This window comes from Helianthus annuus, chromosome 8 (genome assembly GCF_002127325.2).
Source record: "Helianthus annuus cultivar XRQ/B chromosome 8, HanXRQr2.0-SUNRISE, whole genome shotgun sequence".
In the NCBI taxonomy this organism is placed as follows: Eukaryota; Viridiplantae; Streptophyta; class Magnoliopsida; order Asterales; family Asteraceae; genus Helianthus; species Helianthus annuus.
In genome coordinates, this window is record NC_035440.2 from 54671552 (window position 1) to 54743640 (window position 72089).

Consider the following 72089-nt stretch of genomic DNA (forward strand, 5'->3'; position numbering starts at 1 on the left):
TCTGAACTAGGGAAAACAATAGGTAAATAAAGTGAGTAATTAAGTTGTAACGTAATATATATATATATATTGTAAGATGTGTATTGAGGAGACTAATATATATTGTTAGCTGTTAAAAAAAATACAAAAACAAAAACACATGCACCATCATTGTCACCATCTCCACATCCGCTAACAGCCCAATTCTTCACCTCAAGTGGTCGGTCATCTACCCTTTCATTCTCAAACTTTTCCGATATCCCACTGATTTCAAATTGTTATATATATAAATTTTGTATGATATTAAAATTACCGATATTCCCCTAATACCCCATCATGATAACCGATATTTTAAATATTAGATTTGATATTTTATCGCATTAACTACTTAGACTCCACACGATCACCACTCCTCCTCCGTACAATCACCAGATCAATTGTCAACAACCCTAATTATCACAAAATTTGTCCCAATAGTAATCGGAAGATGTGATTGCCTAAGGGTCCTCCTACAATGAGATTTGAAACATATCTAGTCAAGCTCATTTAAACACATCTAGTTGAACAAAATGTGATTGGGGTCGGTGAGGTTGGGGTTTATTTTTGATTTTTTATTATTCTTTATTTATATGTTACTTTGAGTAAATTACATGAGTAGTCTCATAGATGTTAAATGACACTCATCCATTTACTTTTAACAAATGGAAGTTCGGACTGGACTGACAATGGACAAAATTGATTAGTTTGGAGTGATAAACTTTATTTCCTCCTTTTCTTTTACCATGCTATTGTTTTTCTTTTCCTTCATAAGGGTGTAAGGAGTGGTTAAACACTTTGGAGTGGTAAACCAAAAAACCGACCAATCAGAGTACGCCATGTCAATCAGTCAAAAATGTTTAAACTTTACTGAAAAGTGTTGGCAATGGTTTAAACATTTGGTGAAGTGATAAACTTTTTAAATAAAAAAAAGGAAAAAAGATGTGATTGGTTGAGATTGGAATGGACCCCACCCCACACCCCCTCTCTCTCTCTCCTTCCTCCCTTTGCCGCATCGGTGTTGGCTCACCGATTTCAAAACAATTTCATCAAACACTTAATGTGGCAAAAGGTTGGCAATGGTTTGCCACCCTTTACCGAATCGGTAAAGGTGGTTTACCGAAACCACACCGTATGCCCTAAGGCAGCTTAGTCTTAAACTTAAATGAGAATAATGAATTTTAAATAAAAGTATAAAAGTAATGGTAACAATTTAAATGCAATATTTTATCTTTTTTTTTCTTTTTCCAGGAATTAAAGGTACAGATTGAATCAAATTCAATTTCAACAAAAGTAATGGTAATATAATAATAATAATAATAATACTAATAATAATAATTTCTAAACCCTTATAAACTATAAAAGAGAATTGAGTATTAATATATGTAAAAGGTAACGATGATGTGGAAATGTACAATGAGTGTTTTTGATGCATTTATAAAAATCTTATGTGACAGCTTACTGGACACGTTTATAAGTGCATTTGGCTTTGCACTGGTGAATGGTGATAGTCTTAGTAACATAAGAAATCGATTTGAACCTATGAAAAGGACTGAGATTGAAGATTCATAGAGAAATTGTCCCTTTCAAAATTGCAATCAAGAATTCATAGGTGTCATCTTTATTTCCTATTTAAGCATTTGATGAAAATTTCTCTAGTGTTTGTTTGAGTATGAATTACCATATATATGTTATTCCAAACTTTGTTAAAACTCACCTTTTAGTGCTAGACACCCTGGTCACTAAACCTTTTCATTTGTCTTTACCCAATTAACCATCTTTCCTTTACCTTTTTGTGATTATCTTTCTGATTAACAAGAAATTGATCTTTCTAAATCCTTTTGTGAATACATGAATAACTAGAAATTGATTATATTAACAATTAATCATTTTTGTTTCAACTTTAAATATATACGGTCTATATTAATTTAGAATTCACATGATAGTACTGATATTTACATAACATCACATATCGTGTGACCCAAAGGGCAAGGGTTCAATTATTATTATATCATTCTTTGCTTGTGTATGTAGTGTTGGCTAAACTCTAAGGTCACGTTAGGACTAACTTGTGAAATTGGCATAACCAAAATAGACACAAATTTTTAATAATTTAATAAAACTTAGTATATGAAGAAACACTGACCTGAACGGTAGGCTCCGACTAGGACTTCAACTCTTAGCGATTCGAACAACTAACTGCAAAACTGAACACCGTTAGGACTCGTTACAGGAATGAGGTTATTCCTGTAACCACCCCCCGGCGTGAGAATAAATCTCGGTATATGGGAGTAAGAATGTATGTAGAGAGAGAGAGAGTAAACGAGAGTAGAATGAGAATACCTTTAATGTTTACCTCTATTTATAGTTTACCATTAAATAGGGTTTCCTCCAACTTATGATGGACTCCGATAAGTTAGGGATTTGCATGATCTTCCCAAAATATTGGAGATTTGGTTACGTGGTTTATTCATGCAGAATAAAAGATTCTAGAATAAACATGTGTAATTGAATATCTATAATAAAATAATAGGTAATGACCGGGTCGGGTTAGCCGTTCCGGATCATACCTCGTCATGTCCCCCAGTCCGAAGTTATGAGATGAAATTCATGAGATCGGACTTAAAAAGGAAAAGTCAAAATACCCCCTTGAGTGCATGTTCTTCATGTCACACCCCAACCGATGGCGGAATCATCGGGGCGCGGCACTAGGCGAATCAGATTGCTCAAGAGAATCCATAACAACAATATTGCAACAGTATTTAATGCGTTCATTATCCCATACTAATAAACCATACAATCACATAAGGTATCACAGATTTCTTGTCCTCTCGAACAATACAAATCCGACAACATAGATTTTAGGTGAGTTTCTAGACTTCCTAGCTTGATTTGATGTAGACTGCGACTAAACCTGCAACATACGTTAAAACAACGTCAATACAAAAGTATTGGCGAGTATAAAAGTTTTGATAGTAGCGAGAAATAGATAAAAAGTGTTGCGAATTTCCAAATACACAAACGAGATACCTCAATATACATGCATACAAGACTGATAATACCAGCTAAGTCACTCGAGTTGCGATTGCAATTGCTATTCATCCTTACTAGACCCCGTCGGATGCTATAGTGTTATACTAGTTAGGGCGGGACCTTGCGAGTATAAATCCTAACACATATGTAACTAGCATCACATATAAATATGCATAACAGTTATTCGCAAGTGATAAACAATTTGATCGAATAATTCATTTGATAAGTTTGATTTGATAGAAACGTATGTTACACCCAAAATGCGATAAAAAGGGTTCGAGTATACTCACAGTCGGTGTTCAGCAAGCAAACACAACTTGGTTGGTTTGAAGGGAGCGCGTCTGAGAATAGCCTAATTACAGATTGATAGCGTAAGTGTTGGATAGTGCGTGAAACGGAGCAGCGTGTCAATGGATCGGACGGTACTCTGATCGGATGGCAATCCAATCGGGTGGCTGGTCGATCGGGTGACAATCCGTTCGGATGGTCATCCGACAGGGTGACCATTCGATTGGATTGTTACCTCGTTTAGGGAGGATGTGTTTGTATGTGATGGCTTGACCTTTGAGGTTTTCGTTGTAGCATTTTGAGAACAGAGAAGTATCTCTACCTTTCAGGTCTCGAATGGTCGGTCGGTCGATCGAACGGTTGGTCGATCGGGTGGCAACCCGATCGGGTGACTGTTCGATCGGACGGTGATCCGATCAGCGAGACACTTTGGTTGATAAGTTCATAGCTGACTGGTCACTTGATCGGGCTGCAATCCGATCGGGTGACAATCCGTTGGAACTGTTTGTGCGATGAAGATTTGTAAAATTTTTTAAGTCTTGATACCAAGTGCAATCCAATCGGATTGCGGGTCGATCGGGTGGCAGGTCTGGACTGTTCTTAATGAGATGAGGTCACACTTCATTGTTCCTAAGAGCTCCATGATGACATCACCTTAGAATGGCTCAAATCCAAAGATTTAACGGTGAAAAAGTGAGATTTGATGGTGAAAAAGATGAAGGAGTGCGTGTAGATCATAGAAGTACAAGATTTGAGGTAGAAACTTACAAGAATTGCGAGAAATCGAGCAAAAAGTGGAGAAGTGCGTCTGGTCGAATAGGAGCTGTCACATCAGTGTGAATGATGTGACAGTAGGGGTATTTATAGGCAAGGGAGAAGAGAGGGCGGTGCAGTGGGTCGGATCGGACGGTTGTCTGATCGAGTGTCACCTCGATCGGGTGGCAATCCGATCGAATGGCAATCCGATCGGGTGGTCATCCGCTCGAGCGATCAGTCGATCGATGGCATCCGGCGAGTTGTATTTCGGCGTTTCGTTTCGATCGTTAAGCACTGCGATAGTTTTGGTTACACATTTTCATATATTTATTATAATTAGTCACGTTGGGTCGTATATACATATCCATATTTCAAATCCTGCGATAATCGAGTTACGCGTGCCTACGAGTGCGTTTTTTAGTATTGAGTTGCACTGCGACACATCACGGCTATCAAGGAGGGTAGAATTGGTCCTCACTTGTGACACTCTAGGTTTTTCCGAACGAACACCTTGTAATATTTTTGTGTATATATATGTTATTAAATGAAAACGTGATCTTTTTGCATAATATGTGTGGTATGTATATAATATATATATATATGTGTATGTGAGTCGAGACCATGACTCGCAACCCCTCGGTTGCGAGTGGGCCACTCGGTTTCGAGTGGGCCTCTTGGGCCGTAACCGGTTTGGGCCGAAACCCCTTAGCTTATTTTTGAACCTTGTATAAAATCTCCAACATTTCCCCACTTCCCTCATTTGCTACACAAACACACCCACACTCCTTCTATTCTCTCTCACTAGAAAACCCTCAATAACATCCCATTCTCTTCCAAACTTTCGGTTCAAGCTCGGATCTCACAAGGAATCTCGGTCAAGAAATCTCGGACAAGATCTTCATCACTCGGACACTTCATTTTCTCGGTTCCTTTCCTTTGTTTCGGCTCCTTTTCATAACCGGTTAGTGTTATCTTTATGTGTAATGGATGCCTTGTATGTTTGATGAATGAAATGTTTATGAACTAGAAAGTGCTTGGTGAGAAGTATTATGCATGATTTTAAGGATAATTTGTGAAGTTTGACTATATGTGTAAACCCTTATGTATGAAAGCTTGATAACATGTTTAAATGGCTAAAGAATAGTGGTTTAGGAATGTTTAAACCGATCAAGCCTTGTTAAAGTTACTAAATGTACGTTTCTTTGTTCTTGCACAATGATCTTGATGAAATATGTGATTTTCGGTTCAAAAATGTATGATTATGTTAAGATGAAAACCCTAAAAATAGATGAACTTGTGATGAACTTGTTGAATGATAGTTGAAGATGTGAAAACCCTTATGATTTGATCCATTTTTACTAATAGACAGATTAGGAAAACTTGTTTCTTAAACCTCATTGGTTGTTTCCTGATTTGGGGCCTGATGCTTAGTACCATTAGGCTGACTAAGTCTGAATCTACACGTGAACATGAAAAGGACAGCATTACGACTCGCAACCACACAGTTGCGACTCGCAACCACAGCGTGATAACTCGAAACCACAGCAGTTGCGACTCGCAACCACAGCATGACAACTCGCAACCACAGCGGTTGCGACTCGTAACCATAAGCGTAACAACTCGAGACCACGCAGTTGCGACTCGCAACCACAGCGTGACAAGCCGAAACCTCATGGTTGCGACTCGAGACCACCTGGTTGCGACTGGGCTGTCCACTTTGGTTATTGGGCCATAATGTGTTTAATATGGGCTGCCTGTTGACTGGACTATGTGTTACTGTTTGCTTGTGTAAATGTTAGGGCCGGCCCAATAACCCACTGTCTGATTGCATGCGTGATACGTGTTAGTTATGTGAAAGTTTTTACGTGAATGCTTGTACACCAAACCTGACCTATACCGGTAACCATGTTAGGACGTGGTGACCAACGTGTTTGACAAGTAACCTAATCTGCCGAGCAACCCAAGGTGAGTTCACACACTAAAAGCATGCGTCCCGCGGAGGGACACGAACAAACTACCAACTTTGGGAAAAACACTTTTGACCCATTACTCCGGGGGAAATCAGAATGGGTAATTACTATCTCCGGGGGAGATACGTTTGGATATTATTTATAAATCACAACTAGCCATACTAAACGAAACTCTATCACTTTAAGTCCCTGCTTACAGTACCGATTAATCGCCGGGGGCGAACGGGTTATTAGTTGATAGCGCTATTAGGTTTGACAACCTCACACCGTGACCGGGGGAGATCGGGCGTGAACTAGTAGACCTTGCAACATGGTCAATGACGATAGACATTGACTCGGGGCACAACAACTTTCCGTCAACAGTTTCGGTATCTACAGTTTAGTGAGCTTACAGATGGGGTAGCTCCCCACAACGTGATTATAAATGCTTTATCTAAACAACTTAAGTTTTTGGTAAACTAAAACTGGACAACTAGTGAACTCACTCAGCATTATTGTTGACCCCTTACTGCATGCTTTGCAGGTAACCGTTGACTCAGGAGCTGCTGCTTGGGGATGTGTAGTGTTCGTCAAAACCCGTGTGTTGGGTTTAATTATCTTGAACTAAGAACTATCTTTAAAACTACTTTGGTTTATGCTTCCGCTGTTTTGTTAAACTAATCATCGAACTTAAACTGCAATGTTGCTAACTACTTTGGATAGTAAATATTTCTAATATTAAATCAATGCTCAGTATGATTAGTGGCTGGATCCTGGTCAGTCACGCCTCCAAGCGGTGGTGTTCCGCATGTGGAATTTGGGGGTGTTACATCACTTGACATCTTCATGGTTGTCAGCAAGTACAATGTGATGTGATAGCGATAAAGTATGCCAAATTATGCAAAAACACTGCGATATAGCGATGTATGCGATATAGGTACATTATGATCCGAATCTCTGGTGCTAGGCGTAACGATGATTCGCTGGAGGCATCGTCGGAGCTTCTGGCGGGTGATGATACGTACGTGTGTAACACGGCGGATTCGTCTGATGATTCGCTGGAGGGATCGTCGGAGGAATCTTCAGTCGAATCATCGGTAGAATCATTGGAAGAATCGTCGGACGAATCGATGACGATTGCTTGATGAGCTTGTTTGACAGGATTCTTGGAGAAGAATCCGTCCAAGACTCGTTTGTCGTTGATTTATGCGGCCAAGCAGTAGGTTTCTTCGATGGTAGCAGGTCTTGCAGCTTCGAAAAAATCGCCCACACATTCAGGCAAGCCGCGAATGTACTTCGTTACGGGTTTTTCTGAAGTGTTGACTTGACTTGGGCAGATTATGCTAAACTGTTTGAACCTTGCGGTGTAGCCAACATTGTCACCTTCGATTTGCTTGATTTTCCAAAATTCGTCTTCTAGCTTCTGGACTTCGTGGGGAGGGCAGTACTCTTTCTTCATGAGCTCTTTCAGCTTATCCCAAGAGAGAGCGTAAGCTATGGAGATCCCATGTTTGTTACGTTCGGCTGTCCACCAGTCGAGTGCTCGTGATCGAAATACTCCGGTAGCGCAAGTAGTACGGAAACTATCGGGACACCTAGGGGCTGTTTGGTAGCCTCTTAATGACCATTCAGATGCTACCTCTTAATGGTTTAAAACCTCTGAATGAATAAGAGGTAACCTCAAGTCTGAATGGTTAAGAGGTAACCTCTGAATGGTAAATCATCACATGTCACATTCTTCTACCTTCTCATTGGTAAAATTCTTAATGGTTCCATTAAGAGGTAGCCTCTTAATGATCATTCAGAGGCTACCAAACAGCCCCCTACTCTGACGAAGGGTAACTTCGATAGAGTCGAACCATTGGAGTAGCTGCGTCACACCTCCTTCACCTATGAACTCCATCGGGCCATAGGCTTTGAAGTGTTTGTAGAGGAAAGCAGATTGCAGCGCTTCCGTCTTAGAGTCTTTCGGGGTTCGAGAGTTGCTGAGAGAGTGCACTTGAGCGACAATTTGAGGAATAACCTTGGCCACTTCCTTGGCCACAAGCGAGGTAATCCTCTTTTCGGCGCTTCGTTTGGCTCTTCTCCTAGTTGTTTGTCTCGAGGTAGAGTCGTGGGAAGGCATCTAGACAGAGAGAGATTTGGAGTGAGATTCGATCATAATGATTTTTGAGTCTTGCGATGCGATTGAGCACATTCAAAACTTGTAGCGAGTATTATATATTAGATTTCACATAGGAGCCACATAAGAGACACGAGATTCCTAAGTTCTCACACAATTGATTCGTTTTGCACATATAATTAGTGGTAGTTTATACTTACATACATACATATCGATGTAGAATGCGCGAGGACGCGATGCAGAGAGAGAGAGCGAGAGCGATTAATTAGACATTAGCTTTGTTGCGATCATTCGGTTTTTGTTTTAGATTGCGATGGCTGTGCGACTTGTGCGCATACAAAAGCAGGGAGCGAAAATCGATAATTCGAGAAATCGATAAAGCGTAAAGTTTTAAATTGTAAACACATAAGCGTAAATAGGTTCCATAAAGCGTAAAATCGGCGAGTCGTATGCTAGGAAAATAAATAGAGTGCCTCGGGTGTTTAGGCGTCGACTGCCCAAGGTAACTCAACTATACCCAACAAGTTCTTGCATGCGCGTTGCCTTAGAAGACTCATGCTTCCACTGGGATGCAGCTCATGGCATTTGTCTTCCCAGTCATCGCGTGGCTCGAGTTATCGTTATAGTTGAGTCCTTGGTGAGAGGTTTTTGAAAACCATTTTATAGAGAGTGGAACGGTTTATTAAGATACGGTTTTCACCCCTGACTTAATTACTTCGCTCCTAGCTGTGGTTGTGCTCTTCGAATAAATTCGGGAGTTCCACTGGATTTTGAGATGGAGACTTTCGTTGAGATTCGGATGTCACTCCTAGCTCGTCAGAAAGTTCTCGTGCTAGAAAAATGCACTGAGTGAGCAATCCTATCGACAGTTCTTGGTTTTCACACCTGGTCTTGACTGGACCATTCTGTTGTGTTATGCGAGTATTTTCGAAAACGTGTGTATTGTGTGGCCTTAGGAAAGGCTAAGTAATATTCTAGCCTTAGGAAAGCTCTTCGTGTGAATTTGTAGTACGTGGTGTTCACACGAAGTAGTTGTTTTTAGCGAATTCGATCGAGAGTATCAATTAGGCCCATACAATCTCCTACTAGGTTCGTACGAGTCGGCCCGTTGGTACTTAGACTATAGACTAGTTCGTTTCTAAAACATTGATCCGGACTAGGTCATGTCTTTCCTAGTTCCCTATAGTTGTAGCTTTAATACCAATCTCTCACACCCCAACCGATGGCGGAATCATCGGGGGGTGGCTCTAGGCGAATCAGATTGCTAAAGAGAATCCATAACAACTATATTGCGACAGCATTTCATGCGTTCATTATCCCATACTAATAAACCATACAATCACATAAGGTATCACAGATTTCTTGTCCTCTCGAACAATACAAATCCGACAACATAGATTTTAGGTGAGTTTCTAGACTTCCTAGCTTGATTTGATGTAGACTGCGACTAAACCTGCAACATACGTTAAAACGACGTCTATACAAAAGTATTGGCGAGTATACAAGTTTTGATAGTAGCGAGAAATAGATAAAAAGTGTTGCGAATTTCCAAATACATAAACGAGATACCTCAACATACATGCATACAAGACTGATACTACCAGCTAAGTCACTTGAGTTGCGATTGCGATTGCTATTCATCCTAACTAGACCCCGTCGGGTGCTATAGTACTATACTAGTTAGGGCGGGACCTTGCGAGTATAAGTCGTAACACAAATGTAACTAACATCACGTATAAATATGCATAACAGTTATTCGCAAGTGATAAACAATTTGATCGAATAATTCGTTTGATAAGTTTGATTTGATAGAAACATATGTTACACCCAAAATGCGATAAAAAGGGTTCGAGTATACTCACAGTCGGTGTTCAGCAAGCAAACACAACTTGGTTGGTTTGAAGGGAGTGCGTCTGAGAATAGCCTGATTACAGATTGATAGCGTAAGTGTTGGATAGTGCGTGAAACGGAGCAGCGTGTCAATGGATCGGACGATACTCCGATCGGATGGCAATCCGATCGGGTGGATTGTTACCTCGTTTGGGGAGGATGTGTTTGTGTGTGATGGCTTGACCTTTGAAGTTTTCGTTGTAGCATTTTGAGAACAGAAAAGTATCTCTACCTTTCAGGTCGGTCGATTGAACTATCAGTCAGTCGATCGGGTGGCAACCCGATCGGGTGGATGTTCGATCAGGCGGTGATCCGATCAGCGAGACACTTTGGTTGATAAGTTCATAGCAGACTAGTCACTCGATCGGGCTGCAATCCGATCGGGTGACAATCCGTTGGAACTGTTTGTGCGATGAAGATTTGTAAAATGGTTTATGTCTTGATACCAAGTGCAATCCGTTGGATTGCGGGTCGATCGGGTGGCAGTCCGATCGGACGGCAATCCGTCCCGCAATTTGATCGTTTCACAACTTGTTTATTTTGTTAAGTTTCTGCGATTTGATCGAGACGGTATGACTACGAGCTAAATAATGGAACTCCACCAAGTCCAAGTCATCGGATCGGATGGGAATCACCCCGTCCGATCAGTTAACTGTTCTTGATGGTTGTTTGTGTTCAACACGCTAAGTCGGTCATCTCGTTGATAGGAACCAGTTCTCGAACCGACACTTCACTAGAGAAAGAGCAGAAGGTCTGTACGAGCTCTGTTTCTACCGGGTTTGAGTAAAAAGTTAAGAAAGTTTGAAGAAAAGCTTAGAAAACTTTGATTCGGCTTAGATTTGTGCAAGTTTATTGTTTATTCTCCGTGGAATCTATCAGATCTGGACTGTTCTTGATGAGATGAGGTCACACTTCATTGTTCCTAAGAACTCCATGATGACATCACCTTAGAACGGCTCAAATCCAAAGATTTAAGGGTGAAAAGTGAGATTTGATGGTGAAAAAGTTGAAGGAGTGCGTGTAGATCATTGAAGTACAAGATTTGAGGTAGAAACTTACAAGAATTGCGAGAAATCGAGCAAAAAGTGGCGAAGTGCGTCTGGTCGAATAGGAGCTGTCACATCAGTGTGAATGATGTGACAGTGGGGGTATTTATAGGCAAGGGAGAAGAGAGGACGGTGCAGTGGGTCGGATCGGATGGCTGTTCGATTGAGTGTCACCTCGATCGGGTGGCAATCCGATCGGACGACAATCCGATCGGATGGTCATCCGCTCGAAAGGTCAGTCGATCGGTGGCATCCGGCGAGTTGTATTTCGGCGTTTCGTTTCGATCGTTAAGCGCTGCGATAGTTTTGGTTACACATTTTCATCCACATTTTCATATATTTATTATAATTACTCACGTTGGGTCGTATATACATATCCATATTTCAAATCCTGCGATAATCGAGTTGCGCGTGCCTGCGAGTGCGTTTTTGAGTATTGAGTTGCACTGCGATACATCACGGCTATCAAGGAGGGTAGAATTGGTCCTCACTTGACATCTTCGTGGTTGTCAGCAAGTACAATGTGATGTGATAGCGATAAAGTATGCGAAATTATGGGAAAACATTGCGATATAGCGATGTATGCGATATAGGTACATTATGATCCGAATCTCTGGTGCTAGGCGTAACGAGTATTAACAACGCACGAACGTGCGGGTTGTTACACTTCAAATGGAAGTACTTATACTTTTTTGAAATATGGCGGTGATGTGAAGGGGTGTGACAGTTAGGTCATCATTAGGATGACAGTTGTACATACCCTGGTTTGACACTCGTCCCCATCCCGTTTGCCTTTTTGAATTTGAAGGGTTGGTTTCCTTTTTCCATAAATAGTCTGTCCGTTAGGGGTTTCTCCCATTTCGTTATTTTCTTTCATCTTCTTCGAATTCTTGATTGCACACAATGGCCTCCAAGACCGGTGAATCCTCTTTAGCCTAGACGGTTCTGATGCTCTCTACTGCAAATGGGGAACAATATCGTTCAACAACCTTTTGCAAGAGTATGACATTAAGTCGGAATGGAACTCAGTGTTGCCGTCGAAGAAGGATACGGCGTTTCCCTTGAAGCCGGGGAAAATCACTCTGTTTAGTGATTTCTTCAAATTCTGCAATTTTCGGTTGCCGATAACCAAATTTTGTAAGTCTTTTCTTGACGAGTACTAGATTCACATCTCTCAGATGCATCCTCTTGGACTGGTTAAACTCTGTCATTTTGAGTTTCCTTGTATAACATTGGGCCATATCCCTGAGATACTGGTTTTTAGGGCTTTTTTCATGCTTGTTTGAAAATCCCCCTTTTTCACATTCGATCGACGAGATATCGATGTGTCTTGTCTAAGGGGTGTTCCTGCAAGTTCTAGGGATAAAGAGTGGAAGAAGAAAATCTTCTCTATTGATGCCAGCGTCATCCCTGGAGAGATGCATTGGAGAGAAATGGGAGCCAAAGAGTGTAACACCCCGTGTTTTCGAATGTCAAAGTCAAAGTCAAAGTCCAAGTCAACTTTGACCTTCTTTGACTGTAAATAATCGATTTTATGTTTTAGTTGTATTATGTGGAGTAAGTGTTGTAATCAGCAAGAATCGAAGTAATCGAATGTGTTTTTAACGCGAACCGATCTACAACTGTGAATAGTAGGAAGTAACAGTGCGATAAAGTTAACTAATCAGTAATCAAACCGATCTAACAATCATCGAACTCGAGACTCGAATCATGCGAATTGTGGTACTGTTATACGTGTGTGTGTGCCTTATGTGTTACTTGTGCGTGTTTACTTTATGTTGGTGTGCTATTCAAGCAAATCAATCGAAAATCGAATCGAAACTCGAAAGACAATCAAACTCAATCAAAACCGACATCGAAGCGCGAAAAGTAGATGCTTGTATGTAGATATAGTGGTTGGGATTAAAAGTAATTTGACTAGGAACCCTATCATATTCGTATCAGCGTCCATCGAAATTGAAACGTCGAAAATCGTCGCAAAATACTCGAAGTGGGTCGCGGATCGAACAGGAAGCATCCGGATCGAACAGGCCAGCCGATCGGCTAGATCTTGCCAGCCGATCGAGCAGCCCACTCGATCGGAGCTCCTGGCCGATCGGCTGCCACTTTCCTCTTTTGGAGCCTATAAATAGGGCTGTCATTGTCATACTTTCCATTTTTGGAAAGCTCTGACCGAACCAGCTATCTTCTTCACCTTTTCTCAGATTTCTCTCAATCCCGGTAAGTTTTCACTCTAATTCTTGTATGTTTTTTATCATTACTTGATTCTACATCTTTCTATCTTTCAAAACTTGGATTCTAACCGTGAAATAACCAAGATCTAAGTGTTCTTGGGTGATGTCATCATGGTGTTCTTGAAGAACATCATGTTTTGGCCTCATTCGACTATGATTAGCTTAGATCTAACCGATTTCCACATAAACAAGTTAAAATCTATCAAAGATCTAAACATCCACAAGTTGTGAAGGATTGAAAGAAGGAATCCCAACTTTCTTTCAACTCTTTTATACTCAATGCCTTCAAACCGATAGAAACGGAGCTTGAACCGGCTAACTAATCATACTAACAAGTTAAAAGGTTCAAGATTCGGGTTCTATGAACAGGGTTCACTGATTTTGGGTTAGACTCTAAACCAACGTTCCGAACCGTTCACCGGCCGGACTTGGGTGATTCCTGTCCGAGCCAGAGAGACGGGTAAGAACGAAGGTATCATAGTTCAACTCGTTATCAAACTACCTCGATATAATGACAAGTAACCAGACGACCAAGTGTTAGACGAAAGGCTGACCAGGTCAGACTTGCTGGCCGAACGGCTAGGCTGATCGAACAGCCCAGCCGATCGGACACACCAGCCGATCGACCGGGCCAGCCGATCGGCTAGCACATGACGTCTCACTTTTCCAAACTTTTGAGGTATAGTATTGACGAAGTAGTGTTCGATCGAATATGGCGCTCGATTGGTGAACATTACTGTTCGGATCATGAGATACTATGCTTCAACACTTAATCCTTTTCACAACTCGTTCGTAGTAGGGAATGCCAGCCGATCGAACAGACTGTTCGATCGAGTGACATTCAGTGGAGGAGCAATTCTGAAGTTTCTAGCCGATCGAGTGAGCTAGCCGATCGAGTGAGCTAGCCGATCGAACGAAACGTTCGATCGATCGACTTGAAAGGTAAGAACACTTTAGTGTTCTCATATACTACAACAAAAACTTCAAAAGTTCAAATCCTCTAACACAAACATACCAAAGGAAGAAACAATCCACTCGAATGGTCCAGCCGATCGAGCCTACCGGCCGATCGAACAGGACTGTCCAACCGGACATACCAGCCGACCGAACAGCCCGTTCGATCGAACCTGCCATTCGATCGACCAGCCCATTCGATCCATTCACACTTGTTTACTTTTCTGCGTTACTTATTGTTGTGCTATCGAACTATTCAGGCTAATCTTACTCTCAGCGCTCCCTTCAATCCATAATCAATCACTGTGAGTATACTCGATCCGTTTTTGCTTTTAGCACTTTTGGGTGTTACATACGTTACCTATCAAATCACAATTAAACACAAACTATTTGAACGCTGACCATTTGCATGTGCTACTTGACTAAATGAATGCTGTTTATTATGTTTACACGTGGAGTGCTATCTACCTGCCTTAGCAACATAGTACTATAGTTTGGACTCAGCACCCGTTCACACGGGGGTTGTTAAGGACAATTACTTGCATGGATTACGGTGGTAATCATGTATTGCGAGTCGTCTCGGACGGTCAACCCGCAGTCGTTGGTATCGATGGTCCCATGTCGATAATTAACATGCATCGTTTTCCTCTGTGTACGTGCCTGGTTATGCGTAAACTGTTCTAACTCTATATGCTATTATTAAACTTGTGTGCTCACCTTTACATTTTATGTATTGACTTTATTTTAACGTATGTGACAGGTAATTAGGATGCTTATTTGCTAGGAAAGCGAGGCTTAAATAAGTTTCTAGAAGCCCCCAACAAATAGTTGTCTACCAAGAACAAGCGTCTAAGGCATAGTTGTCTGTAGATCTTGTCCTCTGGCATTACAGCCAGAAAGTCAACAGAATAGGGGTCTAGAAGCAGATAAACAATTGCTGTAATAATATTTGAATCTGAGTTGTCAGAACGGAAATTTCTTGTTTGGATGATTATCTGTAATGACATGTTTGTTTATTCGGGATACGGTATGGGACGTATCTTTAACTGGATTATATAAATAGTTGTTATGGAAACTTCTGAACAATCTGTTTCGCTCAGTGCCACGCCCCGATGATTCCGCCATCGTTTGGGGTGTGACAGATTGGTATCAGAGCCATAACTATAGGGAATTAGGCAGACACGACCTAGTCCGGGTCGCTGTCTTAGAGACCTAGACTATAGTTAGGAACCATCAGACCCAGTTTATGTGCCTTATTCTGTAATCCTTCACTCTCACTGCACTCAAATTTTTAACTAACGTCAGGCGATTCAGTTAGGAATAGGTGTGAAAACCGCAAACTCCCGACTAAATTTCCTGACTTATGGGGATTTTACTCCCTCATCTCAATATTTTCGCCAACAAACGAGGAGAATTATACCAAATCAGGTGTGAAACCCCCATTTTGATGAAAATTCTTCTCGATTTTACTAAAAACAAGGAAGAAATTGCTAAGCCAAGGGGTGAAACCCTCACCTTAGCAGTTTGTTCTGTATTTTGTTCATCTCACCAAGGCTCCGACGGACTCCAACGACCTGAACTCACAAGTATGACCTAGGGAACGCGTGTGGAATGCCCAAGAATCGAGGCAGAAACACGACCTCTAGAGTCGAAAGTGATGACAAGTTTACTGTGAATAGTCGAGTTGCCTTGGGTAGTCGATGTCTAGTAGCCACAGACAATCTACCTCTCGATTTCTATGTGTTTCGATTTTGAGAACCGCAGTCGCGTACTCTGATGACTTGTTGGTTTTATGTGTTTTTGTGTGCTTTCTCTGTTTTGTGTTTATATTTGCTTTCTCTGTTTTATTTTGAGGTAATATTCGATTTTACTACCACTACAATCAACACACACAACTCGCATTTGCTGATTCTATCTCAATTCGACTCCCAGTTATCCCAAATCTAGACGGTATCATGCTATGTTATGCTATACGACTAAGTTAAACTATACTATACGATGCTATTCAACATACTATTCGAACGACACGCGAACTTTGAAGGATAGGTTTCTGTTTTCTGACTGCTTCAGTGATTAAGTGCCTAGGTATTTGCGTGTTTCTGTGTTTTGTACTCTAAGTACTTATGTGCTTCTGTGACCTACGTGTTCTATGTGCTTCTGTGCTTATGTGTATCTGGGGTTATGTGATTATGTGACTATGTGATACGTGATTCAATTCTAAGCTTTAGTAGTCTAGACGTGTGAGGTGAGATTCGATTTCGCTGTGTTGAGTCTCATGACGATGTCTAATGCAGACCATGTCGTCGTCTGGATCCCGACACTGTTTGACTCGCCAAGAGAAGAAAGAAAGACGTCTCGCTGCGATCATCTCCAAAACCGTGGCAAAAGCTGTGAGTGAGGTGTATGAAAACGCTAGTAAGTCGTCAGAAGAATCTCGAGCTGAAATCCCTAAGGAATCGAGCAAGGCTGCTTTCAGCTTCAAGCAGTTCAAAGCGTGCGGACCAAAAGAGTTCACTGGCGAAGATGGTCCAACAGCCATGTTTCACTGGTTCGACTCGGTCGAAGTCACTCTGCACCAGAGCGGATGTCCTAAACATCTCCGCACTCTCAATGCTACAGGCGTCTTCCAGTCCCGTGCTCTAGACTGGTGGACGGCCGAACGAAACAAGCGCGGAAATGATGCAGCTTACGGGCTATCATGGAAGGAGTTGAAAGCGATTATGATGGAAGAATTCTGCCCTCCACATGAGGGCCAAAAGCTGGAGGACGAGTTCTGGGGAATCAAGCAGAAGGATGGAGACAACGCTGCTCTCACTGCTCGCTTCAAGCAGCTTAGCATTATCTGTCCTGACCAAGTCAAGACCTCCGATCAAGCCATCAAGAAGTACATTCGAGCTCTGCCCGATTGTGTAGCCGACTTTGTTCACGCCGCCAAGCCAGCAACGATCGAAGAAACCTACCTACTCGCCGCTGAGATCAATGATAAGCGAGTAAAGGCTGGTTTCTGGGATAAGCAAACCAAGTCTCTGCATCAAGCCACTGCAGCACCCACCGACAACACCACTGCTCAAGCCTCCAAGTCTTCAAGAAGAAGGAAGAAGAACAACAGCTCCAGCAACAAGAGCTGTGCTGCCGCAACAACCGCTACTCCACTACAAGCTGTATCAGCTCAACAGCAGCAGCACCAGCGTTCAGCTCCAGTGATCAATGCACCGCCAGCAAAACGTGCATACACAGGCCCTCACCCACTCTGCCCGACATGTTCGTATCATCATCCAGTGGGTCTAGCTTGTCATTTTTGCGCTCACTGCAACCTTTACGGTCATTTCACTGCGAACTGTCGCTATGGTCCTCGTTAAGCCCCAGTTCAAGCTACTGTCAACCAAGCTCTACTCCCCGCCCCTCAAGGCCAACCAGCAGCTCCAGCACCAGCAGTCAATGCTTGAGTCTGCTTTGCATGTGGTGACCCTAACCACTTTGCAAACAGAGGGTGGTTAAGCAAGAGCCCCAGCAGCAACAGCAACAACAGCAGCCTCAACAACAGCAGCAAGCAGCCCATGCCCGAACCTTCAACATCAATGCCCGCCAGGCTCAGGCGGATAACAACGTGGTTAATGGTACGTTCCTTGTGAATGGTATTTATGCATCATGTTTGTTTGATACTGGAGCCGATAACTGCTTTGTGTCATTTGAATTCGAGAAGTTCCTTAGTCGTAAGCGCTCTTATCTGTCCTCGTCATTCGAAGTCGAAGTTGCTACAGTAAGAACTATTGCCGTTAATTCAGTACTCCGTGATTATACTCTCGAACTCAACAATCACATCTTCCCAATCGACCTTATTCCAATGCAACTCGGAAGCTTTGATGTCATAATAGGCATGGACTTTCTTCGTGAAAACCATGCTGAAGTTGTGTGCTTCGAGAAGATGATTCGATTCTCACTCGCGAATGGTGATGTATTGTGTGTGTACGGTGAAACAACGTCGAAAGGTCTCAAGCTTATGTCGTGTATTCAAGCCAGCAAGTATCTCCGCAAGGAATACCGAGCCTTCTTAGCCAACATTGTAGTAGCGGAGAAGGGAAAGAAAAAGAAAAAGAAAGTTGAAGTCAAGGATGTACCAGTGGTTCGTGAATTTCCTCAGGTGTTCCCTGACGATCTTCCCGGACTACCACCAAGTCGTGATATCGACTTTCGCATCGACCTCATTCCTGGAGCTAACCCCGTTGCCAAAGCCCCTTATCGACTCGCTCCATCCGAAATGAGGGAACTCTCGAACCAACTCCAGGAATTACTCGAAAAAGGCTTTATTCGCCCAAGCACCTCTCCTTGGGGCGCGCCAGTCCTTTTCGTCAAAAAGAAGGACGGGTCGTTCCGGATGTGCATCGACTATCGGGAATTGAATAAGCTAACCATTAAGAACCGATACCCCTTGCCCCGAATTGACGATTTGTTTGATCAGCTACATGGTGCAGCATGCTTCTCTAAGATCGACCTACGTTTAGGATATCATCAACTACGGATTCAAGAGGAAGACATACCCAAAACTGCTTTTCGAACCCGTTATGGCCATTATGAATTTGTTGTTATGCCCTTTGGTCTAACCAACGCACCCGCGGTTTTTATGGACCTCATGAATCGCGTGTGTAAGCCTTATCTTGACTGTTTCGTCATCGTGTTCATCGACGATGTCTTGATTTATTCCAAATCGAAAGCCGAACACGCGCAACATCTACGTTTGGTTCTCGAGTTACTTCAAGGGAACCAACTCTATGCCAAGTTCTCCAAGTGCGAATTCTGGTTAGAGGAGGTTCAATTTCTGGGTCACATAGTGAATAGTCGGGGTATCCATGTCGATCCTACGAAGATTGAAGCTGTCAAAAGCTGGATTACGCCTAAGAACCCGTCTGAAGTTCGTTCTTTTCTCGGACTAGCGGGCTATTACCGACGGTTCATTGAAGGATTCTCTAAGATCGCTGTGCCGCTTACTGCTCTTACGAATAAGGACAAGCCTTTTGTGTGGGGAAACGCACAAGAGACTGCCTTTCAAACTCTCAAACATATGCTGTGCAACGCACCGATTCTTACGCTGCCCGACGGAAGCGACAACTTCATTGTCTACTGTGATGCTTCTAACCTTGGTCTCGGCTGTGTTCTTATGCAGCGAGACAAGGTTATAGCCTACGCATCTCGTCAGCTCAAGATCCACGAGAAGAACTATACAACCCATGACCTCGAGCTAGGCGCGGTTGTCTTTGCATTGAAGATTTGGCGACACTACCTGTATGGCACTAAGTGTACGATCTACACTGATCACAGGAGTTTACAACACATCTTTAATCAGAGAGAGCTTAATATGCGTCAACGCCGATGGGTAGAACTTCTCAACGATTACGACTGTGAGATTCGTTATAACCCAGGCAAGGCGAATGTGGTTGCCGACGCGCTCAGCAGAAAGAGTTACGTGCTCAGTACCCGAAACATCCAAGCCCAGCATAACCTCGAAACCCTTATTCGCGAAGCTCAAAATGCTTGCTTTAACGAGCGTACATTGAAGCGAGAGGGGATCTATCACGATGGAGCTCAGTTAGTAAGCAAAGCAGATGGGATATTCTATTATCTGGACCGAATTTGGATCCCTAAGCGGACCGATTTGCGAAAGATTATCATGAACGAAGCCTACAAATCCCGTAATTCTATTCATCCCGGCACAGACAAGATGTACCAGGATCTTCGTTATAAGTACTGGTTGCCGGGTATGAAAAGGGATATCGCTCTGTACGTTGGAAGCTGTTTAACTTGCGCAAGAGTCAAGGCTGAACATCAAAGACCTTCTGGCTTACTCGACAACCGCCGATACCTATATGGAAATGGGAGAGTATAGCTATGGATTTCATAACGAAACTCCCGCCCTCGCCATCAGGTCACGACAGTATTTGGGTCATAGTTGATCGTCTCACGAAGTCAGCCCACTTTTGGCCGATACGAGAAGACTACAAGGTGGAACGACTAGCCCAAATCTACACCGACGAGATCATTCGTAATCATGGTACGCCTCGTGACATCATTTCAGACCGTGACGCTCGGTTCACTTCGCGATTGTGGGAAACGTTTCAAGCGGCCCTTGGTACGTCGCTTAATCTGAGTACTGCATTCCATCCTCAGACTGATGGACAAACTGAAAGAACGATCCGTACTCTTGAAGACATGCTCCGAGCGTGTGTTATAGATTTTGGTGGTAGTTGGAACAAACACCTGCCATTGGTGGAATTCTCGTACAATAACAGCTATCATGCCAGCATCCAAATGGCACTTTTCGAGGCTTTGTATGGTAGAAGATGTCGATCGCCTATTGTGTGGCACGAGATCGGTCACTCGCAACTAACCGGTCCCGAGATTCTACAAGAAACGACTGACAAAATCCACCAGATAAGAGACAACTTGGTAAAAGCTCGGAACAGACAGAAAAGTTACGCCGATAAAAGACGCAAGCCCCTTGAATTTGAAGTTGGTGACTACGTACTCCTAAAGGTATCACCTTGGAAGGGTGTAGTTCGATTCGGCAAGAAAGGGAAACTAGCGCCTCGATATGTAGGACCTTTTAGGATTCTGGAAAGAATCGGAAAAGTCGCCTACAGACTCGAACTACCGGAGGAACTTAGTAACGTCCACCCGACTTTCCACGTCTCTAACCTCCGAAAATGCCTTGCTGATCATGATCTAATCGTACCGCTCAACGATCTTCAGGTCAACGAAACGTTACACTTCGTGGAAAAGCCTGTCGAAATCATGGATCGCCAAATCAAGCAGCTCAGGCGCTCTCGCATCCCGATCGTAAAGGTCCGATGGGAAGGCAAACGAGGCGCGGAGTTCACTTGGGAACTCGAAAAAGACATGAAGGCCAAGTACCCGCAACTGTTTAAACAAATAGATCTGAAGCATCAAATTGGTAAATCACGGCGTTGTGTAGCCTTCGAGCCTAATTTCGGGACGAAATTCCCTAAACAAGGGGAGGCTGTAACACCCCGTGTTTTCGAATATCAAAGTCAAAGTCCAAGTCAACTTTGACCTTCTTTGACTGTAAATAGTCGATTTTATGTTTTAGTTGTATTATGTGGAGTAAGTGTTGTAATCAGCAAGAATCGAAGTAATCGAATGTGTTTTTAACGCGAACCGATCTACGACTGTGAATAGTAGGAAGTAACAGTGCGATAAAGTTAGCTAATCAGTAATCAAACCGATCTAACAATCATCGAACTCGAGACTCGAATCATGCGAATTGTGGTACTGTTATACGTGTGTGTGTGCCTTATGTGTTACTTGTGCGTGTTTACTTTATGTTGGTGTGGTATTCAAGCAAATCAATCGAAAATCAAATCGAAACTCGAAAGACAATCAAACTCAATCAAAACCGACATCGAAGCGCGAAAAGTAGATGCTTGTATGTAGATATAGTGGTTGGGATTAAAAGTAATTTGACTAGGAACCCTATCATATTCGTATCAGCGTACATCGAAATCGAAACGTCGAAAATCGTCGCAAAATACTCGAAGTGGGTCGCGGATTGAACAGGAAGCATCCGGATCGAACAGGCCAGCCGATCGGCTAGCATCTTGCCAGCCGATCGAGCAGCCCACTCGATCGGAGCTCCTGGCCGATCGGCTGCCACTTTCCTCTTTTGGAGCCTATAAATAGGGCTGTCATTGTCATACTTTCCATTTTTGGAAAGCTCTGACCGAACCAGCTATCTTCTTCACCTTTTCTCAGATTTCTCTCAATCCCGGTAGGTTTTCACTCTAATTCTTGTATGTTTTTGGTCATTACTTGATTCTACACCTTTCTATCTTTCAAAACTTGGATTCTAACCGTGAAATCACCAAGATCTAAGTGTTCTTGGGTGATGTCATCATGGTGTTCTTGAAGAACATCATGTTTTGGCCTCATTCGACTATGATTAGCTTAGATCTAACCGATTTCCACATAAACAAGTTCAAATCTATCAAAGATCTAAACATCCACAAGTTATGAAGGATTGAAAGAAGGAATCCCAACTTTCTTTCAACTCTTTTACGCTCAATGCCTTCAAACCGATAGAAACGGAGCTTGAACCGGCTAACTAATCATACTAACAAGTTAAAAGGTTCAAGATTCGGGTTCTATGAACAGGGTTCACCGATTTTGGGTTAGACTCTAAACCAACGTTCCGAACCGTTCACCGGCCGGACTTGGGTGATTCCTGTCCGAGCCAGAGAGACGGGTAAGAACGAAGGTATCATAGTTCAACTCGTTATCAAACTACCTCGATATAATGACAAGTAACCAGACGACCAAGTGTTAGACGAAAGGCCGACCAGGTCAGACTTGCTGGCCGAACGGCTAGGCTGATCGAACAGCCCAGCCGATCGGACACACCAGACGATCGACCGGGCCAGCCGATCGGCTAGCACATGACGTCTCACTTTTCCAAACTTTTGAGGTATAGTATTGACGAAGTAGTGTTCGATCAAATATGGCACTCGATTGGTGAACATTACTGTTCGGATCATGAGATACTATGCTTCAACACTTAATCGTTTTCACAACTCGTTCGTAGTAGGGAATGCCAGCCGATCGAACAGACTGTTCGATCGAGTGACATTCAGTAGAGGACCAATTCTGAAGTTTCTAGCCGATCGAGTGAGCTAGCCGATCGAACGAAACGTTCGATCGATCGACTTGAAAGGTAAGAACACTTCAGTGTTCTCATATACTACAACGAAAACTTCAAAAGTTCAAATCCTCTAACACAAACATACCAAAGAAAGAAACAATCCACTCGAATGGTCCAGCCGATCGAGCCTACCGGCCGATCGAACAAGACTGTCCAACCGGACATACCAGCCGACCGAACAGCCCGTTCGATCGAACCTGCCGTTCGATCGACCAGCCCATTCGATCCATTCACACTTGTTTACTTTTCTGTGTTACTTATTGTTGTGCTATCGAACTATTCAGGCTAATCTTACTCTCAGCGCTCCCTTCAATCCATAATCAATCACTGTGAGTATACTCGATCCCTTTTTGCTTTTAGTACTTTTGGGTGTTACATACGTTACCTATCAAATCACAATCAAACACAAACTATTTGAACGCTGACCATTTGCATGTGCTACTTGACTAAATGAATGCTGTTTATTATGTTTACACGTGGAGTGCTATCTACCTGCCTTAGCAACATAGTACTATAGTTTGGACTCAGCAACCCTTCACACGGGGGTTGTTAAGGACAATTACTTGCATGGATTACGGTGGTAATCATGTATTGCGAGCCGTCTCGGACGGTCAACCCGCAGTCGTTGGTATCGATGGTCCCATGTCGATAATTAACATGCATCGTTTTCCTCTGTGTACATGCCTGGTTATGCGTAAACTGTTCGAACTCTATATGCTATTATTAAACTTGTGTGCTCACCTTTACATTTTATGTATTGACTTTATTTTAACGTATGTGACAGGTAATTAGGATGCTTATTTGCTAGGAAAGCAAGGCTTGAATAAGTTTCTAGAAGCCCCCAACAAATAGTTGTCTGCCAAGAACAAGCGTCTAAGGCATAGTTGTCTGTAGATCTTGTCCTCTGGCATTACAGCCAGAATGTCAACAGAATAGGGGTCTAGAAGCAGATAAACAATTGCTGTAATAATATTTGAATCTGAGTTGTCGGAACGAAAATTTCTTGTTTGGATGATTATCTGTAATGACATGTTTGTTTATTCGGGATACGGTATGGGACGTATCTTTAACTGGATTATATAAATAGTTGTTATGGAAACTTCTGAACAATCTGTTTCGCTCAGTGCCACGCCCCGATGATTCCGCCATCGGTTGGGGTGTGACAAAGAGAAATTCAAAGATGATGGTCTCCCTGCTGATGCTTACATGGAAAATGCCCTGTTCAAGAGGCTAAGCCAACGCCCTTCTGAGTGCCAGGTGATTCCGCAGGGGGCACTGGTGATGGCTGGGATGTGTTTATTATGGCGTAATAGCCGTTTCTACCATGCCTTTCAAAGGTTTGACAATGGTTAGTGTTAATTTGTTGTTAATGCGATTTGCAGTTTGTGTTTGTTCTATTATGTATGGATGTCAAACAGTTGAATGGAGCTTGTTTGATTTTATTGATCCTCCTCGACATACTACTCTAAGGTCCGCAGACCGCGTGGTTGGGGAGCAGGAGGCAGATGTGTTGAAGATTCATCTTGAGCAATTTCTTCTTCCCGCCATGCCGGCGGATGCGACTGCTCAAGTGTCTAATCCTCCCCCTAGCGGTGGGAGCGGAGTCTCCCTTGAAGAGAAGAAGAAACCGTCCCGGATAAAATATGACCACGGCTCGGCGAGGGATTTAAAAATAGTGCTACGGATGGATGATGAGCTGGGATCTACAACTCACAAAAAAACTCATTTCGGCCATTGCTAGAACCATGGTTTGGGTCTTGTGGACGAAGAGAAACGACAAAATTTTCAACCAAAAGGAGGTGCAAATACAAAGCGTCATAGAGAATATAAAAACCTTATCATTTTTGTGGGTCAAAATTAGGTCAACGATTCAAAATGTAACTTGGGAAAACTGGTGTGCGTTTAGTGCGTGTATGTTGCAGTAGGTCCTGGTTTTGTGTTGTGTGGTGTTTTGTAATATTTTGGTCCTTAGCTTCTTGCTAAGCGCTGCGGTTCTTGTTTAATACATGCTCCATTTTGCTGGCAAAGAAAAGAACTACATTAAACTTTCCATAAACAAGACCCAACTATTAACTTCACTCACAATCTTCGTCTCCCAATAGGCCAATAGCGTAATCGAAAACACGATTACACACAATAGTGTAATGGTATTTAACAAAGTATAGGGTGGTCATATGTAGCGAGCTAATCATTTAAAAAAATAATAATTTAAGCTTAACCTCGGTTAGTCGGTTTGACATAATAAAAAGATTTACACATAAGACAAATTTAGAAGAACACACAAACAAATACCTAGAAGAGCATCGTTAACGTAGTAACAACCATACAATTTAGAATAGAGTTATCACACATTTATTCAAATGCACAGAAACCTGCAGCTACCGCTAGATGGAAACGATAACACAAACTACAACCCGGCCTGCTTCTTAATGCCGATCCGGGCCCAGGAGTGATAGAAGAAAGGTCCGGTAATGGCCCGATGTCTCAGAGTGAACAGCTTCATTCAGAGTTTTATGATGCTTCTTATGATACTCTGCCTTAATATATTGCATGTCAATCTCAGCTCTTGTCACAATCACTCTTATAAGTGTTTTATCATTTGTTCCCAAACCTTTCATTGCTCTATGGAGTACCTACAAGTTGTAAAGTTTTTTTAGACATTTTAACAATTTATCAAATACATATATTATATACAGGGCCGGCTCAACCATTTTGGTGGCCTAAGGCGAAGTAAAATCTTGTGGCCTTTTTCCCAAAAAAATGTATGTAATTGAACGTTAAATTTGAAGGGCCCAAGTGTAATTATTTGAAAGATTGTGTGAAAATTTATAAACAAGAAAAAAAATGGTGAAGCAGGGATTCGAACCCGGGTCTCACCAACACCCATACATACACAAATCCACTACACTACCAACCATCAATTTGTTGATAACCCACACCCTAATTCTTTTATTAATGGACTGTGGTTTCATCAAATTGTGGAGGCCCTATAGTTTTGGTGGCCCAAGGCCCAAGCCTCATTTGGCTTACCCTTGGGCCGGCCCTGATTATATATATACACTTTTAAGATGCACTAATTTTTTTTTTTTTTTTTGAAAACATTAATATGAACGATACCTTGGCAAAGTACTTCCCGGGATTCTCAGCACATTGCAAGATGGTAACAAGGGCGTGCTCAAAGTTTCCCGACGTTTCACCTTTTACAGCCTGTAATAAGTAAATAAGCGTGGGCCACGTGTATATTTTAACGCATTGATAAGAAGCAATATTGGCTAAAACAAAACCCGCCTAGAAATATGCCGGTTGACGAGAAATGCAAAAAAGTCCCGAAAATGATCTTTTTTTTGGGTACAGTTATACTGTTACAGCAAGTGAGATACGCGAACCAATTTTGAGTATCCATATTATGTTTGTGTATCGTCATAAATGTCGTAAAATGTCAGATCTTTTTTTTAAATATAAAGAAGATACGCGAAAAAAAAAAAAACTACGTACTTAAAAAAGGATTGCGTATAAATTAAAGGTAACGACAAGCGGGTCAGCTTTTTTATATATTTCAAAAGCATATATATGATGATACGCGAAATAATTTCACGACTATAGAGGTAAAACTTTATCTAATATTGTAAATCAAAAAAGTTGTGCATATATTAAAAATAGTAAAAGAGTCAGCTGGTTTTGTATGTTTCAGATCATTTATGATGATACGAAAACGTAACGTAAACATTGGATATAATCATATAAATATATAACTTCGTGTATTTATTTGTATAAAGCGAGCACCAACGTATATATTAACCAAGAAAATAGTTATTTTTGAAAAAAAATGCACCTTTTTCAGTGTGTTCCCGTACATATTATGATACGCAGCACTGACAGCAGCCAAATGAGCTCGACTTCTTCCACTGAAAATGGCTCTGAACGTCTTCTCATCGGTTCCCAATCGCTTCTCCCCGGCTTTAAACAAAGCTTTAGCATCATGATCCACCGTTGTTCTATCAACCTCGAACCCTTCGCTTCGAGGTGTACTCAAATATGCCAGAAGCAACTGCACAAGGAAAGCCAAAGGTGCAAATTAGTATCTACAAGATTAAATAATTACATCATATTTATATTATAAATTTTGTACAAACTCTTCACCTGTCCAAGGTCACCAGAAGTTTGAGTTTGAATGGCATGCTCAAGGTACGAACCGAAAAGTGTGTGATACAACTGCTTAAGATGTTGTATTTGGGATGGTGTTCGAGAACATATGACTTCTGTGGCGGCTTTTAGATCAATGTCGGTTGTTAAAGCGTCTTTTAATATGATTGCATCCCTTCGAGCAGGATCAGGCATCCAAAGTAAGACTGCTTTCTGAAACCATTAAAATTGTATTATTATTGTTTTATTGAGTTGTTAAAAAATGAACAATATTTAAATTACTTACCTTGACATTTCCACTGAGCTCTGAAGAGAGTCTTTTGGTGAGCTCTTCGGAGTACATGATTTTGTATTCGTTTTCGATGAGAGCACGCTGCGATGCATCACGATGAGCAAGAATACTGATAACTGCTGAGGTGTCACAACCGAGTCCTGTATACACATATTGTTAATTCTTAGAAGTGTGAGGTTATAGAAGACAACTAAACCATAAGCTACATATACCGCAGGTTAGAGGTGGTAATTCATGACATTACTGAAACATAGCACGAAAATAATAGGTTTCATGTTGTCAGTTCTAACCCGTTTAATAAACATATCATGTTCGGGTTGACCTACTTAACAAGATTTTAATTAAATAGGTCGACCCGTTAACTTATTTAAGATTATAATAAAAACATCATGTTTTACAAGGTCAGCCTATATTTAACACGTTTATTACAACCCTTTACCCCAGTTGACTCGATTAGATAAATAAGTTCGGGTTACACGATTTTAAGTGTGACCAGTGCTAAAAGTTAATTTCTTTGACATGATAAACATATACGGCATGTTCAGATCATCAATTCAACTGGTCAACTTAAAATCCATGAACCCGCTAACCCAACATGACTGACATGTGAATCAACCCGATTAAAGAAAACTTAAGATCATTTATTGGATTTTAATAATTCCAAGTATCCGCCGTTGTCCGCCAACAGTCCTAACTTCAAAAATAACCATTGGCAGTCCCAACTATTAACATATTGGCCACCAATGGACCCTGACTAACAGAATCCTAACGCCGTTAGTCTCCTGAAAAACGGTTTTGGCCGAAAAACTCAACATTTTCGTTCCAAACCTCTTTGTAACCTTATTATGGACCTTTAGGAACCTTTCTCTAGTAAAAGCCCCAATTATTGAAGTCGCCGGAAAACTCTTTTTTCGCCGGAAAACTTCTTTTTTGCCGGAAAACTCAACTTTTTGGCCGGAAAACTCAACATTTTCATGCCAAACCACTTTGTAACCTCAGATCCGACCTTTAGAAATCTTTTTCTGGCCAAAAACGGTTTTCCGGCTACCAGAGACTAACGGTGTTAGGTTCGGTTAGCAAGGGTGGCCAGTATGTCAATTGGGACTGCCAGTGGTCATTTTTGAAGTTAGAACTGTTGACTGCCAACGACGAATAGTTGAGATTATTTAAATCCAATATTCGTAAATTATAAAACAAAGAACTTTTTCTTGGTAGCCATTAATTTGCCCTTAAAATAAAGTAAATGGTAACTATATATAGCCCTTATATTTGGGGATTAAAACAAAACAACAATCATACCCAAACCATCAACCCTAAACTTAATGAATCTGCAAGCAAATGAGTACTATTATTGAACCGCATGTGATAATTAAGAAAAAGATAGTTTCAAAGGTCAATTTCATCTGCTTCGATGAAATCCGTACAAAATTGAAGTAGGACATGTTGGAAAATAAGTGAAAATAGCATTTTTCACAAATATAGGAAAATGATTTTTTCCTATTTTGGACTAGAAATAAATATAATAAAATGAGCGGGTTTTATGTATTTATTTGTGGGTTTGTGTTCTATGTTGGAAGAGCTTCGCAACGAACTAAACCACGTCCAAAACCGAGCTAAGATGAATGAGATATCGATGCTCAAAGTTGGGTGTTTGGAACATTCAATGTTGAAACTAAAGGGAAAGTAGCACCTTGTCCCACATAGGAGGAGAGATGGAACTTAAATGGGTATTTAAGGTGGAACTCTCCATCCTTATTGTTTCATGGAAGCACACACTAGTGTCCTCGCGAAGGGTGCGGAGCACCCTAACTCGCACTCGCACTCGCACACGCTCGCGCGCGCGCGCGTGGCGTGGGCGATGAGGCGCAATGTGGCGCTTTGATGGCGCACTTTGACGCCGCATGGACGGACTTGAGCTGCACCGCCGCACGCCGCATGGACAGACTTGAGCCGCACCGCCGCACGGCAGTGAGCCAAGAGGCCGCACGCCGCATGGCAGTGAGCCAAGAGGCCGCACGCCGCACGGCAGTGAGCCAAGAGGCCGCACGCCGCATGGCGCACCGCGCATGGGCGCGCGCGCGCGCAGAAGCTTCCAGCATTGAATGACAGGGCAGTTTCAGTCCAGCTTCGTAACTGACGAGTTAATAGGCTTTGACTGAGAATTAAATGACGTATTAAATTGCATTGAAGACGTTTAATGCAATTTAAACCTCTCATTTAATTCATTTTGACTGTTTCAACCTAGGAGCTGTATAAATACAGCTCCATACCCACTTCAGAAGGACACCAGCAACACAACAGTAATCCAAACTTTCTCTCTAGAATTTTTTCTTGCAGCTTTCAAGGTAACCTTCGGGTTGTAGGCGAACTCCGGCAGTACTACTGCTCCGGCTGTTGTACCCTGGGAAACAAAACGAGTACTCTTGGGAGACTCGGAATTTGTTTTAAGGGAAGCGTGTGTTCACGTGCCTCAGCCACTCTGCTTCTACTCCATTTCTTGTATTTTGGCTTATTTCAGTTGTAATAGTAATAGTATTTCAGCTTTCTAATTTCTGTATTGTAATCATATTAATAAAATTTGTTTTATTTTATTTAATTACTCGAACGGTTCCTACAATCTTAAAACAAATTTTTAAAACCGTTCGTGTAATCAAAACCTTTCTGTTTGTGATTCAAACCAGTTTTGATTTCACTCAGTTTGTGTTTTAAAAACAGATTTTTTTTAGTTTTCATCTTCAAAGGAGCGACTTTGGTTGAAAACTATTTTTGGTTACATTTAAACTTGTCCTAAATTTGCTAAAACTTTCTGATTTGGTCTTCAAAGTTGGACTTAGAAGCCAATCAGTAAGTTCTAAAATTTATAAAATTTCTGTTTTTTGGTCTTCAAAGTTGGACTTAGAAGCCAAAACAGTAAATTGTGGTAAAATTAAAATTTAGTAGTTTCCTTCTGGTTTGTGCGTAAATCAGAATTTTTTGACTAAAAATTTTAATTTTAATTTTTTCAGAATGTCGACCTCAAACAACAACAATACGAATGTTGTAGTTGGAACCCCTGCCAACACTGTGGGAGCGTCCACAGTGGCAAATCATGCTGAAAGACCTGAGAAGTTCTCGGGTCTACACTTCAAGCGGTGGCAACAGAAGATGTTCTTCTACTTGACCACCATGAACCTTGCGAGGTTCTTGACGGAAACCGCTCCCCAACCTGCGGAAGGGGAGACCGACGCTCAGGCTCTGAGCGCGGTAGATGCGTGGAAGCATTCGGATTTCATATGTCGAGGCTATGTACTCAACGGTCTCTCGGATGCTTTGTATAATGTGTACTATAATATCAAGACTTCCAAAGAATTATGGGAGTCCTTGGAGAAAAAGTACAAAACGGAGGATGCGGGAACAAAGAAATTTGTTGTCGCCCGTTTCTTGGACTTCAAAATGGTTGATAACAAGCCGGTTATGAATCAAGTCCAAGAGTTGCAAATTATACTAAATGACATCCATGCCGAGGGAATGATACTTAGCGAGACATTTCAAGTGGCAGCCATGATTGAGAAATTACCTCCTGCTTGGTTGGATTTTAAGAATTATCTTAAACACAAGCGGAAGGAAATGTCGGTGGAGGACCTTGTTCTTCGTCTTCGTATAGAAGAGGAGAATAGGATCGCCCTAAAAAACAGCCTTGTGCAGCCTAGTGCTAGCGCAAATCTGGTTGAGCATGGGCAATCCTCAAAGGGCGCGAAGAGCAAGGGGAAAAAGGACAAAGGAAAAGGGAAAGCAAAGGCTAGCAACCTTGGACCGAAGAAAGGGGTTGTGAAAAAGAAACCTCAAACGTTCCAAGGGACTTGTTACAACTGTGACGAGCCGGGGCATCGGGCTAACCAATGCAAGAAACCAAAGCGTGAGCGTGCGCACATGGTGGATGAAGACGGAATGCCTTTGGTGGCAATGATTTCCGACAAAAGCGCAATGATGGATGAGGTCAATACTGTGACCAACACTCCAAAAGGTTGGTGGGTTGATACGGGCGCGACCCGTCACGTTTGTGCAGACAAAAGTCTCTTTACCACCTTCAAGGCGCTTTCGGGAGAAGAGAAGCTGTATATGGGAAATGCAGCCACCGCTGACATCATGGGTGAAGGAACGGTGATCTTGAAGTGGACTTCGGGGAAGGAGCTCACTCTAAGCAACGTGTTGTATGTCCCAGACTTGCGAAAGAATCTAGTCTCGGGATGGTTGCTTAACAAGTTTGGATTTCGTTTAGTTTTTGAGAGCGATCAATTTGTACTAACTAAACGAGGAACGTATGTAGGCAAGGGTTATGCCCAAAATGGAATGTTCAAATTGAATGTAATGGCTGTCAAGAACATGAATAAAATTGCTACTACTTCTACTTATATGCTTGAGTTTTCTGAATCGAATAAATGGCATGGTAGATTAGGTCACGTAAATTTTAATTCAATACGCCGTTTAATCAATTTAAATTGTATACCAACATTCCATATTGATTCACACTATAAATGTGAAACATGCGTTGAATCCAAACTTACAAGAACATCATCAAAATCGGTTGAACGAATAACCGAACCCCTTGATTTAATTCACACTGATATTTGTGATTTAAAAGCGGTACCCACAACAGGTGGAAATAAGTATTTCATCACGTTTATTGACGATAGTACTAAATATTGCTATGTATATTTACTAAAAAGTAAAGATGAAGCAATAAGTAAATTTATCTTGTATAAAAATGAAGTTGAGAATCAACTTCAAAAGAAGATAAAAGCTTTGCGAAGCGATCGAGGAGGCGAATATGTTGCACCTTTTGCGGAGTTATGCGCAAAAAGTGGCATTGTACATGAGTGTACACCTCCTTACTCTCCACAATCAAATGGCGTGGCGGAACGAAAGAACCGCACATTGAAAGAAATGATGAACGCCATGTTGATAAGTTCTGGGGTGAGCCACGAACTGTGGGGGGAAGCCATTCTCTCGGCTAATTATCTTTTGAACAGGATACCACTCAAAAAGAGAGACGAAACTCCATATGAGTTATGGAAAAGGAAGAAACCTTCATACAAATACTTGAAAGTGTGGGGGTGCCTAGCAAAGGTGACTGTACCACCTCCTAAGGCTCTTAGGATAGGACCCAAAACTGTTGATTGCATATTTATTGGGTATGCACATCAAAGTAGTGCACATCGCTTTCTTGTACATGAGTCCAAGAATCCTGATGTACACGTAAACACTATTATGGAGGTGAATTCTAACGTTGTGTCTTACTTTGAAAATGTGTTTCCTTTGAGAAGACAAACACATGCAACGTCATCAACACCCAATTTTGAAGTAGGTGAAAGTTCATCTACACCAGTTGATGAGGTGGTTCATGATAAGACACATGAACAACCTGAGGTTGAAGAAACCGATCGTAGGCGAAGTAAAAGGCCAAGGGTTGAAAAATCCTTCGGTCCAGACTTCGTTAGCTATATGGTTGAGGGCGAGCCCAATACATATCGCGAAGCGGTTTCCTCTTCAGAAGGACCTCAATGGAAAGAAGCAATAAGAAATGAAATAGATTCTATATTGCAAAATCATACTTGGGAGTTAGTAGATCTTCCACCTGGTTGCAAACCACTTGGATATCGTTGGATATTCAAAAGGAAGATGAAAACTGATGGAAGTATTGATAAGTACAAGGCTAGGTTGGTGATTAAAGGATTTAGACAAAAGGAAGGTCTAGATTACTTTGATACCTACTCGCCTGTGACGCGCATAACCTCGATTAGATTGGTTCTTGCTATAGCGGCTTTAAGAAATTTGGAAGTTCACCAAATGGACGTTAAAACCGCATTTCTAAATGGCGATTTAGAAGAAGAAATTTACATGGAGCAACCTGAAGGTTTCTCCGCCCCAGGTCAAGAGGGTAAAGTATGTAAACTCGTCAAGTCTTTGTATGGCTTGAAGCAAGCACCAAAACAATGGCACCAAAAGTTTGATCATGTCATGATTGACAATGGTTTCAAAATAAATGAGTGCGACAAATGTGTTTATTTCAAAGACACAAATGAAGGTTATGTCATCTTATGCCTTTATGTAGACGATATGCTTATCATTGGGAGTAATGATAAAATTATCAAAGCTACTAAAAGCATGTTGAAAGCGAGATTTGACATGAAAGACATGGGGTTAGCGGATGTGATTCTTGGAGTAAAGATCATAAGAACCCAAGAAGGTCTTGTGTTAAGTCAATCTCACTATGTGGATAAAATTCTTGAAAAATTCAACTCGGGAGATACGAGTGTCGCTCGAACTCCAGTTGATACCTCCCAACATCTCAAGAAGAATAAAGGAGATGGAGTTGCTCAGTTAGAGTATTCAAGAATTATAGGCAGTCTAATGTATCTAATGACATGTACTAGACCCGACTTGGCTTACGCGGTGAGTAGGCTAAGTAGATACACCAGCAATCCGTGCGCGGATCATTGGAAGGCTATCACGAGGGTGCTTAGATACATACGATACACAAGAGACTATGGATTGCATTATACCCGACAACCAGCAGTGATCGAAGGATACACTGATGCAAACTGGATATCGGATAATAAAGATTCCAAATCAACAAGTGGTTACGTGTTTACACTTGGAGGAGCTGCTATTGCTTGGAAGTCTTCTAAGCAAACGGTCATAGCGAGATCCACAATGGAATCTGAATTTATCGCCTTGGATAAGTCAGGCGAGGAGGCGGAATGGCTACGTCAATTCGTGGAAGATATTCCAAGATGGCCAAAGCCTTTGCCAGCCATATGTGTACATTGTGATAGCCAATCAGCGATTGGTAGAGCTCAAAGCTTGATGTACAATGGCAGATCAAGGCATATGCGACGTAGACATAACACGATACGACAACTACTCTCAACGGGTGTTATCACAATTGATTATGTGAGATCAGCGGATAACATTGCGGACCCGTTTACAAAAGGCTTAAGCAGAGAGTTAGTAGAAACGTCGTCAAGAGGAATGGGACTAAAGCCCGTGGTTAATGGGAATATGAGGGAAACCTAACTTAGTTGACTGGAGATCCCAAGATCTAAGTTCAATAGGACAACTTAATCATATTACCAAAACGGAGTCACTGTGGGGGAGTACCCCAAACTAAATAAAAGGGAGTTACATATACTTCCTAGTCCATTCCAATCAGTGACATGAAGTGAGGTTAAGCATATTAAGGTTAATGATTTCGGGAAATCAAATAACCATGATGCTTTTAATGATTCATGGGAATCACCTATGTTAGAGAGAAGTGGGGTCGCTTCAAATGGATTTGTGGGGTGCGCAAATCCTAGAGCTCTCGCAGAACCAGGCCAGTGTTCCAGGACCATAATAGGACACGACAATGAGGAGTTGGCCAAACCAGGGAGAGTATTGTGTGAAGTGTATTGTCGTTTACACAAAGGGGGGTATGTTCAAGGACATCGCGTCTACACACCGCTAGTAAGCTAAGTGCGCTTCACAAAAGAAGGTTCAAAGGCTTCAACCTACCTATCTTGCAATACTCAACTGTCGAAGTTTATCGTTGAAAAGTGTAAGGAAAAGATCCATTTCCATACATGTGGGGGATTGTTGGAAATTTGATGAAAATAGCATTTTTCATGTGGGGGATTGTTGGAAAATAAGTGAAAATAGCATTTTTCACAAATATAGGAAAATGATTTTTTCCTATTTTGGACTAGAAATAAATATAATAAAATGAGCGGGTTTTATGTATTTATTTGTGGGTTTGTGTTCTATGTTGGAAGAGCTTCGCAACGAACTAAACCACGTCCAAAACCGAGCTAAGATGAATGAGATATCGATGCTCAAAGTTGGGTGTTTGGAACATTCAATGTTGAAACTAAAGGGAAAGTAGCACCTTGTCCCACATAGGAGGAGAGATGGAACTTAAATGGGTATTTAAGGTGGAACTCTCCATCCTTATTGTTTCATGGAAGCACACACTAGTGTCCTCGCGAAGGGTGCGGAGCACCCTAACTCGCACTCGCACTCGCACACGCTCGCGCGCGCGCGCGTGGCGTGGGCGATGAGGCGCAATGTGGCGCTTTGATGGCGCACTTTGCACTTCGCACGCTCGCATCGCCGCGAGCCGCTTGAGAGCCGCCTTTGTATTTTTGACCGCGCGCGCGTGGTGAAGCACAAGGGTTGCAAGGACCAAGTGGTAGGTGATGCGGTGCATGACGTGGCAGTCATGCGCGCGCGGGTACACGAGGCGCGCGGTTCGGAGCATGGTGCATGGGTCCTACTGTGCCGTGTGCGGCGCACCAGAGTGAGCCAATACGGCGCGACTGTGTGGCGCGCACGTATAGACTCACAAGGTGACGTGGCGCACGCCGCATGGACGGACTTGAGCTGCACCGCCGCACGCCGCATGGACAGACTTGAGCCGCACCGCCGCACGCCGCACGGCAGTGAGCCAAGAGGCCGCACGCCGCATGGCAGTGAGCCAAGAGGCCGCACGCCGCACGGCAGTGAGCCAAGAGGCCGCACGCCGCATGGCGCACCGCGCATGGGCGCGCGCGCGCGCAGAAGCTTCCAGCATTGAATGACAGGGCAGTTTCAGTCCAGCTTCGTAACTGACGAGTTAATAGGCTTTGACTGAGAATTAAATGACGTATTAAATTGCATTGAAGACGTTTAATGCAATTTAAACCTCTCATTTAATTCATTTTGACTGTTTCAACCTAGGAGCTGTATAAATACAGCTCCATACCCACTTCAGAAGGACACCAGCAACACAACAGTAATCCAAACTTTCTCTCTAGAATTTTTTCTTGCAGCTTTCAAGGTAACCTTCGGGTTGTAGGCGAACTCCGGCAGTACTACTGCTCCGGCTGTTGTACCCTGGGAAACAAAACGAGTACTCTTGGGAGACTCGGAATTTGTTTTAAGGGAAGCGTGTGTTCACGTGCCTCAGCCACTCTGCTTCTACTCCATTTCTTGTATTTTGGCTTATTTCAGTTGTAATAGTAATAGTATTTCAGCTTTCTAATTTCTGTATTGTAATCATATTAATAAAATTTGTTTTATTTTATTTAATTACTCGAACGGTTCCTACAGGACATATGAAATTGAGTTACAGAATCCAAAATTCTGAAAGATATTACCCTTGAAAGCTTTGTACAAGTGCATGGCGTCATCACGAGGTGAGGATAACACAGGTGGGATGGTCAAAGTAGCCATTGTTGATTGCTTGTCTTCTTCTTCTTCTCTTCAGATATTTGTGTTTGTTTCTTATTGAATAATAATAATAAAATTGGCAGATGTTACCGTTTGACACGACTTCTTAAGGTCCACTGGTTTGAAATGATGAAAACAGAAGAAATCATGTGCGATTTCACCAAATTGGGGGTGTTTGGTATGGAGTGTGTGTCTTCTGATAGAATTAAAGCGTTTTGCATTTAATTATTTAACTTTGGATTAGGAGTACCATCAAATACAAGGCATCGGATCAAATACAAACTCTTATGTTTGTATTGTAAGAACCATAAGAACCAATACATAAATGACAAGTGTTATTCAATTAAAAATAGTTTAGGGGTAATTTAGACATTTTGACCCTATTTATTTATAACTAATTAAAATTAATTATCAAAGTATCCCTAAATCCATGCAGATTAATTTAAACCAAAATTTGAATTTTTGTAACATATTCAGATCAAACCAACCTGCAGGAACCACCAATACAAAAAACATAAGCACACCCACATAAACGACATTAGCACAATCAAAAAAGGAACTTCCATTATTAGCACTCTCGTTTCAATAAAAAAGGAACTTCCATTATCATCGACCTTAGCACAATCAAAAAACGACATTAGCATAACGTAAGACCATCCACATTATCAGCATTCTCGTTTCAATCAAAAAAGGAACTTCCATTATCAACGACATTAGCACAATCAAAAAACGACATTAGCACAATCAAATAACGACATTAGCACAATCAAAAAACGACATTAGCACAATCAAATAACGACATTAGCACTCTCTTAACAGCACCGTCTGGGCATCCGACGATAACACCAACAAAACAACATTAGCACAATAAAAATACGACATTCCAACGAATTTATTTCTAAATAGGCTCACAATAACAACACAAAAGGAAAAAATAACAACATATACTATTACATAACTAGCACAATTTCAATTTTTTTAGTTTTATAAACAACACATATTGTTCTATACTAGCACAATTTCATTTTTTTTTTATTTTATAAACAACACATACTGTTACATACTAGCACAATTTTTTTTTTAATTTTATAAACACATACTAGCACAATTTCATAATTAGTACATAATTAGCACAATTTCATTTTTTTAATTTTATAAACAACACATACTGTTACATACTAGCACAATTTCATATTTTTGTTTTAATATTGTAAATAACACATACTATTACATAACTAGTAGAAAACAAATTTATTTATAAATAGGCTCCCAATAACAACACAAAAGGAAAAAAAAATAACAACATATAAGAATTACAGAATAAAATAAGAACATACGTATAGATTTAAAATTAACACAATACATTTTCATATTAGCACATTCCAACTACGTAACTAGCACAATTATAAAACATTTTTTTGTAACTTTTTTAAAAGTCATTTTTCTAAATAAAAAAAGTATAGCAATATGGTACTCATATTAAAGATAAAAAAATACTTGATTTTATGGTATAATTTTTTTTCAAAATTAATGAAATATATAAAAGTTATTTTAGTTTAAAAAACTTGGTGGAATTAGTATTTTATGGGAAATGACTAAATGACTAAAATACCCTAACTTGATAGTATTAATTATTAATTATAGGGGTTTTATTTGTAATCAATATCAACCCTTAATTTAAACTATCAATGGCTCAGATTTGTTCTTACGGTTCTTACAGTTAGCACTGTTTGTACAGGATCTCAACCCTCAAATACAAATCATATTTTGCATACAAATCGTAAAAACCATTTAAAAAGTGTCATGTGACATCCAATCAATTATAGAGAAATGATAAAATAATATCCTAAATAATATCAATTGTAAGCAGTGGCGGACCCAGGAATTTTTTCATAGGGGTGCAGAACATTTTCAAAAATTTTAGGCTCCAAGGTATATAAGTAAAAAGAATCGGTTCGTATCTGGTCGGGTCATGTAAAACAAAAGAACATCAAGCTAAATTTATATAATCATCAAAAACACGTCAAACCTTGTTACAAACATAATTAAAACGTCGCCCTACGAGTTTTCATCTTTTGAAATCTATCCAAAACATTATCTAAATCTACTTTTTAAAGCAACTATTCAAGCCCTATAAATGTTTCAATTTTTATTTTCAACTATTCAAGCACTAGAAATCATAATGTAAACCACCCTAAAAATCATCTAAACAACATAAATACATAATCACCCTAAAAATCATCTAAACAACGTCAAAACACACAAAATTTCAAACCTATTTAACAACTTTATTACCATTTTTTCTCCTATAATATCAACCAAAATCATCAAAATAACAAAGAAACTTACCCGTGTTCGGATTCTGGTTGGATTTGGTGTCGAACGGCAGAGGTATGGTGGCTGATTACGGTGGTCGCCGGCCTGGATTTTTGTTCACAGGACACAGGGAAGCAAGAGACTGAGAGAGAGCGGGAGAGAATTCTAAGTGGTTTTGGGCTTAATTATTTTATTATAGTTTGAAATGTTGTTAGGTTTGGTTAATGAACTAAGACTTAGTGGGCTAGTTACTTAGGTATTATAAGTGAGTAAAGGTATTGGGTATTTGGGTTTAGTTACTTAGTTATTAAAAGTTATATAATTTAGGTAGTATTTTAAAAAAAAATAAGAGTTTACTAAAAAAAAATTTAAAGTATAAATTGATAACATTTTTTACCTAAAGGGTGCAGACAGAAAATTCCAAGGGGTGCGGACGAGATTTTCGACGGAACTTAGCACTAATTTTTTTTTCCGAGGGTGCGCCCGCCCACCTTGGGCTAGGCTTGGGTCCGCCCATGATTGTAAGGCTAAAGGGTGTGGGGGTAATGGTTGGGACATGCTTCGTCATGTAGGAACATGAATGGAAGGCTATATCACCCATTCCCTAATCCATCATGGTTTGTATGGGTTAAACAATGGCAACCATGGTTCTCCTTTCCATTTTTCAAGTAATCATTTCCTTTTTCTTTAGACAAAGATAAATTAAAATAAATAAGAGGATAGTGGTTTGGGTCATGACCACACCCTTAGGGTAGTAGTTTTGGATTATGGATTAGAGGTGGGTGACATGACACTAACGTGGAGGGTCATGGTGGTCATGAGGATCATTACCACACCCTATAGCCTAATGAATTCCCTATAAATATGCTAACAAGCAATTAATTCTTTATTTGGTTCTTCCTTTTGTTTTTAATGTGTTGGTTAAGAAAAGTGCTGATATCATTCAAATATGTGCTAAAATCATTTATCTTGATTAATTTTCATGTGCTAATATAATTCAAACTAGGTTAGAACATCGTGTATTACACAGATTGAATAAATGCAATTTTATATACCAAATAATAATAAAAATATATCTTTAAAAATCTCGTTTATTACACGGGTTGAATAAATGCAATTTTATATACCAAATAATAAAACAATATATACTTAAAAATCTCATTTATTACATTGGTTGAATAAATGTAATTTTATATATTAAATAATAAAAAAGTTATATCTTTAAGAACCACGTGTATTGTACGGGTTGAGTAAATTTAATTTTATATATTAAATAATAAAAAGTTACATTTTTTAAGAACCTCGTCGAGCTGAGGAGCGAGACTAAGTTCGACCGTTAGAGAGACTAAAGCGGGAGGCTGTGTTATACGGGTTGAACACATGTAATTTTATATACCAAACAATAAAAAGTTATATCTTTATAAAATCCTATGTATTATATGTATTGAATAAATCTAATTTTATATACTACATAATAAAAAAAGTTATATTTTTAAAACCCGAGTATTACACGAGTTGCATAAATGTAATTTTGTATAGTAAAAAATAAAAATGTTACATCTTTAAAAAACTCGTTTATTACACGGGTTGAATGAATCTAATAAAAATTTATATCTTAAAAAAACTACCGGATATACTCGATATAAGATGGATGGGGTGATTGCGGTGATTGTTCTTATAAATGTCACGTAAACATAGTGATTACCGTATTTGAGTTGAGAATTGAACACGAAAATATAAGTATAGAACCAATAAACACCTTTTAAACATTTTTGAAATAGGTTCTACCCTTAACTATTTTAGTTTAATAAAACAAATAAATCATTTAAATTAACTGAGTTAGGGTTAAAGGACATAACTTGCAAGGGTTTGCGAACATCGAGTGCGTTTTCTGTAATTATTGGAGACAAATGACACAGTTTGCAATAAATGACATACATAAAGGACGATTTTTGTAATTTACTCTATTTTAAAATATTATATATATTATCTCCTATATGAATTGTTAAATTTATATTAAATTTAATTGTATAATTATCGCCAGAAGACTTCACGTGAGTCTCCTTCTTCTTCTGATCAACATTCGAAAACTTGTTCAAGCGGATAGCTTCCTCAGTAAGAGCCACGCTCAGATCGATGGCCTCTGTGATTGTCGCAGGCTTGGAAGTTTTGTCTAGGGTTTCAACCCACAAATCATGTCAAACATAGTCTTTGATACATGAGTGATTATGGAACAACTTGGGTTGTCCAAACATACAATCCTCACATGATTTGATGATTTCTATTAGTTAGTTTACTTTACATACATGTAAAGACCTTAGTTCATGACCCTCCTTGGTTGTTTTTACATCAAGTGTAGTGGTGAACATCAAAGGGGTACCTAAATGGAAGCCTTGTCTTCCTACCCCATCCATGACACCCATGACTCAACTTGAGGTACCTAAATGAAGATGTAATCTTCTACCTCTTACTTGAATACTTGAACATTTGGACTTAATAATATGTGTATAATATACGACCTACATACTATCTATGTACACTCGAATCTTTGATGTTGAAATCATATTCATTTGTCAAAGTAGTAGGTTATCATCTAAGGACCTAAACCTTGTTATGATTCTTATGGGTGTTCAACTCATAAAATCATTATAACCCATGAGGTTACCAAGTGTCATACAAGTGTTATGTGTGAAGATGAATATTTTGATGTAATATTTTCATGTCACTTTCATTCCAAATCTCGACTCTAAACATGCTTGAACTTAAACCCTTACGCATTCAACCTTCCAACCTCGGCAACTTTGTCACATTGGATAATCGGAAAACGTATGCAAACTTTGTGAGTATACTCGTATTTCCCCTTTTTACTTTTATCACTTTTGGGGGTGTAACATGTTTACCTATCAACAAACTTACACTTGAACATTTTGCTTAAACACATGAATATTCCTATAACATGCTTGTATACGTGATGGCTTGATACTTTAAACTTGGGTGAAACTTATGTGTTGAATTTATCATTAACTTCGTACGAGCCAAACCGTGACATATGTAGCGCTATAGGATTAACGACCCGCCCTTTATCATCGGTAATGTCATGAGCATATTGCGTTTCCTTGGTTTGATATGTTAGACACATGCCATGTTTAAATGTTTATCTTGAATCACATGCTTGCTATGAGGAATTGTTCAAACTTATCTTTTGCTATGTACGTATCAAACTTGTATACTCGCCTTTGCTTTTGCATTGAACTTTATTTTAAACATGTTACAGGTTGAGGACGATGATGCTATGAAATGAAGTAGCGTTGATGCCTAGATACACATATAGACGTTTAGGTTTAATCGTTGTATCAATGTTGATTATGTTGTATTGTATTTCCTTTGAACTTGATGTTATTTGATTTCTTTGTAATGTTGACAAAAGAATTATGAAATGAAATCGGTTTATTAAATATTGTCACAAATAGCGTTATGATGACTCTAGCAATCTTCACACTTCGTCTCATCCCGATGTTTCCGCCATTGGTTGGGGTGTGACACATACGTGTGTAACGACAATATTATACACATAACATCTCATGATATAAAATATAAACAATCAATCCAACACCACGTATAATGAGAGTACTGTGATTGCGCTATCATAAATCAAGACCACAATGTAAGGTTTACAAGTTCATAACTGTATCGTGCATCATCAGTGACTAAGGGCCACATCGCCCTAGTCCAAACTATCAAATCAGTGACATCAACAACCAATATACAAAACATCAAAAATCATAATCATCCAAAATGCGGTCTCCAAAAAGGCTGTATAGTCTGCACAATCGCGGTCCTCTCATCAAATGTCTACCTGCGTCGTACAAAAAGGCCTAAGCTGATGGCGGTGGAGGAGGGGGAAAACGAGAAAAGAGTAAACGTCGCATATGAAGCCAGTCCTCCTCAATAGCGCGATGAGAGCGCATCAAGTATGCTATCTGCTGCTCAGGAGTCCAAAAACGAGCGACAGAATCGGGTGAGAGTGGACGCGGAGGGTGTGATACTGCAGGTGGGGTCTGGCAATGGCACGGTGGTCGCTGAGCTCTCTCCAGTTCCTGTACGCGACGGGTCAGCGCCTCCTGTTGTATCATGAAAGATGTGAGAATATCCTCCGTAGAGTACCCCACGTGATATGGGTGATACGGATCAGATGGTGGCATAATGGAGGGCGTAGTCCAGAGGAACGGCTCACTAGATGGCGTGAAGGATGGTACAGTAAATGGTGCAATAGTGGGAACAACAGTAGGATGAGAAATCTGGGACACAAACTGATCTCCTCCTGACGTGAAAGGTGTATGACCAAAAAACGAGATGAACCCTCTCCAGGACGTGGTGGAGGTACGTCCTGAAGAAACGTGATAGGTAAGTCTGTGCAGCGAGCATCTGAGGTGTGTGTGGGAAGCAAAGGAACACGATGGGAGCCGAAACAGGGGCTGAAACGGGGGCTACAGGTGGTGTAACTGGTATCACGAAAGGTGGGTAATCGTCATCATCGTCTATCCACCCATTGCGGGTGTGCGCGTATCGTGGATCAATATGGGTCGCAAAAGGTGCACGGTCGAACAGTACCGGCACTAGATCAGGAAGTGGTGCAACAACAGGATCCTCTAACAAAAGTGGAGCATCAACATGAGCATCAACAGCATGATCATCCACCAATGGCGGAGCAACAACAGGATGATCATCAACAGGTATATCGTCAACAATAGGAGCAACAGCAGGTGTATCGGCATGATCAGGGTCATGCTCTAATGCAGGGTCAGGAGCAACAACTGGCTCAGGGGCCACAGCAGGCTCCGGATTAATAAACTCCATGTCAAAATCAGCTGGATCAACAAACAAAGGATCGACAGGGGCCACCGGATCCTCCAAGGGCTGGTCTAAGTGTATGAACTCAATGTCCTGGTCAGGATCAAAACCAGGTGGAAAAACAGGGTCTGAATCATCATCAACATCATGATCAAACTCAAAGCTATGTGCAGGAACTGGTGCAGCTGATGACGCCATGTCCGGGTCGGCGTCGTGTGAGTGGTGCTGCACTCCCTGAGTGTGCGAAGGTGCGGATGCCACAGACTCAAAGGAGTCTGGATCAAGTGAATGAACGGGAGCCTCCTCTGCAGGAGCATCAGCAAGAAGTAGGATATCACCAGCAACAATAGGGATCTCACCCTCAAGGTCATCCTCAAGTGGGTCATCCTCAAATAAGTCGACGTCGTCGTCGGAAACAATATCGATGGGCATATCAACAATAGGATAAGCAGCAAGGGGCACAGGAGCAGGGATCACCGCGAGTGGTAAATCCCCAGCGAGATGGCCATCAGCAGGCTCGGCTACGACATCAGGCAGCGCAAAGGGCTGGAAGTCATCATCGTCTGTGCTGGTAGTATCGGAAGTGTAAACCTCGTGCTTCGATGAAACTATGTCATCTGATACTATACCCATGGGATCTGTAGTGTCTGACTCTCCAGTATCTGATGAAGGCATGATGCCTGTAACACAAACACACATATGCACAAATAATCAATCATATAATCAAATAAACATGTTAGTCACCAATTAGTATAGCAAGCATGTCTTCCTAGTCCCACTAGACTAACCTCCCAGCCTCTCAGACTGAACCTCCTAGTCTCTCAGACTAATTTCCCTGGTCTCCCCGACCAAAACCTCCCCAATCTTAAAGATTAGCCCCTCAGTCTCCCTGACTGAATGCCTGGTCTCCCCGACCAACCTCCTAGTCGATAAGACTGAATCCCTGGTCTCCCCGACCAACCTCCCAGTCGATAAGACTGAATCCCCAGTCTCCCCGACCAACCTCCCAGTCGATAAGACTGAATCATAATTTTTGAAAAAATGTTGATACTTTTTATTTGTAAAAATGTTTTATATCCGGGATCTGGACGTAATGTATGCAATGTAAAAATGTTTTCGTGAGAGCCCTAGTGATCATAGTCTAGACTCGAGAAGGAATCCTAGTTCGCTATGATCAAAGCTCTGATACCAAGCTGTCACACCCTGGCTTTGCGGAAGCGTGGGTTTATTTGGTGTGACTTCTTAATACCATAGCTTAACCACAACAAAGCTATATGAAAATAAAACCATGATGTTCATCCATTGATTCAAGTTTTAAAAGTAAAATACGACAACATTGTTCAAAGTTGACACATGCAACGAGTTACAACCCAACAAAATAAAAACATTGTTCATAAGACACAACCACAAACATAAAATAAAAACCGTTTAAGACTTGTGACTCGTCCAGGTAAAAGTCACAACCCCTAAACTTGGATGACATCACTCCTCTTACGCAGCATGAAGACATAGCATACCACGCCAGATCCCTAATTCCCTGAAATACATGTAAGTTTGAAAAATCAACAAAAAAGTTGAGCGAGTTCATGTGAAAGTGGGTATGTAAAACCTTTGTAATACATTTGTAAGTGTAAAATTCCTGATATGTAGCAAATAAGAAAAAATGAGATCGCCATTGGTTTGCAAGGCCAATGATATGTGTGAAGTGCAGTAGGAAGACTCAAACCTAGCAGATTTGTTGGTGCACTTGTGTCTGTACTTTGTCTGTATTCGGTCACGTTATAAACGATGTCCTTGTTAGTCATGTAAGTTTGACCAAGTCAACTGTCCTCCTAGTTTGACTTGGCCAAACAGTAAGAAAGATGGTTGTCTTTTGTCTGGATCGAAGGATGCTCATCGAAGGATAATGTTGATCCTTCGATGAACTCGAAAGATGAACCTTCGATGGATGATTCGATAGATCATCCTTCGAGGTTAATGCAGATCCTTCGAAGACCTTATAATCGATAGATGATCCTTCGACCATCTATCGAATCCTTCGGACAAGACATGCTGGGCTGGGTGTATAAATACCCATGCATTGTGTTGTGTTTCAGATAGACAGACAGAAAGACAGACGCACACAGAAAGATAGAGAGTTTCTTTGAGAGCATTCTGTCCGAAACACACACACACACTTTGAGAGTTTGCAAGTTTGATTTGTAAACATTGTGCTTGTAACCGGAACCTTCATACGTATTAATACAGTGGTGTTAATCGGTGAACCTTGTGTGTTGTGCTTTATACTTGCTTCATCCCGGTTTGCTTGCTAGCTTGGATTCCGCACTCGCTAGTTGGTTTGTATAACAAGGTTTAGGTTCGTCATCCTCCGAGAGGGACCTACAAGTGGTATCAGAGCCGTGGCTCTTTACCTTGTTTAAAACCGGGTTTGTTCAAGTTCTTGGTGTGTTTGGACACTTGGTTTAGCACCCGTTTTTGGTGGTTTTCTTGCATTTTTAAACTGAAAAACGTGTTCTAAACCTTTCGGGAGTGTTCAAAGTTGGGTTGGGTAACTTAAAAACCTTGTTCTAAAAGTTTTGGTTATTTCCGGCCAAGATTCCGGTTATCTCCGGTGACTGGACTTGTTGGATAAGGTTTGCCTTTTTGGGAAATCTTATTTGAAAGTCAAAAAGTTGGTAAAAAATCGTGTGCAGAACATCCCTTCTGCCGAAAGTTGGTACACCAACCAATCACCTTTCTCACCAACCTGTCACCTTTTTGACAGGTGTGTCAGAGCATTCGAAAGATATCCTTCGACATCGAAAGACCATCTTTCGATCAAAGACAGCTCGATAGATAAGCATCTTTCGAGTAGTCTAAGCATTATCTTTCGTTCTTGGAATCTTTTCGAAGGATACATTTTCGAAAGATAAGGATCTTTCACTGTGAATCTTTCGAGATTAGAGTTCGAAAGATAAAGATCTTTCATTGTAAATCCTTCGTGATATTTGCTCGAAAGATAAGGATCTTTCATTGTGAATCTTTCGAGATCTGTGTTCGAAAGATAAGGATCTTTCAAAATTGTGAATCTTTCGAAGTCTTTGCTCGAAACTCAACAGTGATCTTTCGAACACTGTTGATCCTTCGAACAAATCTTGATCTTTCGAACAAGTCAGTATCTTTCAATTCGTGTCTGTTTGCATTTAACAGTTTGTGTTTGTTTAGGTTTCCTATTAGTATTTGATAAAATGAGTTGTACAAGTCCTTGGGATTGGAGTTTGGACTCACAATCTAGTCAAGAACTAACTTCTGCTGCAGCTTGGGCAAAGAGTATGTTTCCACCGCCATCAATCAGTCCAAGTCAATGGGCTTTGGTATCCAATCAAAGTCAAAGCATACAAAACCTTTTGATCAGTGAAAGCGAAACGGGAAGCAACAATCGTCCACCAAAGCTGAATCATATGAATGACTTTCCATCATGGAAAAATCGCTTTCACACATATGTTCAGGGGCAAAGCACCGATCTTTGGACGTGTTTCATCAATGCATTCAATACCAATCTAGAGGTTGTTGCGTCCACTTCAGAAGGTTATGCTAACATGCTGGAAAATGACAAGAAGGCTTATGAATTGGAGAAAAAGGCCTTTGCTACACTTACACTAGCACTCAACAAAGATATCTATCATCAGTTCTCCTACTGCAAGACCACGAAAACATTGTGGGATGCCTTAGTTGCTAGAGGAGAAGGCAATGCAGCTACTCGAAAGTCTCGTCATGATTTGTTGAAGAAAGAGTTTGAATCGTTTCAATTTTTGGAAAACGAAACTCTAAATGATATGACAACACGGTTCTATCATTTGATTAGTGAAATGTGTGCTTATGGGGTTGTATCTACTCAACAAGACATGGTGAATAGGTTTGCTGACGCCTTGCCTCCAAAATGGAGTTCGTTTATTGAGTTGTTGAAGCATACTGGAACTCTAGACACTGTTAACATCTATGAGTTCATTCAGAAGCTGGAACATAAAAATGATGAAGAAATCAGGAAAGCAAAGCGAGCTCCCGCTCCTCAGAATACAGAAATGTACCTTCCAGGGTTCGATGTTTTGGCAAGATCTGCTGCAGCTCAGCAACCTAAGCTGCAAACTGCATTTGTGTCCAACACAAGTTCAAGTTCTCTTCCGTTTCCTCAATCAACTGCTGCTCCAGCTTTTGATCCGAGGTCGTACATTCCTGTCCCAACACAGCCACAAGTCCAACCTCCACAACAACAACAGCAGGCTCATTATACAAACAATCCTCAACCTCAAAATCCTCACACAATCCGAGTCGATAATTCAAACCTTTCACACCTCAGCATTGAAGTTGCTAAGGAGCACATGGAAATTATTAATACAATGGTCAGTGCTTACTGTGGTTTGGTAGCAGGTCAGCTTGGAAACATCAACATGACCAATGAAGATTATCAACAGATCGACAAGGAAGAAATGGAGTTGATGGATATTAAGTGGGCTTTTGCAAGTGCGGTTAGAAGGGCCAAAGACTTCATGGCTCGTACTGGTAGAACTTCGTTGGAAGGAAAGAAAGATACGAAGTATGGGTTTGATATCAACGCCGTTACATGCTTCAACTGTGGTAATAAAGGGCACTTCAAACGTGAGTGCACTCTACCAACAAAACATGGCAATCACAACCCTTTCAGAAACCAGACGAGTACTACAAATGTGAATGCCCAGCAAGAAAACCGTGAGAGGAGGATGGTGGCAGTGAATAACAATTAGGGCCAGCCTGGAACTTCAAATCCCAATCGGGCTCTGGCTGTTCAAGCTGATGAGGGATGTGACTGGTCAGTGCAGTTTGGTGATGATGATCAGAGAAGTGGAACAGCTTGTTATGCAAAGATCATCGAGCATGTTCATAAAGAAGAGTCTTCTGGAAGTGATGACAGTTCTGGTTATTCTGGAAGTTCTGATGAAGAAGGCTCTGTTTCTGGGGATAATCACTCAGAGTCTGATGTGAAGGAGGAAGGAGGTGATGATATTCAAGATCTACTGAATGAAGCTGATGAGCTTAAATATCAGAAATCAATTCTGATTAGGAAGGCGACTACTGCATCAAAGGAAATGGAGAAGTTATTTTCTGAAGATGGAGCTTTTTCTTTTCAAACTGCCTTTATGGCAAACGGTTCAGCCTCTTCCAGTCAGGTAAATTCTGAACCTCCTGCTCCCAGTGTTTGTAAATCATGTGCTGATATGAAGCTTGAATCAGAAAAGCTTCATAGTCATAATCAGAATTTGGTTATTGAACTGTCGAAATGCAAAGAGGCGAACATGGCTTTAACTCGGAATGAAAAAGAATTTAAATCTGTAATAGAAACATTAAAGAAGAATGTGACCGAGGTTAACAAAGTAGTTTACCACAAGCAAGTAAGTATAAATGAATATATTAACATTGTGGAAGAAACTAAGAAGCAATTAGCCATTGCCCAATGCGAGCATGATGCGATCAAACAGAAATTGGATAGTTATTCTAACTCCCAATTTGTGCTTGATCACATCATCGATGTTCAACAACCGAAGGGAAATCAGAAAGGCATAGGGTATAAGAAATGTCCGCCCCCTTTGATGAACAATTATACCAAGATGCCTGATGAGAAGGAAATGCCTCGGTATGAACCCAGTGTGCCTCTTGATGTTGAGGAATTTGCTACTGGCCTAGGGTTCAAACCGGAAAATTTATCCTCTAAGCAACAAGAAACATCATCATCCATGAAGCAAAGTCCTCCAGTTATTGAGGACTATGAGACATCGGATGATGAATCAGAATCAGATGTGAGTGACAAGGATGAATCACTTGATGAAACGAAAGGAGTAGAAATTCCAATTGAGAATCATATTCTTTGTGATCCTCCTACTCCTGTCGTGCAACCTGTTGCCAAGCAAGTGATAGATCCTGTCAAAGATGTCAGGAATGACAAGGAAAGTATGTTTGCTGTTAAAGGTGATAATGTGTTGTATACTTTGGTCGGTGATAGTAAAATTTATTCAAACAAAGTTTTTCCAATCAAAAATGTCAATCAATCCTTGATTGACAAAGTGTTTGAAGATACTACGAATAAATTTTTGGGAAAGACCATTCCAGGAGTTGTGGTAACACAATGTGATCCTGTTCCAAAATCAGATATTAGAAAACAATTTGGAAACCAAAAGTCACCGACAAAGCAACAACCAATTGCCTTTAAGGGTAAACAACAACAACGAGCTCCAAAGCCAAAGGCTAAGGTTGAATCAAAAGGAGCTCGCTACAAGAAGAAAGCAAAAGATGTTAAATTTGTAGTATCAAAAGGTACGGATAAAATTGAGACTTTTGAAAACAAATCAAACACTGATTTTGTACAACAAGTCAAGATTTTGAAACGTAACAGTGATAACAATTACACCCAACACACAAACGGGTGTGATGAAAGAGCAAGTACCTCAGGTTCTACAGGTTCGACATCTGTTAGTCGATCAAGTTCTCCTAAGTTTGTTGAAAGGAGAACTTGTTTCAAATGTGGGAAGTTTGGGCACATCATTAAAGACTGCACAAACTTGCCCAAACCAAGTTTTGTTGAAAGAACCCCTTCTGAACAAGGTCACTCACAACGTCGTCCTGTTTCTCCAAAACATGATAAAAGAACTGTTAAGGAACAAGAAACGAAACAACGACGTCATAACATCAAAGCTGTTGAAAAGGCTTTAAAATCTGAAGTCAAAACGGTTAAAAGAAAACCTAGTTTGTCACAACCATTAAAGTCAGAAACTGTACATAATACACAATCTGGTAAACAAAGACAAACTTGGAGATCTAAAAAGAGTGATAGTTCAGGGGGAGTTAATGTGTTTGAAAACCATCAACAGATCGAGCTCACGTTTCGAGATGCTCAGGGACGACCCAAGACCACTAAGGCTTGGGTCCCCATCCTCAACTGATGTTTTTACATGACATGTGCAGGATGTTCTAGGAGGAACTATTAATAGTCATTGGATTGTTGATAGTGGAGCATCCAGGCACATGACTGGCGACTTACGACTCCTATACGACGTGAGAAACATTAGAGGAGGGTATGTTGCTTTTGCGGGAGACAAAGGCGGATTCATCACTGGAGAGGGAAGTATCTCAAATGGCATCGTGTGCTTCGATAAGATCAATTATGTTAAGCAAATTGATCATAATCTTCTTAGTGTGTCGCAAATCTGCGATAAGAAATTCACCGTGCATTTTGATGATGCCGGCTGCTATGTGCTGAAACCTGGATTCAAAATTCCACAAGAATGGATTCTCTTATCGGCTCTGAGAGTTAATGATCTTTATATTCTCGACATGAGCCAAGCGATTACAACATCTGCACAAGTCACTTGCTTTGTCTCAAAAGCCACGGAAAAGGAGTCTATATCTTGGCACAGAAGAATGGGACACATTCACTTGAGAAAGATGAACCATTTGGTGAAAAATAATCTTGTGAATGGTGTGCCTGTGAGAAGTTTTCATCTACAAGATATCTGTGTCTCGTGCCAAAAAGGGAAGCAAACAAAGAAGTCACACCCTTTGAAGAAAATCAACACTGTCAGCATGCCTCTCGAACGTCTTCATATGGACCTGTTTGGACCTATGAAACACAAGACAACATTCGGAGATGCTTATTGTCTAGTTGTTACTGATGATTATTCTAGATTTTCTTGGGTATCCTTTATGGCACACAAGAGTCAAACTCCTGGCATCCTCAAGGATCTTCTTACAATGTTGGAGAATCTCTATTCGTTGAAAGTGAAGAGGATCCGAAGCGACAATGGAACCGAATTCAAGAATCAAGTTATGGATGAGTTTTGTACTTCTAAAGGCATTCTCCATGAGTACAGTTCTCGTTATACTCCACAACAAAATGGTGTCGCGGAGAGGAAGAATCGAACGATTATAGAAACTGCAAGAACAATGTTAGTAGAGTCGGAACTTCCTATTCAATTCTGTGGGGAGGCTGTATCGGCTGCATGCTACACGTTAAACAGAGTTCTTACAGTAAAGAGACATGGCAAAACTTGCTTCGAACTCCTTCAGAAAAGGAAACCGGATCTTTCTTACCTAGAACCGTTTGGTGCTCCATGTACTATGATTGAACCGGATGGAAAGTTTGGAGCAAGAGCTATCGAGGGTTTCTTCCTTGGATATGCTACTCCGAATTTTCGTGTTTGGAATCTAGCTACCAAAAAGATTGAGCTATGGAGTGAAGTGCGGGTTCAAAGGTACACGAGTCCTGTTAGGGCTCCGGGTGATCCGTGGATGTTCGATTATGATGGGCTATTTGACTCCTTCAATCTGCCAACCTTTGACGAAGAATCAGCAGCGGCTAGGATGTTGTTGGAAAGTGACAACGCTGCTGTCTCGCCTTTGGTTAGACCTATTGTTGTTGACCCTCAAGCTTCTTCATCTGTCAACAATATGGTTCAAAATGAGGTTTATGAAGATGCTGCTGATTATGATGACTCTTCTGAAGATGATGAATATCATGATGCAGCTGAAGGATCTTCGGCTCCAGCTGCTCCTGTTCAAGGTGCCTCTGGTGATACACCTAATACGCAGAATGTAGATACTGCTGAAGGGAATGCATCCACCTCTACCCACATTCCTGGTGTGGAGTTGGTTGTTGATCTTAATCTTACCAATTTGGGTATCAATGCAAGTGTGCCAGATAATCCTGAAATGAGAATTCATGATACCCATCCCCAGTAGAACATAATAGGAGATGTCCATCGCGGTGTGCAGACGCGTAATCAGCTGAGAAACAACCGGAATGCTGGTTTGTATTCAGCTATAAGAGAATCTGGTCAACAAAATGACTGGTCCTTCGCGTGTTATGTATCACAAGAAGAACCAAAATCGTGGAAAGAAGCGTTGAAAGACAGTGCTTGGGTTGAAGCCATGCAGGAAGAATTGCAGCAATTTCAAAAGCTTGGTGTTTGGAAGCTTGTTGAAAAACCTGAGAACTACAAGAAGATTGGCACTCGATGGGTTTTCAAATGCAAGAAAGACGACCGTGGAGTGGTTATTCTGAACAAAGCTCGTTTAGTCGTTCAAGGTTTTCGTCAGATAGAAGGAATTGACTACAACGAAGTGTATGCACCTGTTGCACGTCTCGAAGCAATTCGAATCTTTCTAGCCTATGCGTCTTTCAAAGGATTCAAGGTTTATCAGATGGACGTCAAAAGTGCATTTCTACATGGTGTGGTTGAAGAAGAGGTATATGTCGAACAGCCTCCAGGTTTTGAAGATCCTGTCCATCCCGATCGGGTTTGGTTGCTCAACAAAGCTCTCTATGGTCTTCATCAAGCGCCACGAGCTTGGTATGCAACCTTATCTACCTATCTGCTGGAGAATGGTTTTCGAAGAGGTCTTATCGATTGTACTCTCTTCATCAAAGAACAAGATGGAGATCTTCTTTTGGTTCAGGTATACGTTGATGATATTATTTTTGGTTCTACTAATGATGCTTTGTGTAGGAATTTCGAGCGCATTATGCAGGATAAGTTCGAGATGAGTGCTATGGGGGAAATGACCTTCTTCTTGGGCCTACAAGTGCAACAAACTGAGTCTGGGATTTTCATCCATCAGACTAAATATGTTGGTGACATCTTGAGCCGGTTCCAGATGTCTGATGCAACGCCCATTGGTACCCCACTGCCACAAAATCACGGAATTACTCCAGACTTGAAGGGTGAAGCTGTTAGCCCCTCATACTATCACGCGATGATCGGATCTCTTATGTACCTCACAGCATCAAGGCCAGACATAATGTACCCAACATGCCTGCTTGCCAGATATCAAGTCAACCCGAAGGCCTCACATCTTGCAGCTGTAAAAAGGATTTTTCGTTATTTGAAGGGTTACCCTGACACCGGTCTATGGTACCCTAGGGATAATAACTTTGACTTAGTCGCTTTCAGTGATTCTGATCATGGCGGATGCAAAATCGACGGCAAATCCACAACGGCTGGATGTCAGTTTTTAGGAAATCGCCTAGTCACATGGCAGTGCAAGAAGCAGACTTGTGTAGCTACTTCAACATGCGAAGCTGAATACATTGCTGCCTCAAGTTGTTGCTCCCAAGTTCTGTGGATCCAACAACAATTGCGGGACTACGGTTTTGAATTCCTAACTACTCCTATTTACGTTGATAATTCTGCTGCATTACAGATCACTAGAAATCCTGTGCAGCACTCAAAGACCAAACACATCGAAATCAAATATCACTTCATACGTGATTGCTTTGAGAAAAGGCTAATCGATGTTGTTAAGGTCCACACCGATGACCAACGTGCCGACTTATTTACCAAAGCATTTGACAAATCAAGATTTGACTTTTTATTATTGGTAAACGGCATTAAGGTCAAGCAAGAGTAAACCAACATCGGAAAATCATTTTTGTAAATATCTTTGTGTTTTTAAATTTATCTTAGTTTATTGATTTTAGGGGGAGTAAATCCAAAAATCTGAAAATCCAAAAACATTGAAAAATTTCAAAAACACAAAAACAATAGAAAAACAAAAATGAGTTTCCTGGCGAGCAAAAGAGAAAATGATAGTACATCAGTGGTCTATCCAAACCTCTTTAAACCTTAAATGAAAAACGATAAGCAGCTCTATATAAGATGTATCGGTAGGCTCACAATCATTTTAAAGTGTGCAGGGTGATATAAACTTAAATCGACTGAAGATCAGGTGGGAACCATTCATTGGCATATGGTCTTAGTACCGAAATTTCGTTTGATAGATTGCCGAGGTTCTGAGATATTCGGTCTTTATGCTGCTTATCATCTGGGTATCATGGTTGTATCTTTTACCGAAAAATAACGGGGACGCAAGTCTAGATCTTCCATGATACTATACATACGTGTACATATTACATACTGTATTCGACCTCAATAAGTGATAAACAATCACATGTCCAAACAAATAAGTGATAAAATATCACATTTATCCGGGAGTCAAGTTCGTCTCTCTGCTGTACGGAAGTACTGACCTGTTCACGGACTTGCTCCTGTGCCCTCATGCATATGAAAATCAAGTTCCTCATCAATAAGTGATTATATCACATAGGGCTTGTTTTCAATTCAAAATAAGTGAGTATCTCACAGCTTATACGGTCAAACAGATGATAATCGGTATACTCACCGGTAAGATGAACTCTCGTGCATACCTTGATACGGGAATGTGTCGTGATGTGGATGAACACCGGTCGGTAAGTATAAATCATACCTTAACGTATCCCCTCGCCATGATTACATCTGATAAGTTGAGCTTAAGTGGACAACAATACCGATAATTGTTATAGGATGCTTATCTTAATGTTAACTAACTAAACAACAAGAGTGTTTTGGCATGACCGTACACTGATATGATTCTCTTACCCTCGAAACTCGCAAAAAGAATGTCTGTATATATTTATTTACTGCTTAACTTTTATTGTCTTTTTTTTAAACAGTTTCGTCGTTTGGTGCATATCAGCACGACATTAGCGGTGATGTCGTTTGATAACACTCAAAGGATATTAAAATCGTTGTCTTTTAATTTCAAAAATACCAAAAAGATTTTAGGTGTGTTTTAATATAAACTTTATAAAAGCCAAAAAGATTTTATTTCTATTTTATTTTCGATCGTACGATGTTGGACCTCGAGTCTTCGTTACCTGAAACCTGACTGAAAAACCGAACTGACTAAATCTTCATAAACGGTCGAAATTTGCAAGTTTTGAAAGTTAAACTAAAATTGACAAATTTATTAAACTTTCAAACTGTCGGACGGTGTTTGATTGTGACATGGTCATTCGTGTGTCATTTGTTTATACTAACTATATTCCAAGCAGTTGTTCTCATTACGCGTTTAGATTTCTTGCATGTGCAGATTCTAAAGGCTAGGAGAACATGGTCAATGACAAGCTTTGGAATGAGAACACGACGTGAAGGCGCTCAAAAGATGAAGATGATCGAGTTGCCGCTGGCCATCATCAACACCACAAGGATCTCACTTCATAAAGATCAAGTCATTCACGAGCATAACTCAAGGAGGAGCTTATGTTAAGGGGGAGTTTGTCAACACACTTCCTATATGATACGGGTAGTTTGTTGATACACTCTCTGCTTTCAAGACGTGAAGACTTTGAAGATCCTCCGACATTGAAGACTTGAAAGGACATCAGAGTCTTGAAGACATGAAGATCAATGATGATCAAGATCAAGACAAATCTGCACCCATCGAAGAACGAGACAAATCGAAGATCGAGACAAAGCTACAACCAAGGGGGAGTTTGTTGGTGCACTTGTGTCTGTACTTTGTCTGTATTCGGTCACGTTATAAACGATGTCCTTGTTAGTCATGTAAGTTTGACCAAGTCAACTGTCCTCCTAGTTTGACTTGGCCAAACAGTAAGAAAGATGGTTGTCTTTTGTCTGGATCGAAGGATGCTCATCGAAGGATAATGTTGATCCTTCGATGAACTCGAAAGATGAACCTTCGATGGATGATTCGATAGATCATCCTTCGAGGTTAATGCAGATCCTTCGAAGACCTTATAATCGATAGATGATCCTTCGACCATCTATCGAATCCTTCGGACAAGACATGCTGGGCTGGGTGTATAAATACCCATGCATTGTGTTGTGTTTCAGATAGACAGACAGAAAGACAGACGCACACAGAAGATAGAGAGTTTCTTTGAGAGCATTCTGTCCGAAACACACACACACACTTTGAGAGTTTGCAAGTTTGATTTGTAAACATTGTGCTTGTAACCGGAACCTTCATACGTATTAATACAGTGGTGTTAATCGGTGAACCTTGTGTGTTGTGCTTTATACTTGCTTCATCCCGGTTTGCTTGCTAGCTTGGATTCCGCACTCGCTAGTTGGTTTGTATAACAAGGTTTAGGTTCGTCATCCTCCGAGAGGGACCTACAAGATTTTTGCGTCGGGCTCAAAGTCACCCCGAGGTCCGTTCTGTTAGGCCTGGAGTTGGGCTCGCTACACCCAGATAGATCTACCGCTAATGACCCTCGGTCCTACAATGAGGATTAATGGCCTCCAGTTTCTGCCTACCCACTCACATGATCTAAGTAGTAACCCTCCTTACGCTAACCATACAATGTATAAAAGTATAGTAACATGTATTTCACCCCCGAAGTATAAAAACTAAACAGTTAAGAGAAAAAGGGGGACATGAACTCACAGAAATGCGTCTCGAAATAGTAAATCCCAATCAACCTGCTGCGTGACGACCTACACATACTAATTTCTATTAGACGGACGGCCATGCCTTGGCTTAAGGTTTAATGTTTTTGGGAAATAGTTAGACAACTATTTCGTATTTACACTTCTTAATTATTTATTAATTATATTCCTTCCCAAGGATGGGGGTTTTAATACATGTGCGTTTTTATAACTTCAAAAATATATTATTAAGTCTCACTTAAAGAATATATTTTAAATCACTTGTCTAAAATATTCTATCTACAAAATATACATATTTTTCCCCAAAAATATTATATTTTATTCCATACAATTTCCCAAAATAATACTTTTATCAAAATACGCATTTAAGAGTATTTTCCGAAAATACATAAGTTACATTTTAAGGTTCGTGTGGTAGTAATAATAATACCGGTGTAACTTAAATATTTATTTGTGAGGGCGTTGGTATTATTTTGGAAGTCGTAACTTCATGATATTTCAAGTTATATTATTTTTATCCTAGAAATAATATATAGTTCACAAAATAATCATAAAATCACACAAGTGTTTACTATGAAATATATATCCTAAATATATATTTAACAAGTTTTATTTACGAAGATCCACCTCCGACACTTGGTAATTTTTGTAATAAAAATCATGGCGAATTTTATTTGGAAAAACAAGTTAAAATATATTTTTAACCACTTGTCACAAAAATATTTCTAAGTGTTAATTTTCTGGAAAAATTTCGCCAGAGTTTCCTCTGTAACTGGAGGTGTCCACGCTTACAAGCGTATCATTTTCTTTTAAAAATTCAATCAACTAATTTTCCAATCATCAACATACAATATTCAAACATCAAACTAGTCAAAACAAGTATAAATCGCAAACTCATGAACTTGTAAGTTGTGTAAAAATATGTAGTAACTTTCCAACATATTTAGTAGATCTTTCCACCTTTAAAAATAAAATTAGTTTCTTGAAAACTTTATTTTTAAAGAATATGTAATTTTACAACTTCTAGTCAAAAATTACGAAAATATTTCTTTGTTAAATCCTTTTGTCACACAAGTGTTTACACACTTGTTTGTTCACAAAAATGCTTTTAGTTTATGAAAAGCCCGGGTTTTAAACAAGACTTGTATATTTTACTTGGTTCTTCCGAAAATCCACTTGTAGATCTTTAGATCTACTAGTTTAGAACTCTATTTTACAAGAGAAATCACTTTTACACAAGTTCATGTTTATGTGTGGAAGGGTTCATCATCTTGCATCTTTTACACTTAACATATCACTAGTTCATGTTCCATGACATGATCTAGCATGATTAGATGACGATCCGTTCCACTACTAGCAACAAACAACATAAAATAATTACATCTAGACAAGATTCACAAGATTTACACCACTAGTTACTCTTTAACCAACTAGTTCATCATTCTTTCAAGACTTTTAGTTTGGATCTTGTATGTTCTTGGGTTTTAGCCGTTAAATCTCTTATTAAACACCTTAAACAAGATCAAGAGGGCGTTTAGAAGCACTTACTACTAGCTCGTGGCTAGGGAAGAATCAAAGCGTAAACAAGGTGGATAAAAGCAATGTAGAGAGGTTCTTGAGTTTCCGAAAGCACCGAGCCTCCTTGTATGATCTCTAGCACCTTGGTATGTGTATGGATGGCTTGAAAGTGAACAAGTGATGATGATGGTGGTGGCACTAGTGTTCTCGGCCGAACACTAAGGAAGAGGGGGAGAGAGAGAGCAATTTTGGTGTTAAGTTTGAAGTGAATGATGGTTCTTATCTCACATGCTTATTTATAATCCCTTTTCACTAAAGTCCATTGTGCAAAGTGTAGGTTAGATATTAGACAAGTCTTAATATAATAATCAAAAATTTGTGGGGAGTGTCCCCACTCCACAACCGATTCGGATTAGGGGGGGGGGGGGGTTATGGTTGGATTTCAAATGTATAGTTAAGTGATTAGTTATGTTTAGTTAGGATTTAAATAGGTTATTAGTGTGTAGTATAATATAAAGGGTGTTAGGGTATTCGGGGACCCTAACTAGCTTAGAAAAGCAAAAACAATGTCATTGACAATATTTTTATGTTCCGGGTAAAGTCCGGTTGTTCGGTTGGATATTGATCCGTTAAAGTGTCAAGTAAAGCTTTAAAGTGCCTTTTATAGTGTTTTTAGTAACACAATCAATTCCCGACACTTTGGAAAGTGTCTAGTATTATTTTACCAAGTTTTTGCACTTTACTAGTTAAGTTAAATGCTGAATTTTTGCACGAAGTGCCGAATTTTGTATTTAAAGCATGTTTTAGGCACATCTGGTCACTATAACTAACACCTAGTGACGCAATTTTACAATCCTCACCTCCCTACACTCCCTACTAGTGTAGTAATCTATTCCCGGCTCATTCTGGCCTCAGAGACAATGTCTGTCTAGTGCTGGCTATGTCAGCATGTTTATTAGGTTATCCGTTCACTGTGCTAACTGTGCTTTTGTGCATCAAGTTTGTCACTATAGTTTTGTGTGTAATAAATGGAGTGACAGTAATAAAGTATGATGCATGAATATGTATGTATCAGAAATCAAGTAGCAGTTTAACCACAATTGTAAGCAAGCACAGTAATTAAGCATTAATTAAATATTAATTAATTCGTACGGATACCTGTTTTGGTGAGGGTTGTCACATGATATAGGTTCTATATAGGTTCGGCCGATAGATAAAGACTAATGAGTTGACCTTTGGCCAAAGAGTAACGCGTAGGGGTGTGGAAATAAGCCAAGTGTGTTTAAATATGTCAAACAGCCAAAAGGGGTGTGGGAATAGACCGAGCCATTTTTTTCACATGTCCACTTATTTTGTCGTGTAAATAAGTATACACGTTGTTGCGGTGGTGACTCTAGATGGTATGAAACCCACATTACTATGATTACAATGACCTTTGAAACTTTCACAATATAAGTAAGTTATGAAATGATCTAATATGTGTATGTATATAAAGATAAAAAATAGGGAATGTTAAATCAAACCTAAGAATAGTGCATAACATTGGGATGTTATTGCATTGTTTGGATTCTTTAGCTTGCTAATTGCGTTTCAATAGCCACTATGTCTCAGTGACTTTTTTTAGCATTGCTGGGAACATGAAAATATTTCTAATAGACGAAGAGAATGGTGCATAACATTAAGGTTTAAAGGACCGACCAACAAGATTGGTGTTGCGGTGGTGACTCTAGATGGTACAAAACCCACATCACGCCTATCCAATCCCCCCCCCTATTTGTGAAACTACACATTACCACAGACTAACCTAACATTAAACCACATAATGCAAAGGAAATCAAAACACCGACTTGAAGCCGGAACCTCCGGCCACGGTGGTGCAATACCCACTACCCCATTTCTCTCTCTAACACCACACGTTCCCCTTTGTATCATTGATAACAACAGATCTGTGCCGTATGGATCGGGCAGCGATGTACAGTTGCCAAGCATTTTAGAGAGAGAAAGAGAGGTGAGAGGCCAAACGTTTTAGAGAGAGAGGTTTGCAATCTGTTAAAACGAAGTGGGAATATAGGGTTTTAAACACCCTAATTCACAAATCTCACGTAGCAACCACGTGTAAAAGAAACCAGGAAACCACCCCACAGTTTCAAGAAACCACCTTACAAACATGAAAATACAGTGTACAACAATAAAACCTAAGAAACCACCGTACAAACATGAAAATACAGTATACAACAAATAAAGCCTAAGAATGTTAGAAATTAGAAGTATATATAATGTAGGATAAAAGTATCTTCAAATTAATATATTTTTTTTGTTTACTTAATGGATATTAGAAATATAATGTCTGATGATTTAAATTAATTGGGAATGGACTGGAAAGGATTTATAAATTGGATTGAACTCAAATTTTGTAAAGGATAAAGGAATTAGATTAGAATTAGAATATATTAGATTATTAGATTAGATTAGAATATATTAGAAAGAGAAGTGAATGAACAGTAATATAAATATAAATATTAAAAAGAAAAGTGAATGAACACTAATAAAAATAGAAATGAATGAATAGTATCGGGTACCGGTATCGGTATCAAATTTATCAAACTGAGTGTATTTTCGGTATCCGTTCGGCACCGGTATTCATCGGGTTTTACCCTCAAATACTGGTGCCGTACCAGTACCGACCGTATCAAGCCGTACCGTACCAGGTATATTCGGTACCGGTACCCACTTTTGAGGATTTCGGTAACGATATTTTCGGTACCGGTTGGTACAAAGCTCATCAAATCCTGTAGCAACGTAGCAATGCAAGTAATTGCACAGTTTAGATTACTTTTAATACACACAGTAAGTATACTGTATTTCGTTTGAATGTGGTTTTATATACACAACAACTTATTTTGCTTTATTTTTTGTATTTTTACGTAATGAATGAATTGTAGCATGTAAAATTAACTTAGATATTTAGATTACTGATGAGCAAATCGTATCAAATCCTGTCATCAAACCGGTATCGTATCGGTACCAAATTTACTATACCAAATCATTTTCGGTACCAATTTGGTACCCACCTTTTGGCGTTTTCAGAATCGTTTCTTTCGGTTCGACACCGGTCTAGCACCATGCCTATATTTATTGATTTTTACCTTCAAATACCATACCGTATTGTACCAAGCATTTTCGGTGCCGGTACCTAATTTCAAAGATTTTCCGGATCGGTACTTTCGGTGCCGTTACCGGTACCGAGCTTATCCATATTTTAACGTGTTAGCACCGTAATAACTGAACTGAAAACAACCGAATTTCCAACGTGTAGGACGTGTGGGTCCTATTATTGTATATTAGGTTATTTAAAATCGCTTTTTTAGGACGGATTGACTATCTTTTTCACGACATTTTTATTTATGTTTTGATATTCAGTATCTGCTTGCCGTTACTGACACGCGTTTTGCAGTCATTGGGTCCCCGCCGCAACGCGCGGGCGGAAATTTAACTAGTCTAAATAGTTTTGACTTTTATACATATAAATTACAACCTATTAAATGCTGTAATTTTTAATAGTGTAAGTGTGGAATTTACCATATTTGATTATGGGTTGGCAATGCCTACAAATCTTGATCAATGTATGTTTTTCGCAACAGTTTCATTAATATAGTTTGAAGAATAACGAAAAGAGACACAATTAAAAGTTTTTTAGGTGTCAAGAGTATCACACAAACATAACACAGATTAGCAATTGTGCAAACATTAATTTTTTGAATGAGAATGCTTATATACTTCTAAATTATATCAAATAAATTCTAATCTGCTTTTACTTGGAATTGAACTCAAGACTCCTACTAAGAGGCAAAGCCTCTACCAAGGATGACACGCAAACAACATTTAGTCAAATCTTTTGGGTTAAATCATTTGACTTTGGCTGATGAAAAATAGAGATGTATGTGTGGTTTATAATTATCAAATAACTCTAAATTTAAATAATGATACATGGTGGAATTAAGCTTTATTGGGTTTTTTATTTAGTAATTCTTAGCTTGTTGATGTGAAATACAAAAGTATCTTCAAACTAATAAAATTCATTTATATTTTACTGTGATTATTAAAATAATACAGGACTAATAAAATTCATTTATAGCATCTAATTATCATTCAAACCCTCTCAATCAAGACTCTCTCGTTACATCTATTTTAGGTATTTTCATATGAGAAAAAAAATGCTTATGTGTCAGCTACGTAACAACACTTTTTTCTCAACCAACCCTCCAACCAAGTCCCATAACACATAACACATAGCCTAATCTAAACCTCAACCAAAAGAAACAATCTTTATTACACATCTACACCATGTTACCGTTAACTACGAAATGGGTTCAAACAAAAAAAAAATTAATAAAGTAATTTAACTATTCAAAAGAACTAGGTTTGTTTGGGCCAAAACCTTATCATATTTTACATATTTTATGGGTCCAACTCCAAATCTCCAATGGGCTAAAAACCAGATTTACCCACAGCCATTGCTTGATTTGATACCGAATTAGGAAAATGTTTTTGTTTTGGTGATTAACTGATCTATGGTGTTTTATAGTTACCATTAATAATTAGACTTGTTTATTTCAGCTGTTTCGACAATTGAATGGCGCTAAATTGCGGTTCGGTGACCAGCTTTAAAGGTTTCTTGGTGGAGATAGCCCATTAATTTAAGGTGTTCTGAATTTTTTTTTATCATGCAATCATATAATAATAAAAAAAAGATAATAAATAAATTAAAACAAATACCTAATAGATTTGTCATAATTTTTTTCATAGCTTGAAATCGTTGCATCACTTAGTCGTCTTTTACTTTATCAAAAGTTTCTTTTTCGACCGCACAAATCATAACATTGTTCAAATATTTCGGCCCATTCAATTGCGTAAATCCGTCTTGACAAACTTCAATTTAGAAAAACATCTTTCAATGGTTGGCGGTGCAACCGGTAAAACCAAAGCTAGCTTCACTAGCCAATAAATCAAAGGACAAGAACAATGTGTTCCGGTTTCCACCAAAAGACGAGCAAGATCACTTATTTAATTATAATATAGTTTTGGGTCTTGGGCTAACATTATCAATTATATTTATGGCTTCATTTCAATTCTATAATTGTTAATTTAGGCTTATTTTATCATTCGGGCTTAATTGCTCTACAAGTTTTTGGGTTGTAAAATGTTTGGGTCTGTAAAAAAAATTGGATTTTAGTAAGACCGTGGGGTATGGTGGGCTTGAATTGGGGCTTGGGTTGGGGCATGAGTTGACACGTGGAAAACAAACTCAAACCCACGCCCATGGGGTATGGTGGGGCTTGGGTTGGGGGCATGAGTTGACACATGGCGGCATGTGAAATGGCTAGTTTGGTTTGGCCATTGAGAACCTGCCATGTCACCTTGCTAGCCCGCCCCATGCCCGGATTCAAAGCCAAGCCCCAAGGGCCATGCCCCAACCCAAGCCCACCCGGGATGGTGGCTTGGGCGTTTTCCCCCAACCCAAGCCCCATACCCCATGGCCTAATATCAAGTATCATATTTTTTGGTTAGGGGTATCCTCATATTTTTAGGGGTATTCTCGTATTTTTAGGGGTATTCTATGTAAAAAAAAAACCATTACGAATACGGGGTTGAACACTATGTTCCGTCCCTGCTCGTCTATATCTCTGCTGTTGACACCACATTGTTGTATATAAAAGTGACAAATATAAACTTACAACATTGCTACAATAAAGGTGAAAACACCTATGGAAAGAACGAAACAACACACTTATTGATTCCACTATTTGATCACAAAGACTTTCTCTGCTACTCAGAAATAGGTATACATTTTTCGTGTTACTTTTGATATCCAGATATAAACTATTTGAAATCCAGATAACGATATGGTTGTAATTACATGATTACCATCTTAAATTCATAGAGTGGCCTGGTTTCCAGAATACGCTTAGGCTTAGGTAGTGTTCGTATCATTGATTGTAATGTAATTGGAATGTGAATAATGGAAATGGAATGTGAATTCATGTAGAAATTGAAATTTGATTTGTAATTTAGATGTGTTTATTTGCAAAATGGAATGAAATTTGGATGGAATTGAAATGTAGATTTCCTTCCTTATGTTGTTTAATTCCAATTCATTTTCTTGTTGAAACAACAAAATAAGGAGTGAAATCAATATTCCAATTCAACCAGGATTCAATTCCATTATGTGAAACGAACACTACCTTAGTATACTGGATAACGGATCACACAACAATTACTTTTGCAGTGATGACTTGGCGTCGATTAAATAATTTAGGTTGATTTTTTTAACAGAAAGAATTTTTTTTTCTTGCTCTGTTTTTAATCATACCGTTGAGCAAATTTGACTTCCTTAACTTCCGTAAAGAAAAGTTAAATTGGAATTAAGTGGTTATGTTACACGGATAAAAGAGACACTTTTTGGTCTGGTTTCAAACCTAACTGTTTTGACTAAAATTAATAAATAATCAAGAAAAAAATTGTTTTTATGCATTAGATATTGGACCTATGATTTTAGGGGAGTGTATAGATTTGTTTTGGGCCTTAGATTTTCCTATATTTTTGTTTGTTTTAACGTCGTGACGTTGCCGTCATTATACTCTTATATATTTGCTACTATATATACTTTACTCACCACTCTTTATGTTAGTGGTAGTTTACTACTATCGTTAGGCTATGGGGTATGAGGCGGGGGTTTGAGTGTGGGTTGGGAGAAAACGCTCAAGGCAGCACCCCGGGTGGGCTTGGGTTGGGGCGTGGCCCTTGGGGCTTGGCTTTCAAGCCGGGCGTGGGGCGGGGGGACATGCTAGCTGGCTTGCTCTTTTTGTATTATTTTTTTTAACAATCTGCCACACCCAACCCAAGCCCAACCCACGCCCCGCCATACCCCGGGGACACGTAACCAGGCGATGGGGGCCTCCCATTCCACGTGTCAACAAATGCCCCAACCCAAGCTCCACCATACCGCATGGTCTTATTACTTATTATTACTTTTTTTTATGGTTGTTGGCTTGTTGCTTTGATTCCATTGTCCACATTTTATGTTATCTGGATTACGATATGGTATACGTAAAAAAATGAAAAAAAGAGGTTTTGTACCAATACTTGTAAATGGGTCAATCTGGGTATGTTTCAACTCAGATGGGTTGAATTCATCAAATTAAGAAAATCAACTAAAAAGCAAAAGGGTCTAAAGTTATATCCTAAAAGTGTATTTTTAAGAATATTGTAATCATGTTTACATATTAGTCGTTTGTAATTTCCTTGAAAATAGACATAAAGTGCTTGTGGGTGAACATACTTGTTTTGACCCTTTACATGACCCATCTATTTTGCCATCTCTAGAAAGAGCATATATATTGAAACTGTTGTTTTTGTAACACTAAAAAGCGGCTTGTTGGAGAAAATATTGATTATAGTTGTTTATATGTTTGCAGCTGAAGACTGCTACCATGACTCTCGTTCTTGTGGCAACGCTTATTGTGGTGTTGACTCGGGTCTGTGGTTTTCTCTTGCCTCGATGCCCACGTGATGATATGCTACCTAGGAATCATACTTGTGATTATAATCGGGCCACAGGTGCTAGTTTTTAGTTTAGAGTTAATTACTCTTTTCGTCCCCGTGGTTTGTCAAAAATCACTATTTCAGTCCATTAGTTTAAAAATTGCAATTTCAACTGTAGTTTCACTTTCGTAACCATTTCAGTCCCTGTACTTAACAGAATAATGGATTGAAATGGTTACGAAAGTGAAACCACAGGGACTGAAATGGTTACGAAAGTGAAACCACGGGGACTGAAATCGCAATTTTTAAACTAATGGACTGAAATAGTGATTTTTGACAAACCACAAGGACGAAAACAGTAATTAACTCTTTTAGTTTATCTAGATACTTCATGTTTTGGCTTGTGTAATTACTTTAAAATGATAACTCAAATTTAATTAACATTGAGAGAGTGTCTTTCAGCAGCCTGCAAAAGAGATCATAAAGAAAGAAAATTGATTGGTGAATAAAGTAATATATATATATAATATATATAGATTATAAGCAATTTATTAGTGGTTGTGGAGATTAAATATTATGCCAAAGATCTGCAGCCTCTTACAATTTGATCTCCTAGGGTGGGATGGGACATCCATAAAATGCAAGTTGCTTAAAAACCATGTGTTGATTGCATTTAAAAGCCATTGAAAATGCCTAACTTATAATAACAAGAAAAAGTGCAAGTCAAACCTTTTGAAGTTTTTGCAAGCCCAAATCTTTGCAGGCTTGATATAAAGGATCGTCGCAAAGTGGTCCAAAAGAAAGCGTGTAATGGGTCGAAAAGCACCTAGACAAGGCTTTTGCATTAAGTTGACTTTGAGTAAACGCTTGGTTTTGAATAAAGAGATTACATTTGGGTCCGTTTGGAGGAAAAGGGTGATCGGTTGTCTTCATTCGACTCATGCCGTCATGCTTTGGTTTTGGTTATGGCTTCCTGTTGGGATTGAACCCTAACAGAGGAACAGATAATGTAAAGCCAAAACCGGATCCCATCAGTGGACACTTAATAAGCAGCAGTTTACTCTAATCTCTCCCCTTGACAGTGGTTATCTAACAGCTGATGGAAGTTAAGTGCTGCTCAACTACAACAACTGATAAACCAAACTCTGATGATTATCTAACAACTGCTGAAGACAAACTCTGTTGCTCTATCTACTGCTGTATCCTAAGTACTGCTGAAGACTCAAGCACTGCCCTCTCAAAGACTGATCACCTTTGAAGAAAGCACTGAAGACTCAACATCTGTGCTAAGGCTACAACAGTGGAACGTGAAGCAGTAATTTCCTTATGTTTTGTATTTTAGTGATTATCAGATGTTACATAACAGTAGTTTGTATAGAGCAGTATTTATAGTTTGTTAGGTCGTTAGATGTCACTATCATGGTGACGTCAGCTGAAGCATATCAGTAGTTTGGTTTGCCTATAAGTATGACAGTACTCTGTACTGTTACACTTGATCGTTTTGAGTGAGTTTTTCTCCTCATTTCATTCTTTCATCTTGTGCAACCAACTCTGGTGTATCAGGCTGAGGGGGAGTTTAGATTGTAAGCTTTGACTGTAATCTTATGCTTTTATGTAAATCTTTTGACTCAATGAAAAGCAATTGTTTATCAATCTACACTTTCCTTTGTTTGTGTTTACAAAGTTTGCTACTCATTTCCGCTGCACTTATTCGTTTTATGCAAACAAACACAATCACAGACAGCCTCCGATCCTAACAATTGGTATCAGAGCTTGGACAGTCAAAATGCGATCTAACAATCAATTTGACATAAAAGTTCAGCTCAAAAGTTATTGATACTAAAGGATTGGTTGTATTCAGTTGAAAAACAGAGTAACGAGTGAATCATGGTCAAAATGGTCATTCAAAAACTCTGTAAATCAACCAAGATGTCATATGACACACAAATCTCACACAACAAGTGTTTTCATGCATATGTCACTCATAGTTTCAGATCTGTAAAATATCTGATAAATTATAGTATCACTCAAGGTTTTCAAAATTGATTTCAACTGTTGTTTTGATATTTGTGATGTTCTCAATAAACACTAAAGTATGTACCTCAGTTCAGCAAAATCTGTGTTCATCTAAAACACTAGAATACAGCTGACATAGAAAAGAGGGAATAAAACTTTGGTCAAAATTTCTCATGTGCTCAAAGGGAGGTTGAGTATCTTCAAAAGGATCAAATCAATTTTGTCCAAAACACATTGAGAAAATAAGGTGTCAAATCAGTCCTAATCATAAGTAATGTGAGATTTGAAATAAAACATGATCAAAACATGGTCAGATCTCTCAAAACATCGCTTCAAAATGATTATGGACAAAGTATGTTCAAAATATTATCTCCTAGTGAGTATTTCTGAACATATGAATAAACAGGGTATAAAGGGAAAAGGAAAATGAACAAATCTTAAAGTGTGGCTATCTCAAACTTTTGAAATCAAAAGCAAAAGAGTATAAGCATAAAACACTCTTGAGGTTCAAATTAGATCATTAGTGGTCATTGTGCAACTGTGTGCATTTATCAATACAGGAATTGTTCTGGTAACAATAGCATCTTCAGTGATGGTGCTTAAAAGGAATTTACAATCAATTGATAAGAAATTGACCCAAACAATGGTCAAAATAACTTGAGAATGATATGATCATGAATTTACTGAAAAATTGTCGGATCATTTTGATTATTTTCAAAACTTCCTTTGATTTTTGTTAAGGTTTTTTTTCTGAAATAAAAAAAAACCAGATATATTTTATTGTTTTATGAAATATATTTTGTTCTTTTACTCATTTTTAATAGTAAAAGTTCATCTCTGGTCTGGAAGTAATTACCTTGTTTTTGTGTGTAATTACTATCCCTAAATCTGGTCAAAAGGAAATGACATACATACCAAGGTCATGTTAAGCTCAAGTTAGGTTTTCACTGATCATAAATTGATTGCAAATTGACTTAGACTACTGAGATACTCATGCTCTAATTCTAGTAATTAGACACAAAATGAGCAGCTCTAGTAGAAATGCTTTCATCATCTGGGATGCTGAACCATTGTCTAAATAATAGACATTTGGCAAATCCTTGAACAAAATTCCATGTAGATAACTGTTGACAATTTAATCTTGATAATTTACATCTAAAATGTATTTTGTTAAGAATAGCATCTCAAATGCTCAACAGATGTTAGATAAGATACTGTGGCTTCACAAAGCAAAATCAAGTTCTACATCTGAACAAGCAGATGCTAACATTGTTGGTCAAAAGTTGAAATACTGCTGCACTATCAGTTGTTGAACCAATCTTCTACCACTGTTGTTTCTAAAATGCTGTTGTGCCTTAACATCTGTTCTCTAAAGTCTGTCCACTGCTAAAGTGTCAACCTCTGCTCTTCAAAAACACTGATGTTTAAAATCATTGTTTCATCCACTGATACATCCATTGTTTCATTTTTTTTTACCGTTGTAACTACTGATACTTGCTCCATCAGTAGTTGTCAAAACAACTGTCCTTCATTATTTACCATTCCATCAGATGTTTGACACGTGGTCAGTTTTTAGCCTTCAGATCAAAAATAACCGCTGCCACATCAGCAATCACTTTTTCCCTAAATAAAACCCTGATTAAATCCAAACAGGGTTTTACTGTCGAATTGAATTCCAAAAGTTCTCTTCTCATAGCAGTTTCCCTCTCATAACACCAAAAAGATCTTCTTCATCCAAAATGACGAAACCAAAATCGAAATCAAAAACAAAACCATCATCTTCCTCCACACCAGCAGATGCCACTCAAATGGCTGCTGAAACACCGGAGATTCGCTACAAAGCTCCACACAACTATGTAGGTATACTCACAAAACCTACCGATAACCACACTTTCGACTCCATCCTTGACATCCTCTCTGCATCAAAGTACAAAACTTTGATAACAGCAGACGCTCCTATTTACCTTGATACCCAGAGAGAGTTCTGGAAAAATGCCACCCTTGAAAAACAAGGAGACATCATCGCCGCCATCAACTCCTCGATACAGGGTAAGAAGGTAAAAATCTCACCAAAATCCATCTCTGAAACCTTTAAACTCGATGATTTAAATGGAAAAACCTCTTTTACAAAAGACGAGTTGGTAAAGGATTTCATGAAAAGGGGCTATGCAGAACAACCAAACAGGGACACCCTACAAAAGGGTTACTTCCCTTCTGCACCCAGATTTTTATTCCACACACTGCTCATGTGTGTTTCAAATAAAACAACGTCCTTCAATGAGATACCAACAAAAATCCAATGTCTGGGGTATGCAATTTTGAACAGTGAAAACTATAACTACTCCCAGGAAATATTTGAGGATTTGGTAAAGAACGTTGATAACAAGGTATTTTTGCTCTTTCCGAGATTTCTAACTTACTATTTTGAACAAAAATTTGTCGAGAAAGAGGCAGAAGTGCCCAAACAAGGTGTCTCATTCAAAATAAACTGTTTAACAATAGAAACTTTTTCAAGAATGATGGCACCAATAAAATTAAAAACAAAAGAGGCAGAGCAGATTTTAGAAACTGCCACTGACCCTCAAGAAATCACTGCTGAGCCCACTGCTCCAGGTGATCAGAGTAGCACACCCACTGCTCTGAAACCCACACCTGCCACCACCAAAATGACTAAAAGAAAACCATTCAGAAAACCCACCAAACCCAAAACAAAGGCAACTCTGGAAGATGAGATCCCAGAGCAACTGCCAGTGACAGCACAAAAGTCACCAGAAACCACTGCTGCTACTTCCTCATAGCAGTTGGTAGAAAGATCTCAACCCCAGCCTCAAACTCCTCTTGCATCCTCACAAAAGGATCAAGTTGTAAGCACAGGGACACCACAATATGAATCTCTAGGTCCACTCGGATCTATCTTCCACAGTCCTGATCCCAAGGACATGTCTCTTTCTACACCCATACCCTCACCAATCATATTGCCAAAATCAATAATACCCCTGTTGCATGCAGTTGATATTGCACAGACACAAACCAGTTCCTCTCAATCACCCATTACTGAGAGCATACCTCCACAAGTGACTGGGTCTGATGTTAATACCTCTGTTATCCAAGCAACAGCTGAGGAGGTTACACCCCCTGAGTTACAAGTAACTCTCGGTGGTAGTTCAAGTGGAGCAGCAACTACAACTGATGGATCAACAGATCTTCAGTTGGACAGTTGTTACATAACTAAGACTCCCTTGAAGGCAATTTCTTCCATGGCAACATCGGTAACCACCAGTGAGTTATCTTTAACTGCTGGTAACATCAAAGGATTATCGAGTGCCGAAGAAAGAAGTCCCTAGTACCAAGAAAAAGGGGCATCAATGGATGAGTTTTGGGCTACAGCTCCTAAGTCACACATTGATACAACCACCACTGGTGGGGATTCAGATGATCCTGTTAATTCAGGTGATGATTCAAAATATAATGAATTGACGGCCAGAGTTGAAAATCTGGAATCTACAGTTGCAGAAATAAAAAATATGGTGCAGCAGCTGTTAGAAGCTCAAATAGCCCAATCTTCTGCTCCTCCTGCTTAAGCACCTGCTCCACAAGCATTTGCTGCAAATGAGCTTTGGAATGTCTTCCAACCCATGCTTGAACAACAGCAACAAATGGCTGATAAAAAGCATGCTCTTCAAGTAAAAATGCTGACCAACATGGTGGAATCAAGGTTTAAAGACACTCAAGCAGACATCAAAGCTATAAAAGCTAGTATCCAAAAGACTGCTCAGAGTGAAAAAGCTCCATCTACCATTTTCTTCATGGATACACCCCTGGCAGATAATGCCAAAAAGGGGGAGAAAACCAAGCTGAAAAAGAAAGGTATAGAAGATGGGATATACTTTGAACCAGAAAAACCCAAAACCACAAAAACTTCAACAGCTGATACAACAGTAGTTACAAAAACTGCTG

At 39.8% G+C, this 72089-nt stretch overlaps 1 protein-coding gene across 1 annotated transcript; it reads right to left on the bottom strand.

Moving 5' to 3' along the window:
* Window positions 1–25240: 25240 nt before the first annotated feature.
* LOC110872847 (annexin D5) lies at window positions 25241–36880 on the bottom strand. The gene is made up of 6 exons (XM_022121728.2): window positions 36582–36880; window positions 27424–27569; window positions 27135–27350; window positions 26827–27042; window positions 26112–26201; window positions 25241–25627 (listed from the first exon to the last, which is right to left on the bottom strand). The coding sequence occupies exons 1-6, from the start codon at window positions 36655–36657 to the stop codon at window positions 25421–25423; spliced, it is 951 nt and encodes a 316-aa protein (XP_021977420.1). The 5' UTR covers window positions 36658–36880; the 3' UTR covers window positions 25241–25420.
* Between the last annotated feature and the right edge of the window lie 35209 nt (window positions 36881–72089).

Bases quoted from the DNA above. Each gene is read 5' to 3' on its own strand.
- LOC110872847 (XM_022121728.2), bottom strand. From the start codon at position 36,657: ATGGCTACTTTGACCATCCCACCTGTGTTATCCTCACCTCGTGATGAC. The intron at 27,351-27,423 runs GTAAGTAATTTA...TAATGGTTTCAG, and splicing joins AGCTCAGTGGAAATGTCAAG to AAAGCAGTCTTACTTTGGAT. The intron at 26,202-26,826 runs GTGCATTTTTTT...TACTTATTACAG, and splicing joins ACGGGAACACACTGAAAAAG to GCTGTAAAAGGTGAAACGTC.